This window comes from Phoenix dactylifera, chromosome 8 (genome assembly GCF_051530095.1).
Source record: "Phoenix dactylifera cultivar Ajwa chromosome 8, Ajwa_hap1_PhDact_Kaust_v1.1, whole genome shotgun sequence".
NCBI classification, from domain to species: Eukaryota; Viridiplantae; Streptophyta; class Magnoliopsida; order Arecales; family Arecaceae; genus Phoenix; species Phoenix dactylifera.
This window is the reverse complement of record NC_143197.1, coordinates 21296673-21350100: the sequence shown is the minus strand read 5'-3', so window position 1 is coordinate 21350100 and position 53428 is coordinate 21296673. Positions and strand designations below refer to the sequence as shown.

The 53428-nt window shown below is 37.5% G+C and overlaps 3 protein-coding genes and 6 non-coding genes across 21 annotated transcripts; 7 read left to right on the top strand and 2 right to left on the bottom strand.

Moving 5' to 3' along the window:
* Positions 1–4610: 4610 nt before the first annotated feature.
* Positions 4611–17006, bottom strand: MRE11 (DNA repair and meiosis protein (Mre11)). Of its 12 annotated transcripts, none has more exons than XR_015968112.2 (23): positions 16850–17006; positions 15785–15832; positions 15410–15545; positions 14860–15017; positions 14226–14316; positions 13030–13149; positions 12895–12963; positions 12713–12804; positions 12497–12599; positions 12262–12369; positions 12101–12163; positions 11962–12033; positions 11770–11847; positions 11408–11470; positions 11269–11332; positions 11033–11115; positions 7596–7709; positions 7397–7474; positions 7231–7302; positions 6562–6863; positions 6214–6328; positions 5883–6077; positions 4611–4850 (listed from the first exon to the last, which is right to left on the bottom strand). XR_015968112.2 is itself a non-coding variant. In XM_089924889.1 (23 exons), exons 2-23 carry the CDS (start codon positions 15799–15801, stop codon positions 4815–4817), a joined length of 2187 nt encoding a protein of 728 aa, XP_089781015.1. In that variant the 5' UTR covers positions 15802–15832; positions 16850–17006; the 3' UTR covers positions 4611–4814. The 12 variants fall into 12 exon arrangements, 4 of the variants coding, with proteins under 4 accessions (XP_089781015.1, XP_008803852.2, XP_017700720.2 ...); XR_015968113.2 differs by having other exon boundaries at positions 5883–6074; XR_015968114.2 differs by having other exon boundaries at positions 5883–6067.
* Positions 17007–17534: 528 nt separating this feature from the next.
* LOC113463396 (small nucleolar RNA snoR134) lies at positions 17535–17678 on the top strand. The gene has a single exon (XR_003387548.1). It is a non-coding gene; the product is annotated as a small nucleolar RNA snoR134 (small nucleolar RNA).
* Positions 17679–18068: 390 nt separating this feature from the next.
* On the top strand, positions 18069–18157 carry LOC113463400 (small nucleolar RNA U36a). Its single transcript, XR_003387552.1, has one exon. It is a non-coding gene; the product is annotated as a small nucleolar RNA U36a (small nucleolar RNA).
* Positions 18158–18276: 119 nt separating this feature from the next.
* On the top strand, positions 18277–18369 carry LOC113463395 (small nucleolar RNA Z223). Its single transcript, XR_003387547.2, has one exon. It is a non-coding gene; the product is annotated as a small nucleolar RNA Z223 (small nucleolar RNA).
* Positions 18370–18492: 123 nt separating this feature from the next.
* Positions 18493–18608, top strand: LOC113463397 (small nucleolar RNA Z278). Its single transcript, XR_003387549.1, has one exon. It is a non-coding gene; the product is annotated as a small nucleolar RNA Z278 (small nucleolar RNA).
* Positions 18609–19064: 456 nt separating this feature from the next.
* LOC113463398 (small nucleolar RNA Z278) lies at positions 19065–19180 on the top strand. The gene has a single exon (XR_003387550.3). It is a non-coding gene; the product is annotated as a small nucleolar RNA Z278 (small nucleolar RNA).
* Positions 19181–19828: 648 nt separating this feature from the next.
* On the top strand, positions 19829–19931 carry LOC113463399 (small nucleolar RNA snoR97). Its single transcript, XR_003387551.1, has one exon. It is a non-coding gene; the product is annotated as a small nucleolar RNA snoR97 (small nucleolar RNA).
* A 4992-nt stretch (positions 19932–24923) lies between these two features.
* LOC103717308 (external alternative NAD(P)H-ubiquinone oxidoreductase B2, mitochondrial) lies at positions 24924–38539 on the top strand. The gene is made up of 10 exons (XM_008805632.6): positions 24924–25157; positions 28593–28857; positions 29561–29767; positions 30354–30604; positions 31330–31546; positions 31647–31751; positions 32426–32698; positions 32796–32917; positions 37817–37936; positions 38146–38539. The coding sequence occupies exons 1-10, from the start codon at positions 25066–25068 to the stop codon at positions 38231–38233; spliced, it is 1740 nt and encodes a 579-aa protein (XP_008803854.1). The 5' UTR covers positions 24924–25065; the 3' UTR covers positions 38234–38539.
* Positions 38540–46351: 7812 nt separating this feature from the next.
* Positions 46352–50573, bottom strand: LOC103717309 (Dynein light chain type 1 family protein). Of its 2 annotated transcripts, XM_089924888.1 has the most exons (4): positions 50252–50573; positions 49068–50128; positions 47726–47760; positions 46352–46515 (listed from the first exon to the last, which is right to left on the bottom strand). In XM_089924888.1, exons 1-2 carry the CDS (start codon positions 50387–50389, stop codon positions 49937–49939), a joined length of 330 nt encoding a protein of 109 aa, XP_089781014.1. In that variant the 5' UTR covers positions 50390–50573; the 3' UTR covers positions 46352–46515; positions 47726–47760; positions 49068–49936. The 2 variants fall into 2 exon arrangements, with proteins under 2 accessions (XP_089781014.1, XP_089781013.1); XM_089924887.1 differs by lacking the exon at positions 47726–47760.
* Positions 50574–53428: the final 2855 nt, after the last annotated feature.

Sequence of the window (53428 nt, the reverse complement as noted above, 5' to 3'; positions counted from 1 at the left end):
ATGAGATATTTTAATTTCTTATTTGGGATTCACATGTATGTATTTATGTTAGTGCTAAGTTCTTATTTTTTTTAAGCACACACATATGCATATATATATATATGTGTGTGTGTGTGTGTGTGTGTGTGTGTTAATGCTTAGTGCATAAGATTAGTTCATTTAAAGAAATGTATGTTGGACAAAAATTAGATTGGCCTTCTCACATGGGCAATTGCCTCTATAACTTGTGGTTGATAGAGATGAGACAATTTTAAGCATAATGTATTTATGAGCTCAAGCTTAAAATTAGTGTCACCTTGATAGTAAATCAAGATGAGGTCATTATGTAATATTTTGTGACCGAAGGTGAGTAAACCCACAACTCATCTTGTCTGTTTTAAATACCAGATGTGGTGAGCTCAAGTTGGATACTAAGTGTGTTTGAACTATCATTTGTATGGTATTTCATATAATAAGAATCAACATATGCTCCATAGAAAAGGAGAAAAATACCATAACATGTGCTTCATACCACATGTGCATAATTCAACTAATAAGGGTAACGAGAGAATTGATCTCTTCTCTCTCGTTGTGTGAGCCCTGAGGCTATAATTACCTCTGTTAGTACCCTTATTACTTTTACTATTTCTTGAGATTTAGTTTAGTGTATGCTATCTTGGAATGTTACCTACAATCATGGTTGATTCGATTTATTGGGACATATCTGGAAAAGCAACTAAACTACAATTAAGAGATTCGAGATAGAAAGGAAGATCATTTTGTGTCTCATTTCTTTGTTGTATTCACTGGTCGACCAATCATCTTGACTACGTGTTAAAGCATGATTGTGAATACAAAACAGAAAACAAGTAATGTGATAAGTTAAAGTGAGATCATGAGGTACTTGAAATGTGACTTAAATGTTCTAAGGTACTGCATACTTACTCTACTGAACTACTATATATTCCTAACAGATGTATGGTAGTGTGAGCTCGTTATCATTTTTTTTGGTATGCTGGTCGCACGATCTATTTGCCTGTATGAAAATCGCAGAGAAAAGATTTGTTTGTAATGGTTAAAACTCACACTGTTGAACCCATCATGTGTGAGTGGGAGATATTGGAAAAACCAGTTTGGTCCACCCATGATGGTTCAACCAAACCGGTTAACCAAAAGACATGATCTCATGTCCAAAAGAGATGTCTTTCCATAGACATCTCTCCAACCCTGAAACTGTCTATTGACAGTTATGCATTGAAGCTATATATATATATATATATATATATATATATATATATATATATATATATATATATATATATATATATATATATATATATATATATATATATATATATATATGAGTATAAGGCTTCATTTAATAAAATGTGTGGTTAAGAGATTCTCTGCAAGTGTCTTGGGCATTTAGGTTGTGGAAAACAGTAGATTTTCATTGGTAAAATTCACTCCTCGATCAGTGAATCGAACCGAAGAGAAAAACTGTAAGTGATCCGAAATCCTTGCTTATGTTAATGTGTTTATCTTTCAGATACAAAATAATATATATTTTTTGATTAGTTGATGCATATACTAAAAGTCTCTAAAATATATTATTTTTAGTATGTAAGCAGTTTAAAGATAGTAGATCATATCCAATGGCTAGGATCATCGATGTTGGACCCCCCCATCATGCAATCATGATTCTGCTCAAGCAGATCTTAGTCTATCACTACATACATATATAAATATAATACAAAATAATATATGTTTTTTTGCCTAGTTGATGCATAGACCAAGAGTCTCTAAATCATATTATTTTTGGTATGAAAGCAGGAGAGAGGTAGTAGATCACATGTAAGTGTGGCTTTAATAGGAAGTTAAGATTAGCCCAACCTGATCAAAAATAGCAGCATTGGTGCAAATAGATCTTTAGGATTGGTAGTATGCAACACTATATTTTGATGGATTGTACCCTCCATATAAACTTATTGATGCTAATCATTGGATCAAGGTGGACACATAAAGGATTTAAAATAATATTTTCCTTAATCATTTTTATAAACCTCAAAATAGCATTTATGTTGTTCATAAATTTTTGATAATGTAAACAACATGTTTATCCTTTCTTAATATGCATATGTTTTGCTTGATAATCTCTTGGTTTAAATCCTGGAGTTGTTTTTGTTCATCAAAACCCCTTCCTTCTCATAAGACTTTTATTTCCAACTTAGATTGTCTCTCCTTTCGAATATTTGTACATTAGAATTAATGTTGTTTTTCTAGTTTTAACCATCTTTCATTTTTACAATTTCAGTTGCCCTATCTCTTTTTGAATAGCTCTTGGGAGTTAGATAACATTGTTTACACCATATACTTTTTTTCTAGGAAAACATAGAAAACTATTGTTATAGCAATTTAGAGAGAATGAGGACACCATAACAACCTATGTCCTCATCCAAAAAAGCTAACTAGTAGATATTATTTAGGCTTTGTGGTCTCATATAAGTACCCAAGATCTCTCCAATATACAACTATTGTGGGACTAAATACACATCAAGATGAACTCTCATATATTCTCCCCGTTTAAACATTGATATCTTTACTAGGTTAAAGATACAAATCCAATCACAAACACTATACTTCCTTATTAACCTTAAAAAGACTCGTGCTATAGTGTCCTCTCGTCCATATGGGTTATGGGTTAGTTCCGCTTTGATACTTTTTGTAACAACCTAAGATCTCATCCTTTAGTACATAACTAATGTGGGACTAAAGATAGGCCAATACATGTGGGTATGTATTTAATCCCGTATTATCTATGAGATGCGGAGTTTTGTACACTTATATAGGGCTAAAGAATTTAAATAATACAATCTTGTCAATTTTTCTGGATGAGAACTGAGTTATTATATATGATATCAAAAAAGATCTAGCCCATAGCCTATGAAACTAAGAGACACTGCATCACTTTTCCATTGCTGGTCATTGTCTGATTATGGTGTTTATGCTTGGATTTGACTGAATTTAGACCTTTAGCTGGGTGAGGATACTGCACCCTTAGCTTAACAAAGACACAACGGCTTAAATAGGAGAGCACATGAGAACATATACAAGGATGTGTTTAGTCCTGTATTAGTTATGCTTAGATCAAGGAACCTAGTTAATGCTTAGGTTTTTCGGGTGAGGTCCGAGGCAGTTACAAGCAAGCCAGCAACTTCACTAGAGGGATGAGGGATCGCATTTTCTGAATGAATGGGCTTGCTCACGTCTCCATCGTTGGAATGTACTTGGAGGATAGGTGTTCCAACGAGCCCCCTCAACCCGAGGCATTGAAGGGAGTAAATGTGCTCCTCGCTCTCAATTCACACTGTTTGATCTTTATTTTCATCACACCCTCTCTGCTCCCAAATTCTGGGTATCATGAAAGTGTATCTCCCAAGAGAATAGTAATCCAATCCGATTTAGATTTTGTTTCCTCAATATTTGGGGCACGTTTCAGTTTAGCAAATTTAGTCCTTCTCTCATGCCTCTCGCACAAGAATTTTGTTGCAAGAGATAGGGAGAGAAAAAATGCTGCCTTAGATGGAGGGCAATTATAGATGAAGATAAGCTGCTTATTTGTATCTAGATGAGTACCATACTAGTATCAAGCCGATAGGCGGAAAATGGAACTAAAATAGATTGGATAATATAATGCCCTATTTATTTTCCATCCAAGTTTATAGCAATTAACTAATATCGCATTTGTATTAGTAAGGAAAGAAATATATCATATACTTGAGCTACTAACAGTTGGCTTTTTAACTCCAAACTTTGTAGCAAAGATAAGTTACATGAATCTACTAAAAAAGAGTCATATTATTGAGTGAAAGCAAAAATTTCGATGCTATCTTTCACAATTTTTCTTTTTCAAAAAAAGAAAGAAGATTTGCATATTTAATTTGAATTAATAAAATATAAAGTGGAATAGTGATCTGTCCACCAAATTATCCAACTGGTATTTGCATTCACAATTATATTGTTAATATCTGATTTATGTCCATATTTATCTGGAACAAACAATGATACAAAGTTTAGTTCCAATTCATATCCATATTGGAATGCTGATCAAAGTAGAAGCAGAAGCAGACATGGATATACTAATAATCCATTTTCAGCCCTATCAGAAACCTAAATATTCCATGCTTCATATTAGGAACATACTGAGCACCCCAAAAGTAATGTCAAAAGGATATGAGCAGGTTTTCAGGGAACTGAAAAATAGGCATCCAAGCACCAAAAATGACTCCAAATCTCAGCGAACCACAAAAAAACCATGTTTTCACCCATTTTGATTGAGTTCTTGGGTCACAGTATATTTATAAGTGCTAACCTGTACTTTGCAAACCAAAGCTTCCCATGACTGCAAGCACTGATGTGCCAATTGCATGATTGCAGATCAAAGGTATCAGAAAGTTTCAGTAGGTTTTTTCCAATTACACTATCACCTACAGACTAAGTAGCCTCCCAAAGAAAGGAACATGCAGGTATTTTTCTAGATGAAGAGGTTCTTGGTCAACTTGCCCACGCTGAAGAAAACATTCTTGCTCAATAGGGAATGGAAAAACCATAAAAGAGCAGATCATACCAGATTTCCAGATAATGAAAATCACGATAACCTTTCAAATGTAAGTACAAAGAGAAGCAAACAAAGCTAATTTTAACATTACAAGATAACATACAGAACTCATTATGACTTCCAACAAAAGCTAGCAATTCTGAAATGGCTTTTGTCCGCCAGTCTCCAAGGGTTGATGTACAATGATGTTCTTCAGAAAATATGACCTTGATAGACATTACCTGTTTCGCACAGCTCCATAATTCCTAGTCACCTGTAAATATGAAGAACAGGTCAGGAATGCAAGATTATAATGCATGCATCAGAACAGCTAGTAGTTTAAATAGTAGTGTCATAACTATCGCAACCTAAGACCCCACGCAAAATGGCTATCCAGAAGGTATTATTTTGATTTCTTGGCCCAGTATAAGTATCCAAGATCTCCCCCGTGCATAGATGATGTGCGACACCCACAAGGGTCCTTACATACTCGCCTTGTTTAATTTCTGATGTCCTCGCAAGGGTAAGAGTCCAAATCCATTCCAATCCAATCACAACACTATGATTAGCTCGTGATCAATCTAAATGGGCACATATTGCAATGTCCCGTAAGCAACATAGACCATGGAATGAGTCCACTCTGATACCATTTGCAACAACCTAGGACCTCACCCAAAAGACTTGCCGGAAGATATTATTTGAGTTCTTTGATCCTAAATAAGTACCAAAGATTTCCTCAGTGTATAATTGATATTGGTCTAAACACACCTGCACATGTTCTTACAATAACACCATGACGAATTAGATTTTATTAGATCGATAAAAAATGCTATAGAACACTGCTAACCTGGGAACTAAAAATCCCTTGGCTTTAGTTATATATACTAGACAACAAGATTCTACAAGCTGGCAAGTGTTAGCCAAATGGCATGCACATGCAATTTTTTTTGTTATTGCTCATGTAGCTGATCCATATATTGCACTAAAGTTGTACACTTCCAAAAATAACAGGGAAAAAGTGGCAGGTGCAAATGTCAATAAGAAGTTAAGAACTGTGGACATGGCAATAGCTAAAATGTATTGATGTGCACTTTGTGAAATTATCTTTTATATATTTGTAAAACTAAGATCTTGAATCATCTAATACCCAAAGACCAGAGTCTAAAAGAGGATGCAGCAATAATGTATATTCCAGTCTACAAACGATCCCTCCTAAAATTTCTTTCTTGAGAGTTGAGACATAATTTGATCTCTAGATAATTGAACAGGGAAAGAGAAATATGAATCTCTAAGGAACTTCACATACCCGAGGTTTAGCTTTCTTTAATCTGTTCGATATGTCATCATCATCATCATCATCATTGTCCTTGTTCATAAGCAAGCTATGGATGGAAGAAACATCTGATTTCCGTCCCCTCTTTGCAGATGATGTAGAACCTCTTCCCCTACCCCTAGGTGCAGCTCTTTTACGCCCCCTTTCTTGGAAAGTTTCTTCAGGCTCCTCGAAGAAAGAAAGAAAAAAGTGTTAAGGAAAACAGTTCTATTACAGAATAATGCAGCACGTTATCAATTCTTGATTGATATGAAAAGCTGAAAAACAATCATGTCCATACAAAATTGGAAAGGATAGAACTTACAGAACTATCAGCAGCATCATTTACTTCATATCTTTCTGTTTCTTCACTTGAAGGAGAGTCTACCTCTTCCTCCACAATACTACGAACTGCAGCTGATGCAGAGGCTGATGCTGATCTGCAACAAAAATAAAAAATATGATACTAGTATTAACATTAAACGATTACCAAAAACTACCAAAGTACATGCACACAGCAATCCTGCTGATACATTCCTGAGGCCATCCTTGGAGAGTTGTAAATAGACCACAAATTTAGTGGATGGATGTAAATCTAAATCATAAGTCATGGTGTAAGTCTCAAACAATTAAAGGAAAAAATTGCAGCTGTCAAGAATTTGACTTAAATAACCTTCAAAAAGGACATGGTACAAAATAATGCACGGTTATACATAATAACCTCTCTGACTGGCGGATTTTCATTGTTGCATCAAGAGTCATCTGCTTTAAACTGCTAGAGCCTCTTCCCCTGCCTCTCCTAGAAGGTCTGCTTTCACGATGGTCAGAAGCATCATGAGAAGCCCTAGAAGCTCCAGAAGATACTTTCCTTCCTCGGCCAGCAGACTTTGAAATTGAGAGCATCTTCCTTGTGTCCTCCTCATCACTAAAGGAATTCACACTACTAGGGCGACTGGTAAATTTGCCTCCACTATCCTGCATGAAGGAATGATCAAGGTCAATGTGATAATTTGGAATTCCATCCACACCAAGAATTCAAGTGCCGACAGTGCCATTCTGCGCTGACAGGGTGCTGGCACTGGGCATGCGGACGTGCTGAGATACCCTGTGTGTGTATCATCAGGGTATCATCCATGTTAGTTCACATTGATGCACTTGGAATTGGAACAGGATGATGCAGCTTTGGTACCACTCAGGGCAAGGACAAACTTTTTTCCTTTAGTCTTTTATTTGTTTCAACACATCACAACAGCCTGCACATCCTCCTGCACTGGCACTCGAATTCTTGATCCATTCTTTAAGATCTTTCATGCTTTCATTAAATTAACTACATAAAAATAACCTGCAGGTTTTGTGAGCTGGAGGTAATTCCTGTGTTTTCCTTAGAACGTAGTGATCTTTCCTTCACACGTTCCTGCAGAAGACAAAGTGTCACACATGCAGGATATCCATCACTACCCTTGATTTCAGTCTGGCATCTATATGAGTTGATATTATTAACTCCATACCTGAATGCACTCCCCCACTTTAAGAATTATATCTTCCTCTTCAATATTTAGTTTATCTGCCTCAGCATTCAATTTGTTCTGTGGGTTGCGAAAGAAATCAAGAGAGTTCACCATAGCTTCATCTTTTGCATTTGATCATGTTAATGGTGCATAAACAAAGCCAGTTGTTAATGAGAAACTTTAAGTAACAAAGTCTTACTCGCGTTTCCTCAAGATTGTACTGCAGGCAAGAGTAGAAAGCCGTTTTGTCATCTTTGTTAACGAAGTCATGTAAAGCAATATCCAAATCATTAACTGGAAGGACCTCCATTTTCTGAAAGCCAAGCAGAAAGCTTAAAAAAAACTAAACACTGTCTATTTGGCAATACCTTTATAGAGCATAAGAAAGAAAGGGCAAGAAGAGCAAAATGTCTAATTTCTAAGAAAAGATTATAGTTGATTTAAGTTAAAATCATTCTTTTCATAGATATCATAAAACGATTCAAAAACTCTATGAAATTTAATCAACAAGATTTTTCACATACAGTTTTTCCATTCTTACTATATGCCTAGGAGCAAAAGTGCACCATTCTGATGCCGTCAAACATTATTTCAGGATGTTTTACTTGTTTCATAATCAAACATCCAAGTTAAATGAACCCAACTGTATCATTCTCCTGTTTGAAGATTGATTAAAACTATTTGTATTAGACACCATGTGCAGGATTTAGGGGTTTTCTTATTACTTTTTTCTTTTAAATCAGCATGATTATAGAATATGGATAAAATTATACTTTCCTTTTGCTAGAAGTAAATTAGACAAGTAGATGTGGCCTAGTCTTCAATTTTCTGATAAACCATATCAGCTGCCTTTTCAGAGTCATAACCTAAAGTACATCCAAAGCATGTAGCTGGGACCCTCATTTTTGTTTCGTAACGTTAGCTAATCTTATTGCAATGGTCCTTAAAACTAATGGATAGTTCTCCCTTTGTATTTGCCATTGCCACAAATCTATCCTTAGGGACATAATGACATTTTATAAGATCTTAAAAAGTGGGTCAAATGGGAAAGCTAGACTGATGACTTCTTTTATTTAGAGTTTAGAGAAATTTGGAGAGATTTAAATGACCTCATAACCTCTCAAATTCTGTTACGGGAGTCCTAACTGGACACAAATTATTGGAAATTTGGAACAATCAACCAGCTCCTTTTTGAAATGAAAATATTGGAATCAAATAGCGAAACTTGCAGACTTTTCATGGTTCCAGATAACTGGAATCTTATTTTTGTGTAGGCACTTGGAACACATGTTGATGGAATTGGACAAGTCACATGGCAGCGTCAGATCTATTGTTTGGCAGCTTAACAGCATTCCACTCCCTGAATGTTTGTTCCATGTCCCAGGTCATTTGCTTTCTTTCTGATCTATCGTCAATTCACGTTGCTTCTATTGCCTCTTAGCCTTTAGATTTGAGGTTTTGACAAAAACCATCTTGGCTAAGATCTGTTGTTCCCTAACAGTTTTTGCTGTCCATTCCATGCTTTTGATCATTCTTGCACTCTTTGGTCAAGGTTCAGCTATGTCTTGCACATCATTACAGGGTCCATATTATCTTTTCTGGAGTCTCTTTGTTAGATTTCGGGATTTTTGCAGATCTAAGAAAAGTTCAATGTTTCCATGCCAAGACTTTGTAAGAAACAATGTGGAAAAACATAAAATTTAGCTTAAAAAAACACGTAGCAGGAAAATTTTCGTCTTGAACCTTCGTCTTGCAAGTAGGGGATCTGTGCAACAATGTCATATCACCTGGGAATTCTAAAACACTTCAAATAAACAACATATTCATAAAATCCTTGTCACTGCATTTAGCTACTCCACAATTAGATCAGGTCCCTACATCCTTCCAGTAAAAGTTGGGAGGTAAAACGGTGCTTCGAGGCTCCCTTATCTGATAAAATTCTCTGTTAGCTCATCGAACATGGTTTAGTTCAAGTTAGAATTTTGAAAGAAAACCAATTCAAAACCAGGCCAGTTTCAGAAGAAAAAATAAAAGGAGTTCAGTGGCCAAACATACTTTATATATGAAATGCATTGCTATTTTTGCCACTTATTTCATTATTTTGAATGCTAGAAGCCTTCTTCCAAGATTAAACTCAAACTTGATGAATTTTCAATAAAGTCTCCAAAAAAAAAAGATTAAAGAAAAGATAAAGCTCATATTTCAGAGAAGTATAAAGTTCTCATGTTTTAAATTGTCATCAAACAACAAAATAATAGATGAAATTCTACAATAATGCAAAACATAATTTTCTTTTAACTGTGAATTATTTAAAAACTTTAAAATTCTAATAGTACAAGACCAAATTTACTAAAGATGCCAATTGTAATCAATGTCAAATTATTTTTCTGACTTTCTTTATGTTTATATTTTTAACCTTTTCTAATTCGTTTGTGTCCATCGACTCTTGTATTTTTACTAAAACTACCATGCTGTAATTGCTAGGAAAATTAGATTTGGCCCAGCTGAAAGAAAGAAGGGATCTAAATGTTCATACCTCACTCAATACTTGTACATATATTTATTAAATTGATCATTAACTAGATATTTTTGAATATGCATACTCATATCAATGATTAAGGATCCAACATCAATGCTTGTAACAATCACCTAGACGCAAGGTATGTCCCTCATCATGTGCACACGGCAGCACATGATATATGACGGCATACACTTAGCAACATTTGCTAAACCAACCCGAACTGGACGGCTCAGCCTGTACTGAACTGAACCGACACCAAATCGGAATAGTTCAGTTATCGAGTAAGTTCGGTTTATAACCCCACTCCCCTTTAATGGTTCGAGTCTTTGAGAGCCTTTGAGGGCTCTCTTGCTCGCCCTCTTTTCGCCATGCTCTCCCCCCTTTCTTCAACACTGTGACACCATTGACTGCCCTTGAGATAAGCCTCCCTCTCTCTCTCCACCTGATGCTTGCTTGCTTGCTCTCCCCCCTCCTCTTCGAGGTTGTGACGCCATCGGCCGCCCTCGGGGTAAGCCTCCCCCTTCTCTCTCTCTCTCTCCCTCCCTCCCTCCTCTCTCTCTCTTCCTCCCTCTCCCTCTCTCTCTCCCTCCTCTCTCCCTTCCTCCCTCCCCATGGTTTGATATGCCCTAGCTCGATATGGTGCGTATTGGTATTGCGCCAACCGATCACCAGCAAGTACGAGCCCCGATACCCGTTAGGTAGAGCTTGCTTAGCAAGGCATATCATGGTCAGCACTAGACCAGCATACAATACATGCAACAACCTACGCCACATTATTCAATCCTTGAATCATATTAAAGTACAGGTTGGCCATGTTAAGTTTCTTAATGTTAGTCAAGTAGGAAGGTATCATGTTGGACTATATTAAACACCTTCCATCTTGATGCTCATATCTAGTGCCTAAAAAAGCATTTGTTTAAAACCATGTTCCATCTTGGAAAAATTGCCATCGCAAAGTAAAACAACCTGAAAAGCTATGATCTTCTTAAGCACATGGTTGGGGTTAATATATGCTTTAACAAATTTTTGCTAAATTAAGCCATTGCACTTGAAGTATAAGAAAAGGAGTACTCTGTAGTTACACCCTAGAAGTGGAAGATGCTAAAGTGAAATACCAGGTTACTTTCAGCGACTAGAGCCTCAATGTTTTGTTGATTCAGTTCTTCTGGACGAAGCCTTTCAGAATCATCAATCTTCTCTACAATATAACAAGAATTATTAACTGAATAAATCATTATGTTCAAGAACAGGTAAATGAGACTCAAGAAAATGCTCCAGATTACATACACAAGCACATTATCATAGACATAGAATGATAGAAACACTTGCACCTCAGACAAACATTTACTACCTTCAACAGATTGGCGTTTTTTTGCAGCCTTAGAGAAAATGAGAATGTCTTGTGGATTAGCAACCTGCCATACCAGAATGAGATAGTAGATAAGTATATATTAGGTTTACCAGACACATGTGTACTACAGTACCATTACCTTCCCCACATATTTCTGGCCAAACCTCTGAGGGTTAATTGTTGAAAATCCAGTGTAATCAACCTACAGGATTATTTTATAAATTTTACGTTGACAAGGAAAAAAACACATAATAGCACCACTTTCCAATGACAAACTAGCAACAGCAAAATGAAATATTGATCTGTCATTAACAGGCAGACAGACTTGCATTCGTGCATGCATGCACATGAGGAGAGAAATGAGAGAGGGGGAGAGAGAGATCCAATATGAATATCAAGGAAGAAATAATGGATCTACCTACTCCTCTGAGTCTGTCCTCAGGTTCACCATCAAGTGTTCATAAAAGTTCATTTATAGAGAAGACTATTTAAGAAGCATACCTTTATTCTGACTAAGGGGAGGTTAAGCCCGGACCTGCTGATAGATGCTTTCCTACTTTTCTCAATCAGATTTCTAACCTGAAATGATTGAGCTCATTGAGATTAAGAGAACAACCATAATAAAGTGTGGCTGCCAAATATCAGGCATATGAGGTCAAAAATAACATTTTTGAAACAAGAAATCTAACTTACAACTTTGTCCAAATGTTCAAGAACAGATGCTTGATCATTAGGATCAACATCTGCTTCATCCTTTAACACAACCTACAGAGAAAGAGATGCATATAATGAGGGACACAGAGAAACAACTTACAAGTGTGAAGTTCCTTACCTCAGCATACTCAAAAGGCCTCACTGACTTTAAAGGTATTTTTGTTGGTCTGTACTGACTACCCTATATACAAAACACATAAGCAATCTAATTTAAGAATGGCTCCATAAAGGAAATAACAAGACAAAAAAGAAATAAAATAAGAAATAAAAAGAGGCAACCTTAATTTCCAAAAGCAGTACATGCTTAGGCTTTGATTCTCCATCAATCAGTGATGTTGCAACTGAAGAGCCTGGCTGAGTAATATGAAAACCCATTCCCGGAATCTCCTGTATGTACCAATTTCAGCAGGGAACCACACAAAGACACATGCATGACCCAAAAGGAAAAAAAGGAAAGGAAAAAGAGAGAGAAAGAAAGAAACAATGTAAAGAGAAATAATATCCAAAGTAATACCTGTGGATCAATGAGGCATTCATGTTCATGTCCCCAAACTACAAAGTCTAGGAACCGTGGTAAGAAATGTTCATTTATTGCATTTTTGGGATTTGTCTTGATTCTATATATAGGACAAGTCATGATCCAGACAGATATGTTATTTAGATATAAGGAAAATCCAGGAAGCTAAAAGAATTAAATTTCCAAAAAAGTATATATTATATAGCACATAACCTGTTCTGATGAAGAACCAGAATGTTGAACCAATCGGAGACTGGACATCCTTCTTGGACTTCAGGCCGCATCCACTGTACTGCATGCGGTGTCTGAGGGATCAAATGGTTAAGTCCAGTAATAAAAACAGAATCCAACAAAACATTATCAAGACATCCAATCGAAACAAGTCTATGAAGCACCTGAAACATTCTGTTAAGCCGTTCATCTCTAATGTTTCCAAGGCCATATAAAGCCACCAAAGTTGTACCCTGACATATAATATATTAGTTTTTTTCAATATGGTAGACATATGATCGAAACCAAAATGAACTCACCTTTTTAATAAGTATAGGACAGAGTTTTATTTGACCAACTCCAGAGCCACCAAGCACCATTTTACCAAAATAGTTGACAAGATTACATGCAGAGAGAATGTCAATGGCAGAAAGATTATCCTGCAGAGCAGAATCAATGACAAGGGTTAAGGCATTTAACTGGGAGATAAAATAAAAAGTACAAGAATCAAGAAAGCTTAAAAATGGATATCCAGCAAAGGAAATGTCAAATAGTGATTCTTAAATGACTTTAGAGATGCTTAACAGGCATTACAGAGCATAGCACTTAATGAGATTTTGGTGATGATGGCACCTATTAAATAAAGAAGACTAATATTCCAAATAATAATCCAAATACTAGACAAATGAAAATTTGAAAACTCTCCATGATTAAGCCTCCTTTTTTTAGCTCTTCTAAGCTTTTGTCAAAGGAATGCTGTCACAGGCATCAACCTTGGTGCTCAGGAATGGGCCACCATCTAGTCTATGGCCCCCTAAGCTAGTGAATCTCTAGATGGTTGCCCTAACTTCCAGTTGCAACCTATGTTGCCACTTGACAACTCAGGCAATGTCGACACTAATTGCCTAAATCCACTTTGCATATTATAATATAAGAATATGCAAAAATAATATAGTTTAAGAAAAAGTCTAGTAAGAGCCTGCAAAAAGGCAATACCTAAGCCAAAACCTAGAAATTCCATACAATATTTTAGTAGTTAAGTAATGAAAAATGAGGAAGGATATATCAAGCCAATTCCAAGTAGACTATATAAGTTGAAGCATATAAGTTATTTATGTATGCCAAGAAGAAAATATAATTTGTCAACTCAAGGCTTCATATTTGTAGGTCAAAAAAGCATAATAGTTACCGTAGTAAGCAGTCTAAGTAACATGAAAGTTACACATGTTGGTTGGACTAGGACTTTTCAAAGTTCACAAAGGACTAGTGTTCAGCATGTTCAGTACATCTGAAAATTGGTATGGGTGGCTATAATTCTTCATCTGATTAAAAGCATTATGTATTGTTTATGTAACTCTTAGTATACAGTCAAACTTTTGGGAGGTATACTTTCCTACATATCCCCCTTACAGTGAGGATTGACATTATTAACTCTTTAGCAAAACAAAAACATGAAGCTATGGCACACCAATGAATGATAAGAAAAGGGAACTATAGTTAATGCTTCTTGCCATACCACTCCTGCAGGGTCATCATGATTCCCATGAATAGTGAAAACAGGTAGGCCAACATTGAAGTGCGGATCTTCGTAGTTTACATGACCAAATCTGAGAAAACAAAATATAACAAAATAGGTAACATGAGTAAAAAGGTTTTCAACCAAAAATAGAAAGAACTTACATACAATGTTACCAGCCCATGAAAATTTTTCTTTTGCTTTTCAAGTGTTATCCCTTGGATCAATGCAACATTACCTTGTTAATAAACTTGTACTAAATAAGATACAATCTAAAAATAAGTTACAAGGCCCATTATACCATAATATTTTACAGCGTCACACAAGTAAAAGTTTGGCACAACAAAAGAACTGTGAATGTCCCAATTGAGGTGTTAGAGGCATTGAGTTATTTTACAAATTTCCATCATCAAGTTTCAAAACCATGACCAAGCTCACAAGTAGAGATAATCCTAAATTAACCATAGTAAGCCAAGCCCAATCCAGAACTTGGAAATATCTTCAAAATAAAGCAACAGCAATAGATTATTTGGAAACCATAATCCCAAGTTTAAAAACCCAATCTAGACAAAATTTTACAGCAAGCATTTTTAAGTGCACTAAAACAGTAATGGATGAAATAGGTTTATCATACATGTTTTGGAAGTTTATTGTCTGATCACTGACAACTTGGAACTGCACTGGATTGTCATTGAGGCAGTAGCGCCTTAGGATCTCAATGGTTTTGACTAAAGTTGATCTTGAAGGTTTATTCTCATGGAACAGGTCACCGCCCAGAAGTAAGAAATCTACCTGCAACTAAAATAATTGCTTTCAGGTGTTTCTCTTTGACTAAAAAGAGCAATATCGGCAAACCCTATGAATACCAAATCAAGTCTAGCATGAAGAAATTAAGCAGGCAATGTTAGCTACATATGATACTGAAAAGTAGCATAAGCTGAATCTAATAACAGAAGAAAAAGTTTGATTTTTATATTAGGAGCACAAGCTGGAGCACAAAAGGCAAACACGATGCAGAAGAAGCAAATAGAAGATACAAAAGAAAAGGAATACATACATACAGAAAATATAGCATAACAAGGTTAATGGGACAAGAATACATGGCATCACTAATTTTATAAAGTATTCCTACAATGAAGCTCATAATCAACCTTCTAAAACTCAAAACTAAGAAGTTACTTTACCTGCTTTTGTTCAGCGATTGAGCAAATCTCCTCAAATGCCTGAAATGAATCAAACCTGCGAATTTCATCTTTCTCCATATAGCCCAGATGACAGTCAGTTGCTATTAGCACTCGAAGTGTATTGCTGGTGTCCTCCCTGAAATAATTGTTAAAAAACTATTGTATTTTCGAAAAAAGCCCAAATAAAACAAGGACTGCAATGTAAACACAGCAGAGTTTCATCAAAAATCAATATGAATTTTAATGAGCCCTCTAAATATATTAAAATGATATTGCTAGTCATGCATAAGTTTATAAATGACACTTATGATGCAAATGGAAGAAAAATGCACGCCCATTTTTTTACTCTATTGTCAATCAGTAAGCAAATCTTACATTGATGAATCTCCCATGTCTAGGCAGCTCTTACATGCTTATCAAATCCTGTATGAACAGCAGCTTCATAATTAGTAATCTATGAATACCTTAACTAACAAAAGATGGGGATATACATAGCCACAGTAGAACAAGTTGCTAAACACAATAACACACTGTAAAAACAGCTTGGAAAAGCTAAGCCTTCCTGCACAGCTCCCTGCGATGACATGTTGCTTGCTTCTTGGGCAAGTGGCACACAGGCCCTGTCTAAAACCACCTACAGCCCATGTTTCACACCAATTCCTGACTGCCAGAGGACTGGCAATTGAGCAGGGAGTGGAGTGGGGCGGGGAAGCAGTAAAATGTGTACTGTATCAAGGCCTTGGTCCCATAATAAACACCCTACATTTGTCTACAGGGTATTCTCTAACCTAGGATTCGCCAATAATCCTTTTATGTGCAATGTCTCAAGCAATACACATAATACATGATGTTACATAACCTGTAAAAAATGGTTTCCAAGGATGTCTACGCATGTTATTGAAACCTTGCCACCAAGTTACAGTTGCCACACCAGAGCATCCCTCAAAGGAAATGAATTTTATCAATCTTGTATTACAGTTGCCACACCATAGCATCCCTCAAAGGAAACGAATTCCTCAATGTTGTCACAGTTCTAAATAATTCTATTCTCCTTTATTAATGAAAATGGGATCGAAAACAAGACGTAAACTGTTATTGTCTTCTCCCAGTGCCCCCATAATGCCGGTGTTCATCTTCCAACACTCCTTCATCCTCTCCAAAACCCTAATAAAACCCTAATTCTACCATTTTTATCAAGGAAAAAAAAACCTTGAACCGGAGCTCTTACACTAGGAAGTTGGATTCATTCAAAATAGAGCACGTTAGAAGACAAAGTCTCGAACAAAAGACAAACCTTCGAGTCATAGACCGAACTCGAAGAACACCATAAAATCCACCAAGAAAAGCATGAGAGATTAAAATCGCAGGAGAAATCGAAACAAAAAATAGATAACTATCAATGGCAATCAAGCACTAATCTTTATCTAGATTTGATCTTACCGTCGTCCGACGACAGGGGGGTATTTCGTACTCCAATCGATCTCGATCCGACGAAACGATGGCGGGAATTTCTATTTAGGGAACCCCTCTTCTTCTGTCCCGCTCTCGCCACAGTCCGGTTTAGTTCGGCTCCATCTCTCGTTCGTCCGGTTCGTAGAATCGTATCAATGCCGGTCTGAGCAATAGATCGGGGGGTCGGCCGGCGCGGCTGTGGGGCCTGATCTCCTCCGTAAGACAATGCCAGCCGTTGGATCCTTCCGCTGGTCCCCTGGGGCGATATGGAATTATGCGGCGTTTCTAGGGTTAGGGTTTCTTCAACTCTTTTATAAATAGGGTCGAAGGGGTGTTGGCCCTATTCGTCTACGATCTTGGCTAGGGTTTTGCGTGGCTTAGGGTTCCATCAGCGGTGTTGATGGCGGTCAAAAGGTGCCGCCATACCTTCGCTGGATCCCATGGTAACACTTTGTTTTATGGTAATGCCTCTTGGATCTTTTCTCCCCTTCCGTAATGCGCGAAACTAAACCCTAATGCACTGAAAGAGCGAAATTTTCAATTCTTGGTTTTTGATTCTAGAAAATTGTCGATATTTGATCTTGTTTCACCTCGGAGGCATTGGATTTGTAGAGGAACTAATATCTAATTTTTGGATTTGAGAGGTTTTTGGGTTTTAATTTTAGTGGAAATCTCGCACGTTGCACCCCGGGCTTTTCTGAGAATTTCCATGACGATGGAAGCCCCATTGCTCGTGCTAGATTTATTCGCCGTTCTGTGTTGCAGATCTGTTCACGAATTCCAACGACTGATCTGTGTCAAAGTAACGGCTAGACTTCAGTTTTTTTAATCATGTTTTCTTCTATCTATTTGTCATCTTTTGCCTTTGCACACCTTTAGCTTTTGAGATTTGTTGCCCAAACAAGGCGGGTTCAACGTAGGGGCTCACTCTTCTTCCATGGTATTGCCTCTAAAATCTCTCGCCAAAAAATATGCCTCCTAACAGCTTTGAAATCTGGGTGATTGTTTTCATCAAAATCATATTTTTGGGACATGAAGAGATTAAAATTGAAGTTTTCAGTGGATTTTTAATTGTTCTCTGTAGTTTTGCTTAATATCAAAGTGTATTAGTAATAAAATGTTATCCTCTTAGGATACAAGCAAAACAATTCAGATTGAATCTATTTTTCCTATTGAATGTTGTATTGTTAATTACTTATTGTTTTGTTGGCGATGATTATAATCTACCCGCGCTTCTGATAATTATACATGAAGCATATGGTTAGAAAAAATGGTTGAATTTCTTGATATGAGCCAATATTAGAAATTAATAGTCCTAACATTTAGGGCTTGTTTATCCTTCTTTTATATTTAGTTTTGAAATGCTTGCATGATTAGATGTTTTCCTGTTCCTCTTATGATGGATTCAGTGAGATATTTGGCTGTGATGAGAATCTATTCAGCTTCAAAATGCCAGTTCTGCTTCAGAAAATTCATGATAGAGGAAGCTGATGAAAACTGAGCCTTCCTATGTGCACAAGTTAACACTGAATTTTCTATTTTTATCTATATTTCATCGATCTTTTTCTCTTCTTTGTTTGAATTTATTTTGACAGTGTCTGACAACTAACACGGTTGTTTCTTTCTTTTCTGCCTGTGATGATATCTCCGAGTTTATGAGGTGTCGCTAGCTCCAAGTCCCTGTTTCACAGGGAGAACCTACTTGGTGCTGTAACATTCAAATGATATGAAGGGACTTCTTTGAGGCATTAGTTTGGTACTGATCACAAGGTTGCCTTCATATGTATGAGATACTGCCAACTAGCAACTACATTCTGGGTGTTTTTAAATACATATTTATCCTATTTGTTTAAATATTATCTTCTGAACTTTAATAGTTTGTTAAACTTACATTATTTTACACAAAGTATATATTTTGGACATAAATGTTTAGTCCTTAAGTACTAAGCAATTTTTGTGAAATACAAAATTTTTAACCTTTCTCATGTCACAGCTCTGCATGTTATCACATGGTAGTGTGAATTAGTAACTAAGCTATATTTGTGAAATACAAAATTTTTAACCTTTCTCATCTTACAGCTCTGCGATTTATCACATAGTACTGTGAATTAGCAATGAAATTTTTTGAAAAAAAATTACGGAGCTCACTTTTGGTTACTTGTTCTTAATATCTAGAAATAATTTTTTGAATTCTTTTGCCACAGCTAGTGATGATTTGTCTGCAAAATCGATGTGTTGTGAAACCAAGTCCCTGCTTGCAGGGAGAACCTACTTGGGGAAGCAGCATTTTACATGACATTAGTCAGATACTTCTGAGGCTCTGAGTTTAAAATGTTTACTCTTTGGATTCCGTTTGATTTACTTTTCACTATTAAAAATTTAATTGTACGGTAGATGGTACTTCCTAGCTATCCTTACTGTGACATGGTATATGTCTGTCTGCCTGTTGATCAAGGGTGAATATACTTTGTAAATAAGAAGACCACCTTCTCCACTCTTTTGCAGTTGTTAAAATCCCACTGATGAATCAAAACTTCAACCTTTCTTTGCTTTTTAAACAAATCATGGATGCCATTTCAAACAAATGATGTGGTGGAAGACAACAGAGAGTATTTTTTGCAGTCCTTAACTAAATGAGTTTGGATCCTCTCCAGTTTGGGGTTGAACATGAAGAGTTCCATATTCCATTTGTAGGCTATCTGTACATTCTGGTGGAGCCTGTGATTGTTTCAGGCTCAGATCTGCACCAATCCGTGGATGTTTGGCGCTGCTCAGCCACAAGTTGTGCGACAAGGATGGCCCAAGTTTTCTTGCTGCTCTCGCTTTTGTTTTTAATCTTTATCTTTTTCCCTCTGTTTTTTGGCTTTGCTATGATAATCACTGCATGTGATTGTTCCTCTGGATTATGTCACCCGACTTACATTACTTGTGTCTCCAAGTACTTGAGTTCAACTATCCTCATGCTAGCGCTCCCAACTGGCATGTAGGCTGAAGAACTCAGAAATTGAGTGTTGTCATCAGCTTCGTCTCTCATCAAATGAGATTGGAGTTAAATAACAGCACAACATTGTACATTTTCCCATGTTCTTATATGTTAGTTATTGTCAGGGTTGTGTTTTATACAAATGTGTATGTCTAAATGTCTATCAATTTATACCTAAAGTGTGTTTTATGTGTTTTGTTGGGGTAATTAGATTGTCCATATCCTTGTATGTTCTTAGTCATCTTTCATTTCTCAATCTGTGGCATCTAGTGTTATTTCTTTCAATTCTTGGTAGTTTACCATGCTCTGAAGCCTGAAGGTTAGAATGTCTGAATAAAATATATTCAAGATTTATTAATAGTTTGTGGAGATATTAATAGTGTCAATGATTTGTAACTTTAAACTAAGTACAGTAATTCAAGTGTTTTGGTTGTATTAGAGTGATAATATACATGCATGCATGAATTGTGTATCCGATTCACTACCATCAGCATTAAGCAGAAGAGGAAATATGGTGATGATATGAAGGCTCTTTACATCTCTGAAGTCGGAGAGCTTGGGATAGATTTTCAGGTGCATCTTATACTTTTGTGTCTTCAAATGATTGGGACATGCCTGGATGGTTATGTTGTTGTTTGTACTTTGGGAGAGGTGGTGAAGCAGTTGTGGGCAACTATAAGAAATATTTGTAAAAATAATAGCTTGTGGGATGGCCTGATTACACATAGAAGCTTGAATGTTTGTGATCTTTCTAATTATCATAGGTTTCTTCTGGTATAACATGAGTTTTGATAGAATACACTCCTCTTTTAATTGGTGCACCTTCTTGTTTCACACCAGTATGAAAATTGAATATGAATCAATGTGGATCTCTTTAAGGTTGGAGTACTCATAAAGATATTTGAGACCAAGCTAGAAGGCAAATGGAGAAAACAATAAGGGCTATATAAAAGGATCCAAAGCATTCAATAAGGTTCGCACCCTACTACATCTCCACTTATCATTCATACTCTCTTGTTAGCTGTCGCCCTATTTGAGATGGGCTCATTGAACATGCGCCCAATGTAATCTATGTCCCACCTCCACTCTCCTCTGATGATTAGCTTGCATACCTTTTGACCCTCCAACCATATGTGATCTGGTAGGCAAATCCGTCAGTGTGCCCTCAATTGACTACCTATTCTTCAAAATTTTGATATTCTAGCCATCCTTGATCTCCCATCTAGTCTTTGGTAATATCTCTATGCGCATGGTGTCCTGAGCTGCTAGGTCACCATACTTTGCCCTCAATAGGGTGCTTCATAAATATGTCGGTTCTAGAATAAATTTGGCTGCTAGCCTGATCGATAGTATCTTTCTGCGCTCGATCAGAGAATGAACACCCAAACCATCTTGGCTTGTCAGTTGATAGATGGTTTTCCAAATCATAAGGTGGACACCTCCTCTGTCACCCCAGATGAAATTTTTGAATAGCCTTTTCAAACCTTGTAGAGTTGTAAGTGAGACCATTGTATTAGAAAGCAAGTAGATAAGATTGGAACTCAGGATGGATCTAACCAAGGTAACTTTGCCCATCATCGATAGCGCACTCACTTCAGTTTATGTTTGATGCTCTACTCCATATTCATACACTCCTCCTTGCGCAGTCGGTGTCCCGTGATCGGAACCTCGAGGTACTTGATGGTCCCCTCCTACTCACCAATCCTGAGGATGCTCACGATAGACGCCTTCATCTCAGGCTCAGTCTTCGGGCTAAAGCAGATAGTTAACTTGAACAAGTTGACCTGCGGATCAGATATCCAGCAGTATACCCCCATCCTTTTGATGGCTAGTGTCAACCTCCTCGTCACACGAGCCAATAGCATACAATCATCTGCTAATAATAGGTGTGAGATCGAGGTCGTCCCCTGCACTAGGCTATAGGCTTCCATCTCCTGTGTCGCCGTCGTTCCCTTTAGATGGATACATGTGAGGTGGGACTTACATATGTCATAGTCAACAATTTGAATAAAAATGCACATGTATGCTTTTCAAAAAAGTATATTTTGTGCAAATAAAGAGAGGAGGTCTGTTTATGAATTGTCTTTCAGCAAGAGAGGTACGCAAAAGGTGAGGGGGGCTAAATTGAAATTTTCAAAAATTTTAGGTAGTAATAAGCAAAATTAAATGCTTCATAGGTGAATGTTGATATCAAAGTATGAAAGGAATTAAAGTAAGAAAAACAAACAAGGCAAATATAAGAAATTTAAATTGGTTTGATGCGAATCTTGAATCTATATCCATTCCTCAAGACTTTCTTCTTTGGAATTTCATTATAATCTATAATCTAGATTACAGTTTAGTTGTTTTTTGGTTCATAACCAAATCTAGTTGATTTTCTTAAATTAATTACTCCAAATTTTAATTGATTGTTTTTCGAGTTCATAATCAGTTTAGTTGATTTTTCAGGCAATTAACTAAAATTTTTTCCGAGCCTATTCTAGACTCAGCATAATTCAATTTTCGATTTAAATGGACTTTTCTTTAAGTTTAAATTCTTTAAATTTGTTACAGCAAAGAATAGAAAAAAAGTAAATGCCGTTACAATGAATATAGCTCGAAAATAATAAACACAATAGTAAATAGAGCTAGACTATGTTCATTGACTTTAAAAACTCTTGAAGGTACTTCACCAACTCTCTAATCGATCATCTCGCAATGAAAGCACTTGATATTTTCTTTGAAGCTTTCTCTTTCTGCTTTTTTTTTCCTAGCTCTAGTGGATTTATCTTCTGAGATTGTTATGAGGTCGACATGTGATCTGTTAGAGTTGGCTTGTGAAGATGCATCAGTCACCAGTCAGCAATAAGAGCAGCTAAAGATTTTTTTCTTTACTTTCTGAAATTATCAAAGCAAATAGATTAGTCAATTTTTAACTCAACTATTTTGTATCATCAAAATCCATCCTTCAGGTCAATACTTAGCATTTAAATTGAAGCTCTACTCACCTCCTAAATTGAAGCTTTCAAGGGTAGACTCAAACAAAGTTTAGACACTTAATGAGGCCAAAAAGAGGAAATGAATTAAAATTGATTCTCTATTTTATAATATATAGACGGAACTAAAGTCTAAAGTAAGCTAATTAAGTGAGCCGACTAGTTCCTCTTATTCTAAGTTCCAGCTTTTAAAATAATTAGGTTATGCATGTGTCATGGTTGACGTAAACAAAAATTTTGTTCCTACCTTAATGTTATGCTTTAACAAGGAGGGGAAAGAAACGAGGGCAACGAAAACTGGAAGGAACAGACATCCTTTCTAAACTGGGAAGATTTGGAAGGGTGCAAGGGGAGAACAAGATAGACTCGGAAGCACCCAAGTTAAATAAAACTTATAAGAGAAAGTGGCCGTAATTTCCTCAGGTTTAAAGATACATGTCTCATTTATTAGGTTCTGGCGGTGGTTTTCTTTTCCAGGCAAAATCTCTATTTTGTCCTTGCTATTTACCCAATTTTCTAGGATGTTTTCTTCTCCAAAACTTATATAAATTGAAAAGACATTGTGTTTCTAACAAAAAAAAAGGGTAAAGGGTGAAGGGTGTGTGGGATTTCTTGCAATTGGTGTGACTGCTTTCTTGCCATAAGGTAAGAGCATCTCTTGGAGGATATAATCATTGATATTGGCTATTGCTAATGTAAAGGTGGTACACTTCTAAAGGAAAGCTAATTAAACAGCGGATTGGTTGGCAAAGAGATGAGGGTACCAGGCTGGCAAAGACATGAACTCATGAAGGTACCAACCACCAGCGAAGACTAAGCTCTCAGCAAATCAAATTTAATTAACTAAATTATTAAACTTTGATATATTAAATATTAATATAGAAGAATATAGCAAAAATTTGTAGTAGCTGAAACAAGCATTAAAATTATATCTTAGCCTGATTCTATTTATTGAAGGAGGAGTATTTGATGAATAAATTAACCACATGCATTTTGGGCTAAGATATGATAAGTTTATATCTATTTTTAGATAATATTATAGATTACGTATATTATTGTTTGCTCTTTTAGAGCAAATGTGCTGCTGCCTCAAAGGAAGGATAAATTTATAGAACAGGGATCAGAAATAAATACAATCACTCGCATTAGTTACAATATATCTACGGATGGAATATCTCAATACCAAGATATATTAACTCGGTGCTTGTAACTTTCCTGCAGTTTTGTCTTTGAGGCCTTTCCTGCAGTAGGGCGGTCTAAAACAAACTCACAATCATTATATCCGTACATTTGGTATGGAAGCTGATTTACCTATCAAACGTTGGTACATCTTATATATCGTATATCAGTACCGAATCGGTATACTATGCTCCATATCGTTTGATTCCATTTAATTTGGCATGGTATATCATGTTTAATATTTCGATACACTATCAGCACCCGCATAGGAATCCCAGTAATATATCCGATCACAATAATGTTTTATCCGGGGGGTTTATAGATCTGCTCCCTCTCGTAGCATTAGCGAAGCCATAGCGGATGAGAACAGCGGACACGCAAGCGTCCGCCGCCTGTCCGCCGCCTGTCCGCGTCTTTTTATTTTTTATTTTTCTTAAACCGTTGAAGACAAGCCTGCCTCTGCGGCTCTGCCCGTCGCCTTCCTCCCATCCACAAAGAAAGGAATCCTTCCCCGCCTCACAGAAAACGGGAACAATCGCGATGCCTTTCTTGGTCGGCCAGTCAAACAAGCCTCCCCATTAATTGATCCAGTCATGCACCTTGTCTTTTTCTTCCTTTTTTTTTTCCCAAAATATTTAATTATTTACCATATATTCTATAGCTTCAAAGAAACATCTAAAAAAATAAATAAAAGAAAAAAAACAAATGACTGAATAGTTATATTGTAGATAAGCTTCTCTCTATTTTTCTCTAAAATAAATATAATTTATAAACTTCAAATTAATAAAAAAAAATTGTTTCATCCCAAGCGAATTTACATTCGCTATATTGTTGTATAAATAAAATAACTTTAATTAACAAAAAATATTTTAAATATCTAAAATTAAAGAAGAAAAGGAAAATTAACCGGGACAGTTAATCTTCTGCCGCGGCCTCTTGTAAGGCCACGTGTCTGTACGTCTTCTAAGAAGAAAACGAAGAGGAAACGAAGACCAGAGACCTAAAGTTCTCTCTCTTCTAGCAGTCCACCCTTCTCTCTCTGATCTCTCTCTCTCTTGGTTCTCGGCATGAGGTTCTCGGCCTTCTTCTTTGACGGCGCCTCCCGCGCCTTCCACCATCGCCCTACCTTCTCCAAGCTCGTAGTCATCTTGGCCGCCAGGTCTTCTCCTCTTTAATTCTGCGTTTTGATCTAGTTTAAGCTGCCATTCCGTTTCAAAATCCGCTCTTTAATGTATTATGTGATGGAATTTAGCTGGAAACTGGTTTCATTTTGCTTCAGATCTATAAAGAGCTTTGTATTTTCGTTTCCTGGATTGCTGGTACAAGAAACTTGTCTTTTCCGTGATCTTGTCTTACTTGCACTTGTTCTGGTTCTGGATCTCCAGATGTTGGGGATCCTTTTTCTTTGTTGGATGAGATCTAGTCTTTACTCAAAAATACCCATCATAAATGGACATCCATTTACTAGTCAAGGGTTTCTATTTTTTCCTTTGAAGACAGCTAATAGTTAATTCATCACTAGGATGCAGCCATGGCTATAACTTGGCGGTTGCAGATGTCTACGAAATGAACAAAAGAAAAAAAAAAACAGATGATGTATGGCAAGAGATGAGGAGATAGATGCTTTGTTTCTTTTTCAATCTCATATTATCATTGACTTGTAACACTTGAAGCAATTACTTTATGCATTCAGTTATTGATAGTTGTTCGTATTGAAAACTGAAAATGCTGTGGCTGGCTCATGTTGATTGGGTGCCTTTAATACAAAGCTTGCACGTTTAAACGGTTGCCTCTATTGCACATCAGTACTATAAGGAATTCTTAGTTGAATATTCCTTTCACACGGGCCATTGGATGAGATCTAGTAGTCGTGATTTCTTCTGCATCCAAGCTATATATAACCTCACTAGCTGGATATTGAGCTCTGACACAGTACATACAGTTAGATTGTAACTTTCCATCTGATTGATTAATTTTATGTCCAAAAGAAAACTCAAGTGTCTGAACTAGTTTCTTAACCCAATCACATGGTGATATATTTAAAAATGCATTTATAGTTTTCAAGGATCGCTGAACAGGTACCAATAGATGTACCGGTTTTCATCCGTACCGGTTCGGACCGATACCAAACCGGTACTGAATCGATACCACTGATTTGTCCTGGTTCATGCATCCAAAAGTCCAAAAAAAATTTAGAACTGGTACAAACCAGTACGGGTTGGTACAGTTGGCCGGTTCGGGCCAGTACAGACTGGTACGTGCTGAACGGGCTGGTTCCGCATTCCTTGATTTTCGATGCCTTTTGATAATTAAATGAGAGCTGGATTGTCTTTTCTTCTACTAGTTATGAATTATACTATTTAAGATCCCATAGATTCTTTCATCTTTTTTACTTTCTGTTTCATATTTTCTCTTCCACGATGTATATATCAGGGGCATCAATTTTCTCTGCCCTATGGGGTATCGACCCTACTCAACCCTAATGGGGCGGGCTTTATCCGACTCGCAACAGATCTGGGGAGGGTATGGGTAATGATAAAACCTACCCCAAACCTGACTCGGATATATATAACTCTTCACAAATTCCTCCCGAGGTAAAAAAAAAAGTGATATATAGGAAAAAATGATTGTTTTTAGTTTGTCTGGCCGAAATTCTCTAACCCGCCCCACCTCGTCCCGAGGCAAGTATGTAGCGGGTAATGTGTAATGGCCTACTCAACTCATATTTGATTCGTTGCGATCCCTATTATACATTCTAGTGGTGGCAATCGGGTTCGGTTGGATCATATGAGTTGCATTGGGTTGGACTAGATACGGGTCATATCGAATACAAGATAAATCAAAAATCTATCAACCCGAACTAGACCTGTTCATTAAACGGGTCAAAAATCTAGACCCAAACCTAACCATATTATTAAACATGCAACCTCCAATCTACAACAGGTCGAAACAAGTTAAACATGTTAAATTGTTAAGTAGTGCCACCCTTAATATATTTTCTATGCATATTTTAAAAATCTTACATGTCTTCTAGTACTAGAAGTCTAGAAGGATCATACATATTATCTTTTCCTTCTCTCGGGCAAAAAAAATTCCATTTCATGGTTTGCTATACCAGACTGTATCACCTGATATAGGGTATGCCATACTAGTAGCAAACTAATACTCAGTGCATGGGGTGTACTAGCATGGTACTAGTTTCAATACCGAAATCAATACTGTCAACCATGATCCATTCCAGTAAGCTACACCAAAGCTTATATCAATAGGAACTAAGAGGAGGGGGAAAAACTATTGTTCAAACTTAGAAACTCCCATGTTTTCTATTATGATTTTATGTACCATTTCTTTCTTTCTTTCTCAAATATAAATTATATGATCCATTCTGAGAGCCAACATCAAACCTGTTTTCAGGGAAAATAAAAAGAAAAAATAATATTGTTGATCAGTCACCTATTTGGTGAGCTTCACTTCTTGCTCCATTATTGCTATTATCATTTAGTTGATTTACAAGAAAAATATTAAAAGTTGTATGGTTTGCAAATTTGGCCTGATTTTAAATTCCCTAACTTCTAATTGGTTACAAAGAACTCCTGGATTAGGGTGAAGGTTTACAAGTGCCCCTTATTGTATGTAACAATTGGATTGGGGAAACGGGGAATGATTTTTCTTTTCTTCACGCTCTTGCAGGGTCACATTAGTTAAGAGTAGTTTTAATATTGTTTTAAATTAAACAAGCTCGATTCCTATACCTGGTACCACTTGTTAGCTGACCCGTATTACTGGTAATCTGCCAGTTCTTGACCATATGTTCTGAACGCATGGGAGGTTCAAGGAAAGAAAGAAGTGCCGAAGGAAAAGTCTGTAAGCAGTGAGGATCCGATTGTAGTTTAGCAAGAGTGGGCATTTAAATAATTTATTGTTTTTAACATTGATGTGTGAATGGCTAAGCCGGTTAACCAACCTGTCACAAAAATAACTGGCAGTTGGAGCAAAATGATCTGCTGACATATTTTCTTGTCACTGTTCCTCATTTACAGCTAAAATGTACGTATATTACATAGATAATAAATGCATACATACATATGTATGTATATGTGAATGTGTATGGATATGCATATGTAATGAATGCACATATGGCTTGTATTATTCTGAGTCATTTTTTATCCTCGTCATGGTCTGCCGTACCGGTCGGTACCGGCCGGTACATATCGGTACCGGATCCTACCGGTACGGTACAGCTACATATTTTGGTACCGAACCGTACCGGCCCGTACCGACCGGTACCGACGCGTACCGGCCCGTACCGACCCAAACCGACTCGGTACCGGCCCGTACCGAACCGGTCCATACCGGCTCCAATTTTTTTTTGGTTTTTAGCCCCATCGGTACAGTACTGGTTCGGCTCGGTTTGATTCGGCACCGTACCGGTATCGATGCCCACCGGTACGTCGGTACAGTCGGTACCGCGTACTTTGATCCTCGTGTTAGAAATATTCTGATCTATATGAGTTTCCAACAATTTAAAAGCTTATTTACATTGTTGATGTTATCAGTATGTCCTATAGTGTGGCTTATGCTTCCTAACTTGCAGTGGTGGAGGTCTTGTGGCATATGCTGACTCAAAATCAGACCATGCCATTGAATCATCTCGAGTAGCACCCAAGAAAAAGGTGGTAGTTCTTGGTACTGGTTGGGCTGGCACAACTTTCTTGAAAAATCTAGATAGCTCATTGTATGATGTACAAGTGGTATCACCTCGTAATTACTTTACATTTACCCCTTTGCTACCTAGCATCACATGTGGAACAGTTGAACCACGCAGCATTGTTGAGCCGATTCGCAGAATCATAAAAAAGGTACAAATTGGCATATGTTATTCCTGTTGAGTTACTTTTTCCTTTTTTCCTTTTTCTTTTTGAAAAGTAGGGAATTGTTATTATATAGGTTATCATTTATAGTGCTTTTTCTTTTAAAAAAATCCTTTTTATTTCTTTACATTTTAATTTGTAAATGAGTAGTATTCTATGTGAGGATGAGTTAAAGTTTTCCATTAGTTCAATAATTGTACTAGTATTCCTTTAAAAGAAAAATTGAGAAGCTAGTAATAGCAGACTCTTATGATGCTTATGGTTCAAGAATGTAATTAGTATGACAAGAATGGTAACTTCATATACGATGTCAAACTGTCAACGTGTCAAGGCAGAGTAGGCATCCACCTTAATGCTTGCATCAATCTTAAATAAAGCATCTTTCTTCATATTTGTGAAAACAACGTGATCTACCTCCATAGATAAAGTTGGCACATAAAAGATGATTGAAGAATAATGATAAAAAAAAATAATGAAAAGAGTCTGATGTTGAGAGTTTATTAAGGTAGTGATTTTTCCCCATGATCCTGATCATATTCGTGTTCGGATATATTTTGTTTAGTTTTAAGTTTTATGTTGCTTGGTTTCCATCTCTGCCAGAGGCTAATGTGTGTTTGTGTGTTCCTAATAAATAATCTGGTCCTGTCAGTGAAGTAGTACTCAGCCTCTTTTCCGATTAATGATTTTGCAGAAGGGAGGAGAAATAAAATTTTGGGAAGCTGAATGTTTCAAAATCGATCCAACAAGCAAAAAAATCCACTGTCGATCTGATATTGGCACAAATTTGGATGGAAATGGTGAATTTCTTCTTGATTATGACTATCTGGTGATAGCAATTGGAGCCAGGGCAAATACATTTAACACCCCTGGTGTAGTGGAACATTGTCACTTTCTGAAGGTACACTTACTCTCATCATAATAGAAGTCCTTAATGCCAGTACAATTCACTTGCAAAGACAACAGACATGCTAGGAATTATTACTGTAAATAACAGCAGATACAAATTTTTAAGCTTATTTGCTTGAGACCGTTGTTTTCACCAAGCTACTAGATTCATATAGCAGATAGTATTATTGCTGTATGTTTCTGATACATGCAGAAACAATCTCACCACATATGTGCCCCAATTGTTTCTTAACTTTTTGATAGGTATCTTAAATTTTCTCAGCATCAAGTTTCAATCAAGGTATGCCATCTCGGTACTGGGCCCATTATTGGTGCTACCCTATCACTGCGTTAGCACGCCTGGTATGGGGCCCTACTGAGTGTCGGTATACCCCCCTGTACTGTGTACCGGTACCTAACCAACATGATACAGTTCGGTATAGTACTCTCCGTACCATGCGGTTCGGTATGGTATAGCGTACTATATTTCAATATTATTCAAAATGATGCCTTTAGAAAAAGTTGGCTATTATGTTTGTTGATTGCCCGATTGCGCCCTTCTCGAGAGGTTTTGTCTAATCCATAGTAGCTATATGCAGGAAGTAGAGGACGCTCAGAAAATTCGTAGGAGTGTAATGGACTGTTTTGAGAGGGCCAGTCTTCCAAACCTTGATGCAGAAGAGAGGAAGAGGATTCTTCATTTTGTTATTGTTGGTGGTGGTCCATCTGGTATTGAATTCGCTGCAGAGTTGCATGATTTTGTTACTGAAGATTTATTTAAGTTATACCCTATGGTTCAAGACTTGGTGAAAATATCTGTTATTGAAGCTGGAGAGCATATCTTGACCATGTAAGGCAGCGCTCATTATTATATCAATTCTCATCTGATTCCCTGATTTGACTATTTTTGTGAGTTTGAAATTGGATTGTGCAAAATCACAACTCCATCCCACTATTTGTGGTTTAGTAGCAGGTTTCATTGTCATTAGCATTCATATTAGCTAGCATCTATAAGCCCATCAAAGGCTTGTGGCAAGCAGTGATGTATAATACAACAATTGTTATTCTAATTGATTTTTAATCTAGTTCTGTTCCATACTAAGGATATGTTTTGATATTGTACAAAGTCATGGCAATTTATGGTTTTTTATGATTTTGGAAATTGTACATTCTGATTTGATAATACCAGGAGTTTGGTTGACAATGAAATTTCATAAAAGCTCTACCACCACTTGCAAATTTTGATTTGCGTAGAAATTTTAAGTTTTCTCTCCTTATTAGCTTATTTTTTTCCTTTTTTCTTGAGAGAGAAATATTTTTCAATCTTTTAAGATCTTCCTTTCATAAAATCTCAACTTCAATAGGAATCAAGTATCAGGGAAAAGACAGGCTTGTGTTTTTGAAATTAAAAACATCCAAATGCAACCAAAAGTACATTTATCTAAATTTATTCTATTTCATCTTCATGTTTATCATTAAAATTTATTTTTCATATCGCCTCTTATTTCTAACTCTCTTTTTCCTCCCTGTCCTACCTTATGTAATTTGCATGTGCATTATGTTTGTATCATGCAGGTTTGACAAGAGGATCACTAAATTTGCGGAAGAGAAGTTCCAAAGAGATGGTATTGAAGTGAAAACAGGGCTTAGGGTTGTGGAGGTGGCCGACAAAAACATCACAATGACACACAAATCAACTGAAAAAATGTCTGTACCATATGGAATGGTTGTCTGGTCAACTGGTATCGGGACACGCCCTGTCATAATGGATTTTATGAAACAAATTGGTCAGGTTAATTGATTGTAGCTTATGGTCACCATTTTCTAAAATTTGATTTCTTAAAATTTTGTAGATACTTTAATTTATATTTAATTATTTCCCAAATGGACAGGTTAACCGGCGTGTGTTAGCAACTGATGAGTGGCTGAGAGTCCATGAATGCAATGGTGTATATGCACTTGGTGATTGTGCCACCATAAGTCAACGAAAAGTCATGGTATGTGAAACTTAGTTGTTGACCTCTTGTCTTGTTTCTTTAAAATGTGCTGGCTATGAGGTACATATAGTATGTGAATTGGATCAATAACATGAAAATAGTACTGTTTTCATAGGTAAATACATAGTTCTGTATGTTGTTGAGTTAGAAAGCTGTCCTCATTGTTCAAATAACAGCAATTTTGATCCACATTGTAAAATGCCTTACTATATCAGTTGCCTTGAAGGTTCCTTGCCTATTCATTAAATAGACAAAAGTTTATGTGACTGAAATAGCTACAGGAAGAAAATGCATGATGGGTTATGTAAATTGAGGATAACTTTGGCCTTGCTTACCATTTTGACTTTCAACTTCAGCACCTATGACTGATAGCTTGAAGCATAGATTGTCGAGCTGCCATTTCACAATTTAAACGAGTTTATCCTGTTCAGTTTTAATCTCCGGCATAACTTCATGAAACCTTTTGGTAGCCTTTGATTGTCATCTAGTGACAATATCAAACAGGTACACATAGCAAGTGATAATGTATAACTTAAATGATAGCAAATACAGAGACTTCATGCAGGTTTTATACGTTGCATTTAACTAGACATCACAATGAGAGTATCAATTAGCAGTCAACCAAGATTGCAGTATGACCAATCTGATTTATGAATATGCCTTTGTACTTTCAGGAAGACATCTCAGCAATCTTTAAGGTTGCAGACAAGGACAATTCTGGAACTTTAACTGTGAAAGAAATCCAAGATGTTTTAGATGATATTTGCATAAGATACCCTCAAGTGGAACTCTATTTGAAGAGCAAGCAAATGAGCGACATTGTTGATTTAATTATGGATTCCAAAGGTGATGTTGAGAAGGAATCTGTAGAACTGGACATAGAAGAGTTCAAAAGAGCTCTTGCAAATGTAGATTCACAAGTCAAAAATCTTCCTGCAACAGCTCAGGTAAATGTGATGTAACTGACAATTGAAGTTTTATAATTTGTCTAGTTTTGTATAACCAAGGACATTATCTTTAATATTCTTCACTAACATGTACCAGGTTGCTGCACAACAAGGCAATTATCTTGCTAAATGTTTTAACAAAATGAAGGACTGTGAAGAGAGTCCTGAAGGTCCACTGCGCATGAGAGAATCAGGTCGCCATCACTTTCGCCCCTTCAGGTACCTGTTCTGGTTATGCTTCTTTCTCTCTGTTTCATTTTTCTTTTTTATTTTTTGGGTTGGATGAACTTTAATCAGTATGGGTGGCCAATGTATGATCTATTTTAATTATTATTCTTTGGTAGTTGTAGATCCCTGATTTGTTTATTTGATGCCACCTAATCTAATATTGTAGTACAATGTAGTCTATATGTACTGGATCAGGCAATAATGAAACTATAACACATAAATTTTCACTCGTTGCAGTGTGCAAATGATAAGTTTAATCTGTCACTGCAAGATTGGAAGATGGCTAGCACCATGTAAATACTTGTTATATTTATTATTCATTAGCTTCATGCTTATTGCATATGTTCTGATGATGGAGTCACCCTTGAACTGTGGTATCGGAATTCTTTGTACTTAGAAAACAGTGACCTGATTATATTGGTCCAGATATTTGTATATACATAGACACACACACACACACGTCTATATGTGTGTGCATGTATGCATGTTCCCACGTGCACCTATCTTTGAGTTTATACTAATGTTCTTGGAAAATTAAGTGTTTTTAGTGTTTCTTTAGGATTATTATAGCAGTGGTTGATATATGAATCCTACATCATGTATTAATTATCTATTATTGGTTGAAGAAAGACATGGCAGTATTAAATCCATAAATGAAACATCACTTTGTGTGTGTGTGTGTATATATATATATAGTTGATCATTGAGATATAGATTCATGTGGACCCTAATTTATACGAAAGATCTAGTATTATGTATTCTACTCATGTGAAAATTGCGTTATAGATCTATAGTATTTTGAAATTCTTTCATGTGAGAATTGGATCATTCATTTAGAAGAAGTCCAAGTAACCCTACATTGATGTTTTGTTGACAATTCATTGTTGATGAAATTGAGATATGTCAAGGATGAAACATCTTGCTATCAATATAAGCTAAACTAAATTGAGTGAAGTTTTTGTCAAACTATTAACTATACACATTCATGGTTTTAGTCATAAATGGAAGAAAAGTTTCTATGGGTAGTGTCTCTTAGTGTTGATGCGAGTTTTGTTACTTATTTTTTTCAAAGTTCTAATTAGTTGATGACAAGATATGCGGAACCGACTGAACTGACGTACCGGTGGAGACTGGTACCGGTTCGGTACCGTTCGGAACCGGTACCGAACCGGTTCAGAAAAAAAAAGAAAAAAAATGCGCGGATGCGTTATGCTACAAAGTGGCATTAATGCCACTCTGTGGCATCAAAAGCCCACGTGGGGTAGTGTGCGGGCTCACTGCCCCGCACAGCGAGCCCATGCGGGAAACCGCGCGCGTATGGTTCTCTGCGCGTGGACGCGCGGTTTCCACCGCGTGGAACGTGTGCGGGCACGAGTCGGGGATGCGTTTCCCCACTCGTGCCCGCCCTCCTCGTGGCCTCTCTCTCGCTTTTTTTCTCTTTTCTTTTTTTCCCTCCTCCTCTCTTCTTCTCCTCTCTCCTCCTCTCTTCTTTTCCTCTCTCCTCCTCTCTTTCCACCTTCTCCTGCGAGCGAGGGAGGTCTTCCCTGTGAGGTACTCGAGAGGAAGAAAAAGGCTCGGTAGCGCAAGAGAGGTCTTCTTCCCTTCTCTCCTCCTTTCTTCTCCTCTCTTCCTCCCTTCTTCCCCGCGAGTACCGGTTGGGAACCGCACCGGTTCGCACTGGTACAGGCAAGGAACCGTTAGGGTCGGAACCAAATTTTATGGCTGTACCGTACTGGTGGAGGCTGGTATCGGTACGATACAGACTGAACCGGTCAGTTCCGATCAGTTCAGCAGACCTTGGTTGATGGAAGGTATAAAGGTTTATGAAGGGTAACTAAGTATATAAACTCTTGTAGATAACCATTTTATATCAAGGAGTAAAATGAAGGTATACTAGAATGCTTTGTTCTCCACTCATCTTGTCCTCTTGCCTTCAACTCATATCTTCATGTCTATACATGCATACATACATATATGCATACATGCATACATATACATACAATATACATACATAAATACATGCATACATATATAAAAAATAGGGGTAGCTTAACACACGAGGCTCTTGCCATTGTGAGGTTTGGGGAGGGTCAGATATTTGCGACCTTACCTTTTTCATGCAGAGAGACTATATTTGTGTTTTGAAACCATGCTTCAAGTTACAATGGAACAACCTTACCATTGCACCAAGGCTTACCCTCTATATACATACATCGATACATATATGTACCAACAAAGTGGAATTAGAGGTACAATTATCCTACAAGATTGATGGTAAGGAAGAGATGATTTTAGAGATACGGTGGTCCTACAAGATTGACAATAATAAAGAGATATATTTAAGATTTTGAAGGCTTTGAGTACTAGTTTCTTGGCATAGGAGAAGGTGAAATTGATTTGGAGAAGCAAAGGCAATATTGTTGCGAAATTTTGAGTGAATAAAATAGATAAAAGAAACAAATGATTATAATTGTAAAGAAAAGATAATGGAGAAATAAAAGTTCTTTGAAGAAAATTAGGATATTCTAACCGTTATTTCAAGAGCTAGCTTGTGTTGGGCTAGAACTAGCACCTAGCATGAGACAGCGTTGCACTTATTAAACCTTCTTCTTTAGTATACTCAATTAAAGAGGTCTTTATCCTTCCTTTTAATCTATTTCTTTGGCATGCCTGCACAGCATGGTACATGCCTTGGAAGCCACTAGCTGGCATCCACTATGTGATTGGTATTTATCTTGATCCTAGCAATAAATATTGGTGATCAAAGTCCTATCTTCCAGATTGTAAATTATGGAATGTTACATAGAAGCTAAAAAGTTGCATGTCAAGGAAATTTCAACGGGTAAAAAGAGAGAGAGAGCACTAAATAACTCATGAATCACCAAACCAACTAAAGGAGAAGCTTAAGTCAATCTGTTCTTGTTACAAGAGTGAACGTCACAATAGGAGTATTAGTTGGCAATCTTGGATGATGATGAATCTTTGGAAGAAAACATTGAAGAAGGCGAAACTGGAGTGGGTGACTTTAAGAATGCAGAGTTTGATGGAAAGGATGAGAAAAAAGCAAATGCAAACAATATTAGGGAATATTCTTTAAAATTATAAGAGAAAATTGAAGAGTTATAAGAAAATAAGCATGCAGAAGAAATGAAAGAGGCAAGGATAATAGATCAAGAGTAGAAATTTTATTGAAAGTTAGAAAGGCAAAGAATGATAAGCAAATTGAAAGGGCACCGGTTTTTGAACCCATTCATTTAGTTTTCCAATGAAAAGGCCAATATTCAAAATAAGTAATCAAACATTTGAAAAACCAAACTTGCAAATTCTTCGATTGATAAATGCTATGGTTAATGGAAGCCTTACCTTTTTCCCTTTGAGCAAAAGAAGTGGGCACTAAACTATTAAGCATAAATGTGAAGAATAATGTGTGTTTGAATCAAAAAATTGCACACCTAAATGAAGATGATTGAGAAGCCCTTTGAAGTCAATAAAAATGGCATGAAGATTCTTGTATATAGAAGTGTTGGAAATTTCATGAAGTGTAGGAAAGGCTTGAGGCAAATGAAACCAAATTTAGTGTCCATTAAAGTATGACATACATACATTTATTGATCTAGTCCTTAAAATGAGAAGGTCCTCTCCCTTTTCCTCTTTTTCTCAACTTGAATTTTAGCCATTATATCACAAATTTTGAACACACATTAACCATCTTGGCCATATAAACTTTCTCAAATCCTTCCTCATGGAGTGCAACTTGGTTACTTTATGTTTATTTTTCCTAATTTAGCATTATACAGTACTAACTCTACCCTCTCTTGTTATAGTTGCTTTTGGTCTTTTGCACTTTCTACACTCGACTATTTTGGTTTCAACCATGGGATATTCTTTAGTTCATATTTTTTTCCTTCTATTTATGCCCAATATATGAAATTATTAATGGCACTTTATTATTTTAGATTAGTTAATGTAAATCAAAGCTCCTCTATTAACAAGGTTGCCATTTTATCTCTCTTTTCTTTTTTGATCCATTGCTCCTTTGATATACCTCAAAGATGATGTGATTCCCTATATGAAGCCTTGCCTACTTCCCTTTTTCTATGAACTCTTAACAAGTCAAGTGGATTTTTGAAAGGTTGCTTTCTAGTATCATGAGGTTAAAACATCCAAACAGAAAGACATTTGTTCCTACCATTTGGTCTTTTAAGGCTTTAGGAGGATGTTGGATTTCTCAGGGCTCTTGTAACATTGGGAGTTCTAGAAATTTGATGTAAAGATCAAGATCTACCTCCTAAAAAATTTTAGCTTTTTCATGATTATTTTCATTAGTCATGTTTATTTTGGGAAAATGGTAACCTCTTGTGACTACAAGAGGAACCGGATTGTGTAAGAATGGATCTCATAAGTATAAATAGAGGTTTTATAACTTAGTTTTATCATCATTAATGAAACAAAAGGGGACTTAGATGCCATTATCACCAATTTTTCTATCTTCTAATATTCTTTTAAGTGATTTGAGTTGAGCAAGTTGAAGGAATAGTGTGAAGAAATTTTGCATGCTGTGAATGGATCCACTATATTTACATTTCGTATAAAAATTAACAAAGAACAAGGAAGTCTTGGAGACTTCTCAAGTTCACAAGTGCTAAAATGTAGAGTGCTCTGTTTAGTTTTATTGGAGTTCAGTCAGAGAGAGAGAGAGAGAGAGAGAAGCAAAGACACTATCATCAATCATACTATGTGAGTGCATGTACAACCGTGTCAAAAGTATATCCTGTTATTTTTCTCTAAATGTAAAATTGCTACATTTTCTCCTTTATTGTGCTATAAAACTACCTAAATTTGTTTCTTTTCCTATTTGATACATTCTTCTGATCTGTTTTGTGATCCAAGGTATAAGCATTTTGGGCAATTTGCCCCATTGGGCGGAGAACAGACTGCTGCACAGCTGCCTGGAGATTGGATCTCTATAGGCCACAGTACCCAGTGGCTCTGGTATTCTGTGTATGCAAGGTATAGGCTTTTTTTTTTTCTTTTACTTATTTTTTCTGTGATACTTGAAAACTCTAATTTATTCATTTTACTACCCATTTTCCTTGGAATTTTGATACATAGATGGAAATTTGATCTTCTTTTTTCTGTTTTATTCTTCACAAATCATGGTCTAAAGTGTGTTTTAGTACAGTCTGGTCCTTATTCTTGCTATTTCTTTTCAAATTCAGCAAACAAGTCAGCTGGCGCACGAGAGCATTGGTAATTTCTGATTGGATGAGGCGTTTCATATTTGGGAGGGACTCAAGTTGCATATAATTTCGCAAAAAAATCCCAGTACTTGCAAAACAGAGCTTCTTTTGAAGTTTTTGCAACCTACACAAAACTCAGATCCCCTGCCCATCTGTATTGCTCATCCTTTTTCTTGTTTGCCTTTTAAATTTTTTAAGACCAGGAGTAAGCTCTTGTTGGCAATTTTGAATACAGCTATTCTTGTTACTTCTGAGATACAAAGAGTGTAGCTATTCTTGTTGTATGTCACAATTAAACACCAAGTGTGGACACTAATTCTGTGTTTTGATATTGCATTGGCTCCACTGTTATGGGGGACTTTATCCTCTTTAATTTTTCCGGTTACATTATTTACTTTGAAATTGCCTGTTCCTGATCGGTTTTCATGTGCAATCTCTTGCTCTACATAGTTAACGATTTTTTTTTTTGTGTGTGTGTGTACTGCGGGCATATTTATTGGTTTGATTCGACCCGTGGCCCCGTCATCCAATTTCAGAAACCAGATAGGAAAATATCTTTGCATTATGATGTTTATACTTAAGAATATAACTGACTGTGACCATTGTAGAAGTATGTAAGTAGTTTCTTTTTTCTTGAAAAATGGAAAATTGAAGCATCTATATACAAGAACCATCCCTCATGGATTTGGTTATGGTTGGAATAGTGTGCTCGAACTTAGTAAGGTGAACACAGTCGATAACCTGCTTGATTTTTTTTAAGACACTATTCATGTATATATCGTTATATACGTTCAAGTAGATTCATCCAAATTTTGCATGTAATAGAAAAACATATATTACATTAGTAATTTTTCGTCACATCCCAGCAAATTACATGACAAGCTTCAATACCACTTTTGTCATACAAAAATATATGGTTGTCAATAATCACAATAAAATTGATTTCTAAGTATATTTTGCAATGCAAATGCTTAATATATTTATACTTATAAAAATGCTAAAGTTTGGTTTCTTTATTGTGCTTCCTAAGTATTTACCATCTTGATTTTTCATGCTAAAGAGTTGTCATCTCAGTGGCTATGATCCATTAAATTAAATCCAACCGTTTTATATTGTTTATGGACCGAAACTTAATTGGTTCATTGTCCAGAGTTGGACTGGATTGATTCAGAGAGCATTCGGCTCCAAATGCTTCTCAAGCAAAATCAATCGAGGGCCTTAAAATAAAAATGAACAGCATTGATGATTCTCTCTTGATTCTTCTTTTCAGCTAACTGCATCTCTTGGTTCCTGCGCCACTCCCACCAATCATTAGATTGATGGATAATTTGATGGATTATTAGTTTTGAGGTGGATGATATGATACCTTCACTTGGGGTTGAGGCAGCAAAGGAGATCCGACCGATCCTCACCACCGCCGCAGCGAATCCGACCAATGCTTACCACCGCCACAGCGATGAGGTTATCATAGATCTCCCTGGCTCTGTCATCCACATGAAGGAAAACAGCTTGCTCGTCTGGGACGAAGTCCATTATCTTGCCCTCTACCCTCTTGCATGAATGAGATGTATGCCTGAAATGCTTGCAAGAGAAATCCTTCCTCAGGTGGATAATGATATCCATTAACCCTGGTTGTAGCAGCTGGTGTATTCCTCTTGATCACATCTGCCCAATTAGAGATGCTGCTGCACCATCAATATCAAAGCAATGAAAAATTAACTTTGTGGAAATATATTTATGATGTTCTTGGACAATCAATTAGGTTATACTCGTCCAAACTAATTTAAATCTGACAAGGAAAAATCAAATCTAAATTCGAACATAATTAGGGTCTATTTGGATATTCCTATAGAAATAGGCTGAAAATACCATAGAATTCGTGAAATCGACCATGTATTTGGGCATGAGCTTCTATCAATCAAATACTATATAGCCTCTATCAACCAAAGACCTCCTGCAACCCAAGGGCTAAGATCTAGGTTGGGTTTAGATATAGCTCTTAGAAAATGCGAGCTAAATGAACCAACAAGCTTTATTCCTGCAGGGTTTTCGGTCTAAGCATGTAAGAATACCCAAACAGGCCTTTAATGGGATTGTTAAGGATCTTGTTGATCTAGCCAACCATATAACATTCATGCAGCTCATGATATATACTATTTGCTGTATAAATTACTACATTTAATTCAGTATGCCAGCCTGAGCTAGGTACGACACATTTCGATTGAAATGAGGGAAAAACCTATCAGAACACTGCAAGTATTACGACAGAAGAATTGCCGTACAAGCGAGATAGTTAGTTATCAGATGTTGATGGGTTCCTCCTATCATATGGTCTCATAAACCAATGTCTGTTGATTAAGAAAGTGAACCCAATACATGCCTGGATTTGGTATATTGCCTTTACCTGATATAGTTTACCTGCCTCTTGTTTATTAATTTTTATAATTCATATCTATTCTATTATTAGACTGAAACTTTTCTAATTTAGGCTCTATTAGGGGTGCAAATGAGCAGAGCAGCTCGGAGCTTAATCGGATATCTATATTTTAACAATATCATATTTTATTTATAATATATATTATTAATTTAATATTTTATAATATAATATAATATAATATTTAGTTTTAACTATATTTTCTTAATTATGATCAAAATCTGAATTCGAGCTCGAGTAAGGCTTGGTTGATTTTCGAGCCGAGTCAAGTCGATGATGAGTATTGCTTTTTTTTTATTATTATTGAGTCAGAGCTCGAGCTTGAATATTAAAGCTTGATTGATTTCGAATCAAGTTTCGAGCTCGAGTATTTTAAATCGAGTCAAGCTCGAGCTTCTAGTTACTCGACTTGGCTCGGCTTAGCTCGATTGCACCCTTAGGCTCCATTTTGCATATTTCTAAATATCTTTTGCACATTTGTCTTTTGGTTTATATTGGATTAGTGACTCTGCCATGGGTAGGGTTGATCCATCCCGATAGCATATGCATCACACTTTCTAAACTCCATCAGAATTTCTCACAATAGCTTTGCCTCACAATTAGCCACTCTATCAACTTGATGTAGAGTGTGCCTTTCTATATGGTGATTTTCAAGAAATAGTATTTATGTCTCAACCTTCTGGGTATATTAATCAATCAAAATCCACTCATGTTTGTGAGATGCACGAATCAATTTACAGACTCTAGCAATTTCGTCGTACTTGGTATGAAAAATTTGGCTCAAAATTTGTGGAGTTGGAGTTCATTATTTTACAATCAAATCCTTCGCTATTTATATCTCATCAGGGCAATATTATATTATATCTTCTTCTTTATGTTGATGATATTATTCTCACTAGCAATAATAACATTGCTCTTCGCAAGCTCATTATTGAACTTGCTAATTCATTTAAGATGAAGGATATGGGATTATTGTCATACTTTCTTTGTATCCAAGTGGATCGGTCGAGTGATGGAATTTTTCTACATCAATCCAAATATATCTTAGACTTGTTACAATGCACCAACATGCTTGGATGCAAACCATGTTTAAGTCCTTGCTATATCGAAAAGCCGGGTCACATGGATAGCCCTCCTCTTGATGATCCTTCATTTTATCGGAGTATTGTCGGAGCCTTCCAATATGTAACCTTAACACGATCAGACATTATTTTCTCAGTCAACAAGGTCTGTCAATTTTTACAACATTCAATGGAGGCCCATATGGTAGCAGTCAAACACAACTTTGATTTCTTAAAGGCACCATCACTATTGGGCATCATCTATGACCAGGCCCATTAAATTTCGTGGCTTACTCAGATGCAGACTGGGTTAGCAGCCCTATTGATAGACACTCTACAAGTGGTTTTGGTGTTTTTCTTAGACCTACCCTATTTCTTGGAGCACTAAAAAGCAAACAACAATTGCTCGATCATCTACTGAAATGGAGTATCAGTGCCTTACCAAAACTACTACTGAACTACGGTACATATGTTCTCTCATGCATGAATTATATATTCTTCTCTACTCTGTTCCTTTAATATGGTTTGACAACATTTCTGCCATCTCTCTCACCTTCAATCTAGTTTTTTTTATACAAGAATTAAACATTTTAAGATCGACTATCACTATGTTCGAGAATTGGTACGTAGGTTGTAAGCTTTTGGATGTCAATTCATCTCATCTATAGGTTGAGCTGCTGACATCTTCACCAAAGGTCTTCACTCTAACCACATTTGGTTTTTACAATCTAAGCTTCACATTCAATCGAATGCTCAGCTTGAGAGAAAATAATAGCATACCTTAAATTCTCTCTATTCAAATTCAATTTTTGAATTCAAATTATTGTTGTAATTTTTTCATTATTTTTCTCCTACTTTCTCTCTATTCAAATTTGAATTTGAATTCCTACTGCAATATTCTCCTTATTTTTCTCCTATAATACTCTTGTACATGTTATATATATTCAATACAAACTCAAAAAAATCCCAAGCAATCAAGTGAGATTTTAGCCGTCACACTGTATGTCTTTCAGCTATAATAACCTAAGATCTCACACATAAAAACTAGCTAGAAGATATTGCTTGGGTTCCCAAGTCCTATATAAGTACCTAAAATCTCTCCAATGAGTAACCAGTGTGGGACTAAACATACACCTGCACAGGTCCTTACATACTCCTCTCGTTTAAACTTTGGCATTCTCACAGGGCTAAAGGTCTAAAATCCATTAAAATCCAATGACAAACATTATGATCAGCTCATGGTTAACCTAAATAGACCTATGCTATACTGTCTCCTAATCCACATAGGTCATAGGCTGGATCCGCTCTAATATCATTTGCAACGACCCAAGATCTCATCCAAAAAGAATAGTCGAAAGGTATTATTTGGATTTTTTGGCTCTACATAAGTACCCAAAATCATTTCAGCACATATTTGATGTGGGACTAAACACATGCATGTACGAGTCCTCACATACTTTTTCCATTTAAACCCTGGCGTCCTCATCAGCCTAAGGGTCCAAATCCGTTTAAACCTAATTACAAACATCACAATTGGCTTGTAGTCAGCCCCAATGAACTTATGCTGCAATATTTTTTAATTCCATAGGTCATGGGTTAGGTTCGCTCTGATACCATTTGTAACAACCCAAGATCTCATCCAAAAAGGCTAACTGGGATATTTTTGGGTTCCTTGGCTCTATATATATACCCAAGATCCTCTCCAATGCATAGCCGATATAGGACTAAACATATGCCCAGGTCCTCACATATGCAATGCATATGTAGTCCATCATAGTATGCATGTATATGTAGGACCCTGTCCAAGGAAGATGCTATTATTTTCTTCAATGTAAAACTGCTGCAATTTCTCCTTTATTGTGCTATAAAGCTACCTACATTTGTTTCTTTTCTATGTGATACATTCTTCCGATCTATTTTATGATTGGAGATATAAGCATTTGGGAGATTTGCCCCATTAAATGGAGAACAAATAACTGCACAACTGCTTGGACCTTTATAGGCCACATTACCCAGTGGTTCTGGTATTATATGCAAGGTCTATACTTTTCTTTCTTTTAATTACTATATCTGAAAATAATAAATTCAACTTGCCCGAAATAACTGCTTTATCCTTGAGATAAATTTCTTTCATGTGACGGTCATTTTGGAGCAATATCTCAATTACGTCAATGTTCAGCTATCTGTAGTACTGTGATGAATGCACAAGCAGGGGAGGTACGTTTGAGCAATTTGTTGATTTCACTTCCATTTTACTTGAAATTTTGATGCATGCATGGAAATTTACCTTCTTTTTCTTCTTTTCTTCTTTCCTCATCACTATGATCTAAAGCGTGCCTCAAGTATAGTTTGGTCCTTATTCCTGTTGTTTCTTTTAAAATTTCATTTTTGGGACGGCCTCAAGTAGCATATAATTTTGCAAGAATGTCCAAATTCTTGTAAAACAGAACTTCCACTGAAGTTTCAGCAGCCTACACAAAAATGAGATCCCCTTTTCATCTATATTTCTTATCCTTTTCTTGTTTACCTTTTTAATTCTATGTTTCGATATCTAATTGGTTCTACTGTTATAGAGGATTTGTACTCTTTCATTTTTTCAGTTACATTATTCATTCTGAAACTACCTGATCATGATCAGTTTTCATGCGCAATCTCTTGTTGTACATTGTTCACGATTTTTTTTTTTAATATAGTGGATACATTTATTGGTTTGATTGAACCTGTGGCTCTGTCATCCAGAAGCCAAATGGAAAATATCTTACTATAATGATGCATATACTTAAGAATATAACTGACTGTAACTATTATTATAGGTTTCAGGTAGTTTCATTTTTCTGGAAAAATGGAAAGTTAAATTATTTAAGAATATAAATTTGAGGCTTTCAGAGGCCCATATCTCGTTACAGATCTGTGAAGTTTCCTAGACTGAATAAGAATGTAGCTTTGGTGCAGTGGAGGAAGCTTTTTGTGATGACTCCTGAACTGAAAAAACTCGGAATTGATTCATTTTCATCTATTTTTGGCAGATGAGGGCTGGAAAAAAAAATGTTCCACAATGCTAGAATTTGCATGCACTTTCAGGTTTTTCTCGTACTAGTCGGCATGTTCTGCCTGTTCAAATATGATACTTCTTGAATTTTGATGCTATGCATCTCTGGGAGTTGCAGAAGTGACCAGGCTTCTTCCAAACTGCCCACTTCTTTGCTGGCTTTGCGCACCCGCACTGAAAAGTTTATGACAATTGTTATGTTTCCGGTTGTTGCTGTTTAATTGTAGGTTGTTGGTGGAGCTTTGTTTGCCTGTGTTGCTTCTCTCTTGATTCTTCTTTTCAGTTAATTACAACCAGTCTTGGTTCCTATCCTACTCCCACCAATCATTACATTAGTAGATAATTTGATTGATTATTAGTTTTGAGGTCTATAACTGATATGATACCTTCATTGGAGTTGAAGCACCTAAGAAGGGATGGTTTCAAATTAGCAGTGCACCCATAAGTTTGTGCATTTGGTGGTCTATACACTAAGATTATAAAAAGTATTGATTTTGATTTGGAAAATGCAGTAATTACTTATGTACACTGGCTCTTTCTCAATTTGCTGCACAGGTTTTCAGTTATAAATCATAATTTTCTAAATAAACCATATCCATGGACCACCCTTTTTCTTAGCTAGGCTGGCTAATGTGAGCATGGCTGCCCTGCAAGGATATCTTTTTCATCATCCTCAGAATCCTGGGTGTCTCTGTGATGGTCGTCTTTGGTTGTCAGAAATGAGTCGTAATGCAAGCGTGATGTTTGAAGGCAAGTTACTCGTAGAGTTATTAGCATAAGTGGCCATTAAATAGGTTAAGTAACCTTTTCTTGCTGTGCAATATAAAACTCGTACATGCTCTTTCATGTTTACCTTCACCAGTTCCATCTTAGTTGTAATTAAACAAATAATGGAATGGAATTGATTCATTTGGTATGACTTCTTGCACACCCACACCCCTTGCTGATCACTTTGCTGACAAACTTCTGCTTACAGCCCCTACTAAATCGCACACCAGAAGGAAAAAAAAAGAAAAGAAAAGTGGAAGAAAAAGAAAAAGATCACTCATACCATATTTTGTGCAAAGCAAATTTTTTAAAATTATTTAATTCTTAAGGCATCCTTTAATTTGGAATAAATTTGAATTTGGTCTAGGATAAACTTGCAATATGATGCACTGAGAACTAAACTCTTATCTGTATAAGTACCTTTATCATTTCTCACAGGGAATTCATTTTGAACTTCCAATGTTCACGAATTTAGCAGAATAGTAGTTTTTTTTTACTTTTTTTTTTGGGTCTACAGGACACAAATTTGCTCGTTCTTCAGAAATTAATGTGTTCTCATGAATTTAGCAGCTGCCCGAACGGCTGCAAAATTACCAGTAGTTCAACTGGAAGTAGGCCTTGATATACATATAAAAAGCCAACTTAATATAAAAGCTCAAGCTGTAAAATGTTAGGCTGAGTCATTACATCAATCCCTCTACCTCTCACTAACTGTTTGATGTGGGACTAAACCTCACATGCAATCCTCAACACCAGAGACTCTCAGCATGTTAACAAGATGTCAGACATACTGTCACGCCCCGAATTTGGTTCATGACACGGCCGTGCTATTGCGAACCCTTGCCCACAATAACACGCAGCCACTTTAAAACTTTAAATCAATTATGAACAATTTTTTTCTTGAATGTTATCAAATGTTTCATCAATAAAAGATTGATTACAAAGCATCTAAAAATAGCAACATTTAATGTGTCATTTTCTTTTCCCCATAACCCTGAAGCATGTCACGCTCCTCGTTCCTAGCATCTCCTATTCATCTGTAAGAACATAAATAAATGGGTATGAGCTATAAAGCTCAGTAAGTAACCATGCATAATTTTATCTGATCAATCATAATATTTTCTCATACTAGTGCATTAATTTAAGAAACTAACAGTTGTAACAAAGTAAGCATTTCATATAACAAACCAGTCATATAAACTATGCATGTCCATTTATGCAACTTCATAAACATGGCTATGCATCATAAAACTTTTGTCATTATCCCATGCTTTGAAATCCGTGCTCATCATTATTCATGCTTTGAAATCCGTGCTCATCATTATTCATGCTTTGAAATCCGTGCTCATCATTATTCATACTTTGAATCCGTGCTCATCATTATTCATGCTTTGAAATCCGTACTTATCATTATTCATACTTTGAAATTCGTGCTCTCAGATGATAGTGCAGCTATGGTCACTATTATTACCCGTGACAGGGCCATAATCTTTACCAACTATTATTCCCCGTTGGCAGGGTCTAAGCCAAGCTACTATAACCCGCTGGCGAGGGCCGTATGCCGAGCTACTGTAACCCGCTGGCGAGGGCCATAATCTTTGCCAACTATTGTTCCCCGTTGGCAGGGTCTAAACCAAGCTACTATAACCCGCTGGCGAGGGCCGTATGTCGAGCTACTGTAACCTGCTGGCGAGGGCCGTATGCCGAGCTACTGTAACCCGCTGGCGAGGGCCATAATCTTTGCCAACTATTGTTCCCCGTTGGCAGGGTCTAAACCAAGCTACTATAACCCGCTGGCGAGGGCCGTACATAGCGATCTGAGAGTTCTTAAAAAACATATCATGCTTTTCATAAATCTTTTCTCATCGGTACATTGGAAAGTGAGTAATGGCATCATGCTGAATAAAATTCATGATCATGCTGAAAACTTTATTTTTCTTTCCATGCATCTTTCTACCTCATCATAGTAATGTGTAAATAATATAATAATCATTATGGATGCTATTTATCCAAAATCATGCAATCATTTGCTAACACATGTTGGATCCTAATTTTGTGAAAAATATAAATAATCATATACAATTTCATAATCAAATAGTCACAAGTATTTGATAAAACATAAGATTATATTCGGGTTACTTATATTTTCCACAATTCATATACACAATTCCAATTCTATAAATAATACTTTTTCATCATATAAAACGTGATACATGATCCATAATAAGATTAAGACATGTTACTTACATTAATTTGCCCATCAAATGCCAATTCTTCAATACCTAGCAAGATCATTAAATTACATGTCACTGACATATTTAATTTCTATTTATTTATAATATTAAAGTCATTTACAACCCATCCATAGGACTCAATTTCATTTTCGGGTCCATAGCCCAATTTAATTTCTGGTTCAGGCCCATGGCCCAATTCAATTTCTGGTTCTGGTCTAATCTACTTCCTGGTTCGGATTTGATTAAATTCCTGATTCAGGTCTGGTTCACCTTCTGGTTCGGGTTTGACCCAATTGCTCTCTGGTTCAGGTCAGGGCCCATTTGCATTCAGGCCCAAAGTTTAATTGGTTTCTGGATCAGGCCCGTGGCCTGATTCAATTACTGGGCCCATTTGTATTCAGGCCCAGAAACACAATTAGTTAATTTATAATTAATCCTTATCAGTTCTAATTAATTTAAAAGGGAGCCTAGCCTCAAACTATATTTAATTTAGTCCCTATATTAAAATTTGAGCTCTTCAAGCCCAGTTAGTTTTAGTTTTAAGAGCACTAGGCTTGAATCAGGGCCCAGCCCGGCTTCAGGCTTCTAAAGCCAAGTTTATTTGAAGCCCACTCCGGAATCAGGCCCATTTTGGAATCAGGCCCATTTCGGCCCACAGCCTTTTTTTTTTCTTTTCTTTTCTTTTCCTTTTTTTTCTTTTTCTTTTCTTTCTTCTCCACTCTTCCCGAATCTTCCTTTCCGAAGCTTCTCCCTTTCTTCTTCCATTTCCACCGCAATCTCCTCCCCCTCTTCTTGTCCTCTCCTCCCACGAGGCAAGGAGGCTCGGGAGGGACGAGCAACGGCCGACGGCCTCCGGCGCCCGGCCTGCGGCGCCCACGGTCGCGCCCGCAGTTGTGCCTGCGGTCGTGCCCGTGGCCGCATCGGCGTCCCGCATCCCACGGCCGACGACCCGCGGCGGAGGTCAGCGCCCGCGGATCGACCACCGGTAAGTATTTCTATTTTATTTTATTTTTCTTCTTCTTCCTCTCTTCTTCTTTTTCTTCCTCCCCTTCTTTCTTCTCCCGTGGAGGGGAGATCGGACCCGAAGAGGCCCGACCCACAGCCGGTGGCGCTCTCCGGCCGGTCAGTGGCACCGGCCGCCCTTGCGGCCGCGCCCGCAGCTGCAAGTAGTGCTCGCGGCCGACGGTCTGCGGCCACCGTGACCTGTGGCCGACGCTGTTCGCGGCCGCCCCGGCCGACGCCCGTTTTTTTTTCTTTTCTTTTTTTTTATTTCTCTAATTTTCTTTTTGTTCTAATCATTTATCCGGACAGGTCGGAATATGAGATGGAAAGGATAGAGTGATCAGAAGATTCACCTAGCTCCAGGAAGGGGCTGTGAGCGACGATGTCGAGCTGGGGTGCCTCCTCCTCCGGCGCCGCCGCTCTCAATCCAATTCCTTGTAGCAGGAGAAAGAGGGTCAGAGGCAGTGAAGGATGGTCGATGGAATCTCACAGAGGAGCCATGGCATTTATAGCCTCATCGGAAGGTAGGGGGAGGGAGAACGGCCACTGTTGAGTGGTTATAACCGCCTCAACAGCTTCCTTCCCGAAGCTCCCACTGTTGGACCTCCAGATGGGCCACCGACTACGATCCAAGTTGGCCCGTCTGGGCCCAATAATTACACATACCATGTCCAGCAACTACTCTATATGCCCTTCAGTATTTGCACCAGAGCAATTTTCCCCTTGCCACCTATTATATGGAGAAAAACTCAGAATAGTGAAAAGTTCCACCATCATATATGATCATGCTTCAAAACTGGCTGGAAAACATCCAATCTCTTGCCACTGGTTATTAGTAAAAGGAGCTGGGAATTGGCTGCGCCAATCTGGATTTACAAGTTCCCATGATTGTCTGAAAGATCTTTTAGATTTTCGTTGCCCTTTATTCAAGTCAAATCTGTTAATTGTTCATCTTCATAGCAGTTTCAGAGCTTATATAGCATAAACTAATGCATGGTACCCAGGTTGCCTTTGCCATCTAACCTTTCCCTATCTTCTTTATTGGAATGGCATTTTCTTTCACAACAGCCTTACAGGCATGTTTTGCAGAAGGTGATATCCCGGCAGGCGAAGTTAAACCTGGAACTGAGAAATGCCAAACCAGGTTTCTTTTCATCACGGTTTGACACCTTCTACACAAGCCACTCTTGAGCAAAGAAATAAAAAAGAAGACACAAAGAGTTCATGCCTTCACTGTCTTCATGTCAATGAGTCGGTCCGTGTCGTATTCAGGTGCTGATCCACCCCTGAAGAGCAAGATTGCAAGGCTGCCTATGCCGAAGTAAATGAAACAGCCACAGCAGTGCGTCACAAAGGAACCAAAGTCTGTCCCTACGATGCACTGCCAACCTGGGCCATACAGACAGTCGAATTCCTGCGACAAGAAAAGGTTCCAAAATAAGTGGAAGAAAAAGGGGTTGAGAGTGTCGAACGTAATTGTCTTCCTTGGAATTGAGATTTCTACTGCACTGGTACAGATCTTATGTCAAGTACGTACCATCTTTATGAAGCGGGCTATCTCGGTGGAGTCTGTGATATCGAAGTGGTCGAGGGCCTTCGCAGCGAGGCGGAGCGCATCTTGCTGCATCGTCGGCAGCATGTCAGTCTCACCTATGACTGCCTTGCCCTCCATCATGGCTAGCAGTTGGCACACCAAAAGATTGTAGAAGACTGTACTCGATCTGTAGCTAAAACTTGTTCCTTGAGGGAGTAGAAGGAAGATTGATGTTCTGATTTATCATCACTAAAAGGGAGGTGGAAGCTGCTGGTTCTGGACGTGGGGGCATGTTGATTAGATATCAAACTTATGGCCACTAGCTGATGCACAAAATAATTCTCTGTGGTGTAACAAAATATCTCTCTCTCTCTCTCTCTCTCTCTCTCTCTCTCTCTCTCTCTCTTTGTTTTTTTTTTTACTGGAGCGGGTGCATCATACCTGGTGGGTACGAATACATCCAAAAAAATCAAAAGATAACAGGGCCCGGAGTGCTCTGGGTAGGTCCTCCGCTCTTAGTCATAGGGTCTCACCAGAATGGTTAGCTATATATGAAGCTACCCAGTCGGCTACCCCGTTGGTCTCTCGGTACACATGCTTAGCTTGAACGGCCAACCCCCCCGCACCATAGCCCTAATGTTCCTGAGTAACGGGTGGCTCTCGTCCACACCATCCACACTCTGCTGAATCCAGCGGATAACTGTAGCCGAGTCGTCCTCCAGCACTATAGCGCATGCCGGCAAGCAACGTCGGGAATGTCTCAAGCCAAGCAAGGCTGCCCTCAACTCTACCCTCAGGACTGATGTATCAAAGATCTGGCAGCCACCCGCCGCAATAATCCTGAAATCCGGACCTCTAATGATGAAGCCCGCACCTCCCCTACTCCCGCCATCTAGTACACATCCATCACAATTAACCTTGAGAAAACTCAGGGTGGGGGCTCCTAGGTGAAAAACACCGTGCGGCGCGCTCCAAGAGCAGAGTAGGATCCTCAGGTGTCCCAAGTTGTCAAGGTTCCATCCGACCGATGTGATTGAATAACCTCAGCTGCCTGGCTCCAAGCTCGCTCAATGACAATCCATGGAGGGATACAGCTCTCGCCAAATGCCCACGTGTTCCTGGATAGCCAAATATGATACGCTACATAGGTCACTACGAATATATTCTTTCTTTTGATTTCAAAATGGATGTTCTTGCCTTGCCTTATATATATATATATATATATAAATACATGCCAGGTGGCAGCCTGTTGCAAGGAGATCGATATGCTGGGACCTATAAGTACCTTGACAGGTGGCATTGCATATCTGGTCCTCTTATAGCCACATGTCAGCCAATGGCAGCATACAAAGTTGGGGCTGGTATTCCCTTCCTCTGGTTTTTGTCTCTGCGCTCTGTGAAAGCTCCCCGCTTTGTCCTTGTTGACAGAGAAGAAGAAGATGATGCCATGGTTGTTTATGGTTCAAATTCAATCTTCTACCTTATGAATTCTTAAAGCTGACATAGAAAAAACCTTACTGATACTGTTTGTGATTTTGTGTGATAAACAGAAAGTTTACGGAAATAAACTTTGGAAAAGATTATATTTAAACCGGCTTGAGTTGGAGTTGGTGCTACAGATGCTCTAGAGCGTCCTGTTTGTTGGTGAGGCCCAACAAATCAAGGAGAGGCTTGCTGACGCTATCATCGACGCGGCCTTACTCCTCTAGGGTGGCGACTGCATCAAGAGCTTCAAGGAGTTCAACATGATCAACATCTACAGCATCTTCCGCATTCTCCTCCATTTGAGCTCATCCTCATGTTTGGCGGCCAAATGCTTGTCTTAAGATTGGACCCTAGGTTTGAGACCCTATTGTAAGGAGCCAAAAAATCCAAATAGCATCTTCTGACTAGTCTTTTTGAATGAGATCTTAGGTTGCTACAAATGGTATCAGAGCAAAGCTGGTCCATAGTCCGAGTGCTTTAGAAGTGTGAGGATCTATGTGAACATGTATTGTTGTCCGATACTTGTTTACCTTTTCTACTCGAAGAATAGTGGTCGTAAGAGGTCGATCCACAGGGAGGCGATTGGAGTTGCATAAAAATCAAAACATTCACTCGGATTCAAAATCGATTTTTGAATAACAAAAGAAAAACATTACGTCGGGGATGTTGAATGATTCTCTGGTCTACCAGAGAATGTTTTCTAATTGAAACTAACTACAAGACAGGTACTTAGATTCGAAAAGTATTTATATATTTAATTAATCAAAGAAGAGCTTTGGCATAACTTAAAATGGATGAAACTAAGAAGATTAAAGCAAACATAAATTGCATAAAAGAAGATTTAATATATTGCATAAAAGAAATTAAAATTGTAGTATAAATAAAATCTTAAAACTAAAACTCTCCACCAAAATAAAACTCTCTAAAGTTAACACTTAAAACAAAACACATTGTTTTCAATTAAAATTCAAACTAAAAACAACACATTGCTCTTAATTAAAATAAAACTAAAAATAAAAAGAAAAAGAAAAACAGATAACGTGCTCTGTTTGAAAAGAGAGCACGAACTCCTCCTCTCCTGAACTCGCTCGTCTTCTCCTCCTCTTTCTTTTCCCCCAAAATAGAGCTCTCCCCTCTTCCCTGTTTCTTGGCCCCAAACCCAACCGAGCCCTCCCTCCTCCCTTACCGATGGCTCCCTTATATAGATCCCCAGCAAGCACGTGGATGGCTGGATTATGGGAGGAAGGAGACTGGGATTTTGATGTGGCTCGGACGCGATGCTGGGATGGATCGCCGAATCAGGACAACGAGCGGCTGGACGCGTTCCACCGGAAGAAGAGGTGATGGGTTTCCTTCTTTGGGTGCCGGATTGGAAGCGGGAATCCTTGGATGCATTACTCGCGGAAGCTTGATCCGTGGAAGTTGAATACGGACGGGAGAAGAGGCTGGGATGCTGCTTGGATCACGGCTAGAGTGAATCGGAAAGCTGGATCACGGAATCGCTGGGGCGCGGAAGAAGAAGATCACGGGTTGATGGACGCGATGCTTCATGGATTTCTTCTTTGGACCATGGGAGCGCCGGCTGCGAATTGGCTGATGGGAGGTAGGCGTGGATCCGGGGAGGAAAGATGCAGATGTGGATGCTTCGTGGGGACCGCTGCTCCTCCTTCATTTTCGCACAGGCTGAGACGGGAA

Coding starts and splice junctions, on each gene's coding strand:
- MRE11 (XM_089924889.1), bottom strand. Junction 12,034..12,100: donor GGCCTTTTGAGTATGCTGAG/GTAAGGAACTTC, acceptor CTTTCTCTGTAG/GTTGTGTTAAAGGATGAAGC. Junction 6,078..6,213: donor ATGATGCTGCTGATAGTTCT/GTAAGTTCTATC, acceptor TCTTTCTTCGAG/GAGCCTGAAGAAACTTTCCA.
- LOC103717308 (XM_008805632.6), top strand. CDS start 25,066: ATGAGGTTCTCGGCCTTCTTCTTTGACGGCGCCTCCCGCGCCTTCCAC. Junction 32,918..37,816: donor CATCACTTTCGCCCCTTCAG/GTACCTGTTCTG, acceptor TTGTGATCCAAG/GTATAAGCATTTTGGGCAAT. Junction 37,937..38,145: donor TGGTATTCTGTGTATGCAAG/GTATAGGCTTTT, acceptor TTTCAAATTCAG/CAAACAAGTCAGCTGGCGCA.
- LOC103717309 (XM_089924888.1), bottom strand. CDS start 50,389: ATGATGGAGGGCAAGGCAGTCATAGGTGAGACTGACATGCTGCCGACG. Junction 50,129..50,251: donor TAGCCCGCTTCATAAAGATG/GTACGTACTTGA, acceptor TTCTTGTCGCAG/GAATTCGACTGTCTGTATGG.